The sequence below is a fragment of the Sceloporus occidentalis genome, unplaced genomic scaffold, assembly GCF_023333645.1.
Source record: "Sceloporus occidentalis isolate IW3139 unplaced genomic scaffold, rSceOcc1.0.p SCAF_143, whole genome shotgun sequence".
Classification (NCBI taxonomy): Eukaryota; Metazoa; Chordata; class Lepidosauria; order Squamata; family Phrynosomatidae; genus Sceloporus; species Sceloporus occidentalis.
The window spans coordinates 2,411,662-2,480,806 of record NW_028317123.1 but is presented as its reverse complement, the minus strand read 5'-3'; the positions used below and the strand labels follow the sequence as shown (position 1 = coordinate 2,480,806).

The 69,145-nt window shown below is 45.1% G+C and overlaps 7 protein-coding genes across 10 annotated transcripts; 3 read left to right on the top strand and 4 right to left on the bottom strand.

Annotated features, from left to right (window-relative positions):
* Positions 1-161: 161 nt before the first annotated feature.
* LOC149280984 (myosin light chain 4-like) lies at positions 162-6,458 on the bottom strand. Its single transcript, XM_089499874.1, has 7 exons — positions 6,345-6,458; positions 3,852-3,879; positions 2,641-2,790; positions 1,200-1,373; positions 922-999; positions 481-519; positions 162-242 (listed from the first exon to the last, which is right to left on the bottom strand). Exons 1-6 carry the CDS (start codon positions 6,456-6,458, stop codon positions 491-493), a joined length of 573 nt encoding a protein of 190 aa, XP_089356000.1. The 3' UTR covers positions 162-242; positions 481-490.
* Positions 6,459-12,396: 5,938 nt separating this feature from the next.
* Positions 12,397-18,599, top strand: LOC149280983 (parathyroid hormone/parathyroid hormone-related peptide receptor-like). Its single transcript, XM_089499933.1, has 14 exons — positions 12,397-12,417; positions 13,139-13,259; positions 13,482-13,592; positions 14,030-14,154; positions 14,357-14,451; positions 14,844-15,015; positions 15,346-15,499; positions 15,695-15,755; positions 16,534-16,600; positions 16,868-16,959; positions 17,333-17,474; positions 17,833-17,874; positions 18,208-18,439; positions 18,559-18,599. Exons 1-14 carry the CDS (start codon positions 12,397-12,399, stop codon positions 18,597-18,599), a joined length of 1,476 nt encoding a protein of 491 aa, XP_089356059.1.
* Positions 18,600-20,326: 1,727 nt separating this feature from the next.
* Positions 20,327-27,666, bottom strand: LOC149280982 (ATP-dependent RNA helicase DDX42-like). 3 transcript variants are annotated; one of them, XM_089499953.1, is made up of 18 exons: positions 27,449-27,666; positions 27,184-27,331; positions 26,522-26,583; positions 25,915-25,951; positions 24,969-25,121; positions 24,723-24,827; positions 24,462-24,581; positions 24,190-24,366; positions 23,770-23,898; positions 23,487-23,586; positions 23,139-23,186; positions 22,928-23,025; positions 22,445-22,721; positions 21,937-22,163; positions 21,436-21,546; positions 21,189-21,290; positions 20,503-21,067; positions 20,327-20,427 (listed from the first exon to the last, which is right to left on the bottom strand). In XM_089499953.1, exons 1-18 carry the CDS (start codon positions 27,664-27,666, stop codon positions 20,327-20,329), a joined length of 2,778 nt encoding a protein of 925 aa, XP_089356079.1. The 3 variants fall into 3 exon arrangements, with proteins under 3 accessions (XP_089356079.1, XP_089356080.1, XP_089356078.1); XM_089499954.1 differs by having other exon boundaries at positions 20,327-20,394; positions 20,515-21,067; XM_089499952.1 differs by having other exon boundaries at positions 20,327-21,067.
* Positions 27,667-31,214: 3,548 nt separating this feature from the next.
* Positions 31,215-35,709, bottom strand: LOC149280981 (PAT complex subunit CCDC47). Its single transcript, XM_089499878.1, has 12 exons — positions 35,431-35,709; positions 35,068-35,178; positions 34,575-34,749; positions 33,984-34,105; positions 33,353-33,418; positions 33,122-33,223; positions 32,667-32,777; positions 32,491-32,576; positions 32,010-32,068; positions 31,814-31,923; positions 31,446-31,613; positions 31,215-31,295 (listed from the first exon to the last, which is right to left on the bottom strand). The coding sequence occupies exons 1-12, from the start codon at positions 35,707-35,709 to the stop codon at positions 31,215-31,217; spliced, it is 1,470 nt and encodes a 489-aa protein (XP_089356004.1).
* A 1,504-nt stretch (positions 35,710-37,213) lies between these two features.
* Positions 37,214-43,025, top strand: LOC149280980 (STE20-related kinase adapter protein alpha-like). Of its 2 annotated transcripts, XM_089499875.1 has the most exons (12): positions 37,214-37,225; positions 37,471-37,528; positions 37,769-37,797; positions 40,138-40,243; positions 40,688-40,809; positions 41,058-41,166; positions 41,309-41,432; positions 41,741-41,912; positions 42,029-42,133; positions 42,220-42,452; positions 42,617-42,659; positions 42,870-43,025. In XM_089499875.1, the coding sequence occupies exons 1-12, from the start codon at positions 37,214-37,216 to the stop codon at positions 43,023-43,025; spliced, it is 1,269 nt and encodes a 422-aa protein (XP_089356001.1). The 2 variants fall into 2 exon arrangements, with proteins under 2 accessions (XP_089356001.1, XP_089356002.1); XM_089499876.1 differs by lacking the exons at positions 37,471-37,528; positions 37,769-37,797.
* Positions 43,026-44,266: 1,241 nt separating this feature from the next.
* Positions 44,267-47,991, bottom strand: LOC149280979 (E3 ubiquitin-protein ligase RNF113A-like). Its single transcript, XM_089499932.1, has 10 exons — positions 47,855-47,991; positions 47,458-47,530; positions 47,065-47,172; positions 46,750-46,857; positions 46,529-46,638; positions 46,270-46,376; positions 45,651-45,740; positions 45,072-45,165; positions 44,512-44,618; positions 44,267-44,337 (listed from the first exon to the last, which is right to left on the bottom strand). Exons 1-10 carry the CDS (start codon positions 47,989-47,991, stop codon positions 44,267-44,269), a joined length of 1,005 nt encoding a protein of 334 aa, XP_089356058.1.
* Positions 47,992-61,965: 13,974 nt separating this feature from the next.
* Positions 61,966-65,264, top strand: LOC149280978 (LIM domain-containing protein 2-like). Its single transcript, XM_089499872.1, has 4 exons — positions 61,966-62,007; positions 64,236-64,277; positions 64,502-64,641; positions 65,102-65,264. The coding sequence occupies exons 1-4, from the start codon at positions 61,966-61,968 to the stop codon at positions 65,262-65,264; spliced, it is 387 nt and encodes a 128-aa protein (XP_089355998.1).
* Positions 65,265-69,145: the final 3,881 nt, after the last annotated feature.

Sequence of the window (69,145 nt, the reverse complement as noted above, 5' to 3'; positions counted from 1 at the left end):
TATATAGTTTTATAATCAAGAAGGCAAAACATATTTTTATGTTTACATTTATTTGGTGAAAAAATCACCAGGGGGAAAAAAATCCCAAATAATTTACAATTGCACATTTCTTGAAAGAAAATCCCATTTCCAGGGATTCCAGATATTTGCTGGTGAGATGAGTTTAGATCACAGGCCAGAGGAGGATCGGACCGAGCGGTTCATTAAATGGGTCAGAAGAAGTACAATAAGTTTGGATAAACCTGTAATAAAAACACATTAGATTTAGAGCTGGCACTTTAGGAGATTATCCTGTCCCACTTTTGCCCCAAGCCTGCCTTCCATGGGTTGCAAACCATTTCATCTACCTAGAAACTAGTACCCATCCTGCGGAGTTACAGCACTTAGCACGTAGACCCCTTTAAAGTAATAGTCAATAATAGGAAAAATCTACCCAAGACGGATGTGACATCATGCGATTGGAAGCTGTAGGACACATACCGTGCCGGCTTCATCCAGACATGATGTGCTTGATGAATGCTGTGAAAATCAATGAATACAATCGTCAAAAAGAAAGGAATAAGATGGGGCATCAAGAACTTAGGTAGTGAGAGGGTTAAAGCTATTTTTATATTACATACAACGTTACTCAATACTACTGTATTTCTGCTGGAGTCAAAGAGCTTTGGCTGCAATGAGAGAAGCCATGGACTGGTGTTATGTACAAAGCTCTGAGACCCGCTTTACTGCGTATAATCTCTGGAGCAGTCTCTCACTACAGTGGAAGTTCTCGAAGTCATCCCATTCAGAGTTCCTCCTCCATGGTCCATGGAAGGTACATGAGGACATCTCTTCCATGAGGTCATAATAAGTCCACGGGTGGTGTTCCGTAAGCCTAGTCATATGTGTTGTTGGGTGAAAGAAAAGTCTCAAGTGAAGTACCTTCATAGTTGATGCACCCATTTGTGTCTTCTTGTCCTGCCAGCAGCTGCTCTACTTCGCTCTCCTGCAGTTTCTCACCTGTGTTAAAGGCAGACAAGTCAATGACAGCTCTTCCTTACAAACCCAACAATATATCTTTACAGCCATGTCTTTTACAGTAATGTTAAATTGTCTTCCCTAAAAATATATATACCCATTAAGAACCTCCAAGATTGTCCTTCACCATGTTGGGTGACCTATCCAATTGAGATAACCTTCACCTTCTATCTATTTCTTACCCAAAGTAGCAAGAACGTGACGCAATTCTGCTCCCATTACGGTTCCGTTGCTTTCCTTGTCAAAGACACGGAGACCCTCCACAAAATCCTCAAAAGAGCCCTGGTCCTTGTTCTTCGAAATGTGCTGGAGCATTGGAAGGAAGGTCTCGAAATCCACAAGTTTGGTGTTCAACTCTGCAGGGAGATAACCGTTTCAAGTTAGTAGATAAGAATGAGGTGTCTAGGGATTTAAGGAGCTTTAAGTGAAGAGTTGGTCAATATCCCCTTTTTGACAGCTGTAGCACCACTAAATATGTGTCCAGGTGTATAAATAAAATCAATCGATGTGGTTAGTGTGATTGCTTCTTTCTCCAAACACAACGCCAACATTTAACTTTAAATGGAACAGTGAAGTTCTAAATAACTTGGTAGGACTTCGTGTGATCTTTTCTTTTTAAGAGTAAGACCGCTGTGTGATATAATCGTCTCTGCAAATATTCTCTCCATCCTCGTCTAGTCTTCACGGCTAACAAAAAAAAAAAAATCCTTGCACAGTGTATGGCCTAGAGGAATATAAAGAACCAGGCAGCTGACATGCTTCGGCTATTAAGTCAGCCCAAGATATTCGTTCTTGGAGGTGGCCATCTGAGCCTTCCAAGCTACTGTGATTTTCTGTGCCCTGGTATAGATTCCACCCATGGATAACAACGCGCATACCAGGACTTAGTGAAATGTCAGCCCTTCCCCCTCTACACACGGGACAGTTTTGGGAATGTGATTTTCAACTCTGGCATCTCGGCTACCAATGGAAACTTGAAAGGTCTCACAATCAGACGTCGAAATTTTCTTATCCTCCTTTGAGGAATCAACCTGACCTTGAGGGACCTTGGAGGACGATGGGCATTTCTCTTTGAATATCTGCTCCCTCGAAATCAGTAGGGGCAGTAATATCCACACTCGTGTTCAGCTGGCTACGTTACCCCCCCCCTTCCCCAGTCTGCATGCTTATGGTTTAAAGGGGCTTAATCCCCCCCCCCAAAATAGAATGAGCTTGGTGCCAGGTGTAGAGGTTCAACTGATTCTACCAAATGGAAGGTATGCCACATCGGGCCAGAAATCCCTGGATACACAGATCATCTTCCTAAAGTAACAGCATTTATACAGTAGATTGTTCTTGCATTTAGCATCTACTGTCTTTCTGTAACATGCACAGAACTCTACATTTTGATTCATTCAAAATTAGTTATTATATATATTTACTTAGAATGCAAAACAAAATGCCAACCAAGCACTTGTTATTTCCGACCGGATTGACTATGTAACATATTTTTTTGTAGAACTTTCCCTGGTATGGAGATTCCATGAGGTGTACAAACAGAAAAAAATATATTAAATAAAGCAGGTTCTTATTAGTTATTTAGCACCAAATAATCTATTTCCTACATCCTCAGTCCTCTCTTACCTTCGGCTTTAGGTCTTCCCAAAACCTTCAAAACTTCTGCGTTGGTAGGGTTTTGTCCCAGAGCCCTCAGAACATCCCCAACTTGCCCGTATGTGATCTTCAGTTCTCCTCCGGGGGTACGGTCAAACAATTGAAAGGCTTCTTTGAATTCTAGGGACAAGAGAGGGACACCTTTAGCCTCTAATTATACCCCAAACTCTTATAGGGCAAGATAATGTAACTCTGTTATAGACGGAGGAACATTGATTTTAGATTTTAAGATATTAAAAAGAAATGTCCGTGTCCTTTTATCACGGGTTCCATGTATTTCTTTACTCATATGGGTATAAACAACCTGCGAAAGTGATATATTTTCCACCACCTCTGCATCACGCTCTCTGAAATTCTTACTGACAGGTGGGGGATATCGGCTGTCGCAGCAATAAGGCACTTTGGGTGTTGGGTTACCGTAATCTCCCTCAGAACTGTGCTATAATTATTTCTTTGTTCCACCCTCCATTCCAGAGAAACATTGTCTCCATTCCAGGTCCAGTCGTTAGCAGACAATCCCCCAGAGGATAGGAATGTTTAGAAGACCCGTTACGTTAAACTAACCTAGAAAGTTATCTGTAACAAAACCCATAGCTGTAGAAGGAGCAGAAACGAGAGTGCTCCAGGTCTATTTGTTCAAGATGACCTCATTACCTTGATGTTGGCACCATATGAGTAGAAGACGAAAGGGGATTCACTGCCCCCCCCACCTTGATCCAAATGTCTAATGTAGCAGGTTAAACTGGGACATAAGAACGGGCGATGACAAAAAAGGTGCAGTTAAGGACCTAGGGTCTCATTCGGATGGTCTACTTCTGTTTGACCCTCATCCTTAAGATCCACACTCTATAGAACTTTCACCTCTGGTTTCAAGGGATATACATTTTGCCCTAAGGAAGGTTTTGTATGTGTAAGGGGGTCTTCCATTTAGACCCCCTAAGCCTCTCATAGCACACATACACTCCAAGCCTGTCTTCTCTGGCCCTACCTTCTTACATGTTTCTTATTATAGAGTGCACCTTTTTTAGAACTACCTCCTTTAGATTGCAAGCCTTTAAGGTCAGTACCTCACCTTAGTTTGTATTATACAAACATATCTCCCAACATTTAATATATATAGATAAAATAGACTTAAGCAGTGAAAATCCATATGGGAAAAAAAAAAATCAGAAATAATTTACCTTCAATCTGGTCGGCGCTGAACTCAATCTGTAGAAAAAGCAAAAAAAGTGTTTTTGGTGTAGAATGGTACAAGGTTCCTCCATAAAGACAGACAAAAGGGCTGATAAGTACCGTCTCACCCATCCAATCTGCCTTTATTACTTTATGAACATTCTGAGCATTCATAAATACCTCCACTGGATGCATGTTCCAGTAACTAGTTCCCTTTCTGTACTTGTAACCTTGTCCCTTTGTCTTCTACCAATTCTAAATCCTACCGCCTTGTCCTACCATGATTATATTGATGTGTTCTCCACCCTATGTAGTCATAAATATGACTTTTCTAATATTAAACTTTGTAGGAACTTGGTAACATCTAAGTGGATTACCTCTGAAAGAATGCCCACTGTATTTTTCATGGATGGTCAGTAATCAGCTGTCCCCCTTTTGGTTGAACTAGAATGTCCACCTGGGTTCTACACAGTTTCCAATTTTTCATACTAGCTGAGTAATAACGCTTACACCAAAACACTATCCCAGCAAGAAGTGCTCTAGAAAAGCTTGGCTGTACATCGTGCTCTTCACGTGTCCTTGTCTTTTTGTTTCTCTGTAGACCACGATACCCTCGTTGACTTATTTGTATCACCCTTTTTTGATAATTAAGTAACAATTTGCAAAGTTCTGAAATGTGTCATCTGCTTCCTTGGTGAGAGGAACATTCTACATGGCTCATTGCAGAAGACAAGCATTCTCTTCCCTTTGGGTCTGGATGGAATTGTCCCGTTGGGATTATTACTCCAAGTTCCTTCACCATAATCACCAACAAACTCAATCTGATTACCCAATAACCCAAACCACTTTGCTCCATCTCATGTGTAGGCACGCGTGACCATGAATTGGGCAATTAGCTGAACCTGTTCTAATTTAGTGAGTGTCAATTGATGATGAGCTCCAACAGTTAGAGGAGTTATTTTAACCATAGACCCGATGATGTGTTATTCAGCTGCTAAACCTCGATTTAAACACATCGTAACTTGATGGAGATTAGAGAAAAATGTAAACGTCCCTTTAATTAGGACCATATGATAAACCTTTCCAAGTACGTTCAAGGTCAACACAGAGATCTTTTAGGAGGTACCTTCCAGAAAAGACGTGGGCATCACTTAAGATAGGAAGAAAGAAGCTTAAAGAAGTCTCTTTACTGTTAAATTGTGGAATTGGCGCCATCTGAGGTCCTTTTGGCCGATTCGATCAATAAATTCAAAAACCTATGGATGTTTTTCTAGAGATGAAATGCATGCAGGGTTATCACGAGTAAAAGGAGATAAGGTAACGCTGATCCAAGGAGAGTCCGACTGCCTTGGAGTCAAGGAGGGATTTTTGTTTCTTTCAGGATGATATTACTGTCTTGGTGGGGTTTTTCTACTTTTTCTGGATCAACTAATATGGGTTTGTGGAATGGTTGGACTTGGTGGACTTTATGTCTTTTCTCAACCTGATTAACTATTTAACTGTCACAGAGGGAGAACCAACACCAACTTTTACTGAGACTTAACTATCATTACATCAACAGCCAGAGAGTTTATGCTGTCAGCTCCGGACACAGAGACTGCCGCTAAAATATCAACTGCCAGACAGACAGGACCTTCGTAACATCAACTGCCCCAGAACCGGGACTCCTCTAACATCAACTGCCAAAGATACAGAGAGACTAGGTCCCAGAGACCCAGGTCTGCGGGATAAAAACCATCAGGAATGACTTAAGAGATCTTAATATGTCTGGATTGGGGGAGAGGAAAGAGACAGGAAGAGAGAGAGGAGATGGGATAGAATAAATACGTAGAAGGGGTTTAACAAAGTACTGGATTTTATTTCAAAGGAGGAGAAACGTTACAACAGGAGACCAGAATCTAACACTAGAGGGTCAGAAGATGGAATAGAAGGAAGATTTACTTTACTGAGAGGGTGGTAGATAAGTGGAACAGCCGCCAAGCAGAAGTGGTAGAGGGTAATACAGTGAGGGGATTTAAACATGCATGGGATAGGCATACGGCTCCTGAATCTAAGACGAGATCAACGACTGTCTAGAACTTCTGAAGAATCCAATAAAAAAGAGATTTAGTGGAAGTTTTAAAGAGAGGAAGCAGACTCGGGTTACGCGATGACTTCACAGACCAGCGGAACCGATGAGTTTATTATAAATCGAACAAAATAGAGAAGGGGCTGCAAGATTCCGTGTCGAGAGTAATTAAAAGGTTAATTGGTTCTCCATAAGCAGTACAGGAGTTAGTGGTAGAGAGGCTCTGCCTTTCATGATAGGCAATAAGGCTTTATTAGTTAGCCGCTAGTTTAAAGCGCGATTAGTAAAACTCTAGAGGACTGTGAATAGGAAACATATCATAAAAAGTAAAAGTATTTAAACTTTTAAGGTCAGTTAACTGTTGATGTATCAATCTGTTCTCAAATACTCCAAAACTTTTAACAGATAACCTTACTTTCTAGATGGTACTTACTGTGACACTTTTGGGGTCAAATGGAACTTCTTTGGGGGGCTCTGGCGCAGCAGGTGCAGGGGCGGCCGCAGGTTTGGGGGCCTCCTTCTTTGGCTCAGGTTTCTTGGGGGCCATGTTGTAAAGGAGGCTGAGATGCACGGACGGAAGACACAGGTGCGGACAGAGAAGGAATGACAAAGCCAGCGGGGTCTCCCAGCCTCTTCTTATATGCAGGGAGAGCAGTCTGTGCTTCTATATAAGGCAGGGCTCTCGGAGACGGATCGCTTGTCACTAAATCCATTGTTATCAAATCCTGGCCGTGGTACGGCCACATTAACTCCTTCACTGCCAGACGGTCCTCGAAACTGGGTTCCTAGAGCTAAGGATCTCATTATTGCATCAACTCATTCCACGTGTATAATATATGTGTGTGAATGATATGCATATATATATATATATATATATATATATATATATATAATACACACACATGTATACGCATATGTTCAAAAGTTTGGGGTCACTTAGAAATGTCCTTTTTTTTCAGAGAAAAGCAAATGTTATCCTTTAAAATATCCAGCGCAGACGGGGTTAATGTTGTAAATGACTATTGTAGCTGGAAATGGCTGATTTTTTTATGGAATCTCTTCATAGGCGTACAGAGGCCCATTATAACTCCCATCACTCCTGTGTTCCAATGGACCTTTATCACTCCCATCACTCCTGTGTTCCAATGGCCCTTTATCACTCCCATCACTCCTGTGTTCCAATGGCCCTTTATCACTCCCATCACTCCTGGGTCCCAATGGCCCTTTATCACTCCCATCACTCCTGGGTCCCAATGGCACGTTGTGTTCCTTTATCCAAGTTTAAAAGGATAATTGATGGTTAGAAAGCGTTTTGTAATTATGTTACCACCAGAAATGTCCTTGTTTTCCATGAAAACAGCTGAGTGACCCCAAACCTTTGAAAGGTAGTGTGTGTATATATATATATATTTCATACATGTGTATGTAATAAAAATGAAAATTGCATATCGCCGTATGTAATAATACCTTCTTTTTATTGGACGAACAGCTTTTGATTAGCTCAATATTATGACATTCTGCAATAATTATAACACACGGCAATTATTTTCTTTAGTTGAGACAAGATATATATAATATATATATGACATCGAGAAATAGCCGAACGAATACCCCCCTGTATCCCAGTGTGGCGGGCAGAGGAGGGGGCACAGCTGTCTAATGGTGGGGCGGCTTTGTAAAAATCCCAAGGTCGAATTTTCGGAACAGCTGCAGCCATCAGGATAGAGATATAAAAATAATAGCATTGCGGCATTACAGAAGCAGTTGTGAAGCCAGAGCCGATGTTGGCTGGGAAAAGTGTTCAGTCCGTGGGGGAGATCCCTTTTAGATTGTAAGCTCTAGTGAGCAAGACCCTTTGCTTAGTAAGGCTGCTTTACCTTGAGAATCTAGAAAGCAGGCTTTGTAAGAGTGGGAGAAGGAGAAGGGGGGGGGGGACTTCAGGATCAGATAATGCTGGCTCTGCCACAGGCTGCAACCAATCTCTGCTTTCATGGAGTTTTGTGAACATCTCACCAGCGACGATATGTGCCCCCCCAGATCTCTATGTACAGCTCAGAGTCACATAAACAGCAAAGTATCTCCGGACTAATGAGGAGATGTCCACAGATGTCAAACGACAAATGAAGAGAAAACCAGAGATGGTCTGCTGTGAGTAGGAGACCAACTCAATGTCATCCGACCCACCACCAAACTATTTGTCGGTTAGTCTGACCTCTGCTTGGGGGACATAACTTAGAAACCACCATCCACCCCCTCCATCCCGGCCACCCCCTTCACCTCCTTGCAGTTTCCTTCTTTAGTTCTCCACCCTCTCTGTTCCCTTTTTACCTCTCTGTCTTTCCTCGGAACATGATTTCCCTCCTGAACAGCAACCCGTTGTCTAAAGATGAAAACATTGTTGAGTTTATTCTCAAAAGCCGGAATTCCATCGACTCGAACCCTGGCTGTTAAAACGTCATCATGAAAGGGATGCGTATGATAGCTGAGTGGTCGCTTGAAGTTTTCTTGTTGCCCCTAAGAGATTGTGCAGGATCTCCTCTTATGCTTTTTCCCCATTTCATGCCATCCCTTCCCTGTCCTTTCCTGCCCCCGGTGGGCTGCTTCAAGCCAAAACACCCACCAAACAATTTATTTTATAAATTATCACCTATTATTGACACCTTTTCCATTAGGTTACATGTTATGGAAAAATGCCCCTTCCTCTTTCGCGCTGAGACCCTCGTTCAGGTTCTTCATCGGTTTGTCCGCTTGGTGGAAACCACTACCTGGTTACTCCAAGTTCTCTCAGTCAATATGAGACCCACCAGAAGATAGGCGAGACTCCATCATGTCTCTCCTCTGAGAATGACCAAGCTGGTTCCTTATCTAGTATGGAGATTCAATCTTAACAATTATCACACAGTCCAAGGCCTGGCTCTTCTATTGCTTTTATTCCTCCTCTGTGATACCCTCCTACCCAGAAAACATTCTAAGCTCCTGGAAAAGACAGGCACAGGGGAGAAAGGAGGGGCACAGGGGAGAGAAGAGGGGCCAGGGAGAAAAGAGAGGGGCCCAGGAGAGGAAACGGGGTGACAGGAGAGGAAAGAGAGAGAGAAATGAGAAGAAAGATGGGCACGGGAGAGGGATGAGAGGGACAGGGAGGAAAGAGGGGCACAGGAGAGGAAAAGAAAGGCACAGGTGAGGAAAGAGAGGCACAGGTGAGGAAAGAGAGGCACAGGGGAGGAAAGAGAGGCACAGGGGAGGAAAGAGAGGCACAGGGGTTTAGATCCCAAAAAAGGACTGTCAGGGACACTTAAAGCTCCCTGGGTGATAAGAGTTTGTATGTATTGTATAAGTTACAACAGAACAGCGTGTTCTCCAGAGGACATTCGCTTTGTACACAAGCCGACCCCAGTGGAATTCACGCCTCCGCCGCCAGGAGGATCCTATAGGTTGTCTTATGCCCCCCACCCTAACCGGCTACCTTCAACAAGCTGTCACGAGATTAGAAACCTTACCCAGGCCAGGGGAGGTGTGTAATGCCTCGCAGGTTTCGTATTCTTTATATTCTGACTTTTCAGATTGAATGAAGGGCATGAGATATAGAAAGCATGGCTGGGAGGTCTCAGCACTAACCACGTTATGACTCTGAGGTCTTCCGGGTCACAGAAATTCGGGAAGAAGCAAAGAATTCACGTTTTTTATTTAGTGTTTAGCCGGAGTATAGACTTCAATATCTCTCGGAGCTTCTCTGCTTTATTTTGTTGAAGGGGAATCGGCTGAATGTCTAAACTTAATAACCACAAACTAGACCTTCTGTGATTCGGCCCCAGCAGGAGAGAGACCCTCCAACATTTGTAATGTCCGACTCAGGACACCTGTGTTGGGGGCTGGGATGGGGCGTGGTTAGACCCAGAAAGAGGCTTGGTCAGGGGCTGGATCACCCACCCACCTTACCCGAAGAGCTGCCACTCAGTGCTTAGCTTGGCCACACGTGAGCTGCGATCGAGGTCTGTATGACAGCAGCAAATTTTACGGCTCTTTGAGATGGTTGGGGAGATCAGAAGATCCACGTTCCTTCTGCCCCCATAACCGGGACAGTTACCCAGAACAGTACCTGAAAATCGGGACAGTTAGGCAGGATGAAGTGCTTTTGATATCAACAGTTCCTTGTATGTTTGCACATGTCGGGGGCTCCACTCTGGCCCTCTTTTACAATTTCTCCTCCACTTAGCATAGGTGGGCTTTTATTTGGCACAGGTGCAAAAGGTAGACAGTCACTCAGGCTCACCCATGGAGATCCCAAAAACCTGTAGTGTTGTCTCGCAGGTATTTTAACCGACCACAGCCTTCCACGGCCATGACATCTTCCACTAAAGGTCCACGGGGCTGGGATTAGAGCTGTCATTAGCAAAGAGTTACAATAGAATTAAAGGCTCATGAGCTTTAACATAAGAATGGGCAGCCTGATCACGTGTCATTAACCGGCAGCTATTAATCCTCAATTAGCGTTAGGTAATTCCTGGCATAACTGAATACAGTTTTATCTGCCCGGGCTGGGGGCAAATAATTTCTCATTAATAAGCAGGTTAGAGTCCCTACACATAGGCCCATGTCTGCCTAATGAGGTTATATCTTTAGCGACACCTGCTGGACAAATTATGGTAAGACAAGCCATCATATCTTTAGCCTTTCATTATTCTGCATTATCATAGATATCTCCATCTATATTATTTACATTGATCTTACATTGACTGATCATGGTGTTTGGCGATAATGTAACACAATATTGAATCAGCTCAGCCATCTTCCTCAGCACAGACCCTTGTAATCCATGCTAATCGTAAAGCTACGTCTTCCTCGCACCGCCGGAGGTCTGGTGATGAACGCCCAATGCCCAGATCTTGCTGGCCCATTATGAGTGTCACTGCTGAGTGTATGATCGTGAGTACCAGTCATGTGCCTGGTGCAGTTCACTGACAAGCGATGGCATTGCCAGGTTCTGCTCCTCCTGAATCAAGTACAGTGAAGGATAAGTAAAAAGAGGAAAAAGGAAGCAAGGAAAGAAGGACAGAGAAGAAAACACCATGAAAGAGAGAAAAAAATAGAAGGAAAGAAAGAGACAAAGGAAAAAAATAAAGAGAAGATGACAAAAAAAGAAGGAAGGAGGGAAGGAAAAAATGAAGAAGGAAGGAAAAGAAGGGAGGACTGAAGTACAATGAGCTTGACATATAAAGTCTACTTGGTGGCTTCTATATTTTAGGCTTAATGTACGCGTTTAGGTAGGGGTTATTGCGTGAAACGCGTGGGAGCCGCTGTGTACGGGGTGCCTATTGGTACCTGGCAGTAAATCTTCCTCCCCTTGTTCAATTCCAACCATTTTATTAAATAGGCTTGTGTTTTACTGTTTTTTGGTTGCTTATGTTTACCACCTCTAGTGGGAGAATGCGCCATGCACCCACTTCTTTCAGTGCCTCTTACTCCCAGAGTCTTTTCGCTCCTTCCTCGGGGCATAACCTCTTGTTCTAACTTGGGTGTCATTGTACAAAAATGTGTCTCCTACCTTGCTGACAAACACCACTTGTTCTGGGTGAATGGAGGGAGGGTTCAGACAGGGAGGGTCCGGCTCACTTAGTCATGGTCCTCCGGGGACACATTAAGCCTGAGAATGCCTGGACGCTCACTGGTAGACAGGTTAACTTTGTGCGCCGCCGGAGCTTCTAATGGGGATGACCATGAAAGTCTGGGCTCTGGAGCTGTCCATCATTGTGTGGGCCATTACTCTAACCTCGTCTGGGTGGGCTATGGTGAGTACCATCTGTTTGTTGATCGTAAGAGGCTGCGTCCCAGGGTTAGTATAACTAGAAGACCACGACACAAGGGGTTCGAGTTTCTGTACAGGGGCTGGGGATGGCCAAAGAAGGTGAGGGTTATGTTAAGGATTGCAATATCCCAGGAGGATAAGATGTGGGCCAATGGCATGATTGTAAAGTTATTTGCAGGACTTTGGAGACTGGAGGGGTAGGAACAGAGGGGCAGTTCTTATGAGGAATCGGAGTAAAGTTGGGGTAGTGGTTGGGTAATATTTATACATGGATAGTTTCCCTTTATCTGAGTTTAAAATTGAAGCATCTTCCAGTATAGAGTTCTGTCCTCGTGTCCGCTTCTTCTTGCTGTCTCCTTAGCCCATGTCTGAGTCCTAAGTATCCCCAAAAGCTTGCACTTTAATAAATTGGATGTAGACCTTAAAAGTAATGCCACTCGGATCTTAAGCCCTATGCTTCCTGACCTTGATAGGTCTGGGTAATACCTGCCCTGTTGATAGAAAGGGTTAATTCTCTCGCACAAATACAGATGTGTTGCCCTTCACCCTTGTGTTTCTGCCCCAATGTCCTTTTTTTTCAGACCCGCTGTCTCCCTAGAGCTGTTTGCACGGTTTAACCCCTTTTCCGCTGGTAGGCTTGGAATGTTGTAACTTCTGTAGATTACTGATTCATTGTTCCGAGATGACCCCGGGCACGGAAGGGGTAACACAGACATGTTGGTGTGAAAAATGGCATCTACACGTTGGACGCAGACTGTCTGTCACAAGGAGACAATCTCAGTCCTGCCAAATGGGCAAATACCTAAGGAGTGAGAATTTTGGCTCGTTACTCACACATATACACAAGAGGTCATTGTCAAGTTGTTAAGCTTGTGAAGGAGTTAGAGCGTTGATTAGTATCTCCGATCCCGCAAAACCTTCTGAACAGAAGGTGCTAAATGTCTTTTCTCACTCAGCTCATGGTATTCCGTTACCTTGGAAAGTTGTATCAGGTTCTTCCTCTACAAAGAACTCCTCTGAGGTTAGGCGAATGTCAAATAAAACATATTATGTCGTTATTTATTGGATGCAAACCCCCAAAACTCTATTTTAAGTTGTCATTGTTGTGGTTTTGTCTGGATCGACATTACCTGTGTTAAATTCATGGTTTAATGAGTTCATCTCTAGCTGGTTTTTGGTACCCATCAGTAAAATTAAAACAGGTGGATTCTTCATTTTTACTGCTCTTACAGTACTTGATAATTAATCTGAAAAAAATAACAATGTAAATATTAATGATATTATGAACAAGACCCGGACAATAATGGACTGGACCAATTTTTCCTTAGGACTTAGAACAAGAAGACCTGACGATCACCCATTGAGAAAGTATTGCCATTTGGTTATGGATCTAACTTACTTAGCCCTTCGTTGGATTATCATAGGTGGACTCTGATGATGTCATCACCAAAGACGAACAGATATTTCTGCTGATCCAGGCAAAGCATCGATGCCAGAGAGAAATCAAGACACAAGCTGCTGTGGAGAAGTATGACACGATGAATGGTCAGTGAAAGAACATTTTAATGGGAGGGGGAAACACACTGGACTAATTTAAGGGTCATTTCTGGTGGTCCTAGGAGCGGGGACATCCATGGCTCTGATAACACTGAACACTTGCTTTTCATCAAAAAGGAGGGGTGGAAAAAGTTATTTTAACATAATTTTTCATTAACGTACCACTTCAAATATCTGTAGAAATTTTGTTTCCACCATGTTTCCTTACAGGGTTGGGATGTTCTCCGGAATGGGACGGTCTTACATGTTGGCCTCGTGGATCCCCCAACCAACTGGTCTCTGTCCCCTGCCCAAAACACATCTATGATTTCAACCACCAAGGTAACTCCCAACATAGTCATAAACTTACAAACCCTGGAAGGAAGACCAAGGGCCTGGTCACCAGCTGAGATGCTATGACTTGAAGAATATGGCCCACCAACAATAGCTATATTTTCTACGCAACTCAACACATGGCCTCATAGCTCTAACATAAGATGAAGCCAAGTCCTTGGTAAAGCATCTAAATCCAAACTGGATCTTTCCTATGGTAAATCCTAGAATGTCTTGAATGGGACTCACCAGATATTACCTACATATTAAACCACTCTTTGGTTGGATGCACAACCCTTACTATTGTATATAGAAAGTTCTTTCCATTGCTGGCCATATGGTTCATTAGACTCCATGATTCTAATCAAAATGGTTCAGTAGAAATCACCCTCATCACAAGCTTGTTTCACAAATTGCTGTATTCTACCCAAACTTCTCCATCTCAGGCTTTGCTCATCGGAGATGTGGAGCATCTGGTCTTTGGGTTCAAGTATCAGGAATTAATCGAACTTGGGCCAACTACAGCGAGTGTGTGATCTTCATCATTCCGGGAAAGCGGACTCAAGACAAGGTATCGCACAGATAAAACACTGCTACTTAGTTTCTTTTGGGGTTTTTTTCAGTATTTTGCAGCTTTACCCAAAAAGACCTTTTGTTGAGTGAAACTCTCGAAGTCTGGGACATCGTATCACGAGTCAGGGGAGGGTACATCAATGACCCCTATTTAGCTATTCTGAGTGGAAATTAACTAGAGCATATCCGTCTTCCAACAGAAAGTGTTCGATCGACTCCGTGTTATATACACGGTGGGATACTCAGCCTCTCTTGCGGCACTCCTGCTGGCGATCTACATTCTTTGCTACTTTAAGTAAGTCACTCACTCTTAAAAGAGAGAGATAGAAGAAAGAATCAACGTTTTCCATTTCTCTTTAAAAACCCTCTTTAGAACGCCGGTATTCGTAATGGACAGTGACAACTTCTCAGAAAGGAAATCGTTCTTGACCCTTCAGAATACGGGTTCCTTTCCCACAGACACTGTTTAAGAAGAAGAAGGAGTCTTTCCCCAAGTCTGTGTCCGAGAAGCTAAAACAAATGGAATCCCAATGAAGGAACCTCAGATTCCGAAGAAATCATTCTGACCTGTTTTGAGAAGGTGTCACTGTCCAAAAATAACATTGTGTTGGACAAAGGACTTCCAAGGACATCTTGTATTGAACTTTTTATTTTCTAGTTTCCTTTTCTTTTTCTCGTCCCCTGTAGACGCCTGCACTGCACCCGAAACTACATCCACATCCATCTATTCACTTCATTCGTATGCCGGGCGGGAAGCATCTTCCTAAAAGATGCAGTTTTGTATTCAGGGGACGATAAAGCTACATCCGGAGATGAGAATGGTGAATTCCAACTTTCAAAGGGGACAGACGTCCAATGGGTGAGTTCTTGACAGTAGACTCCGACCAAACTGCTGTTGGAGAAGATCAACGAGTGAATCTGATTACAGGACCATTAGCTGACCCTGAGCCAACTGGTTTAAATACAACTTTGCCTTAAAGTTTTTTCTTTGGTGGTAAATAAATGGAACAGCATCCCAGTAAAAGTGGTAGAGGGTAATACAGAATTTAAACATAGAATAGGCATATGGCTCCTGAATCTAAGACGAGACCAACGACTGATTAAGGTTTGAGTCTTTACAGTAAGACTAGATGGGTTGGATGGGTCTTTCTGACGCTTTTTGTATCTGTCTCTTGGCTCCTTCTTATAGTTTGGCTGCAAGCTGACGGTGACAATATTCCTCTACTTCTTGGCCACGAACCACTACTGGATACTGGTGGAAGGTCTCTATCTGCATAGCCTGATATTCATGGCCTTCTTGTCACATCGCAGCTACTTCTGGGCACTAACAATCATAGGATGGGGTAAGAAAAATAATAGTCTTTTTTGGAAAGGTGTCGATATTCAGCCAAACTGACTCGCTTGACCATAAAGTGGAGCTTCCGTCGACACATAGGACGAGACCCTGATAGATCCAAATATAGTGCAAACTGCACGGCGTTAAAACGTGTTTCAGAATCTTCACGAAGTAGTCAATGTTACAATGTTTCTTCCCGCAGGTCTTCCAGCCGTGTTTGTCTCAGTGTGGGCGAGTGTGCGGGTGTCTCTGGCCGATACGCAGTACGTACCGTACCCTCACACCCTTAGCCAGGGTCACTGGGTGAAAGCTGACTTCGTGGGGTCCACCGCGGTCTGACGAGGACCAATCCACTCGATACTAGCTCCAGAGAATTGCGCGGAGCACTTTTCCTTATTCGCTGGCATATCCGCTAGCTAGATTATTATAAACAGGCACGGTTTCCCAATTTTTAAATGTAAGAAAACGCTTAATTGCGTCTGGTTGATGACCTCTTTAGATATTATACAGATGTTGCAGTCAATCGATACGACCCAAAGAACAGATGCTTTATACAGATCCAGAGATTAGGTGCTTCTTTCATAGTCTGATAAATTTTCTTATTAACTGATCTTATTGCTGAACCTGAATTCAAAACAAGAGCCCCCGAGTCCCTCAATAAATCGCTCCTTGTTCCTTCTGCCGGTTTCTCAATCTGTTCATGAAGAGAACTCTCCATGGTTATCTTTTCCCTGATAAACAGGTTTTCAGAATCCAGACGATAAGGTTTGCTTGTTTGCAGTGACAGATTTTAAGACACTGAGGATGGTAGATAAATGGAACAGCCTCCAAGCAGAAGTGGTAGAGGGTAATACAGTGAGGGGATTAAACATGCATGGGATAGACATACGGCTCCTGAATCTAAGACGAGACCAACGACTGATTTACAGCAGGAAGAACAGGCAGACTAGACGGGGCCGAATGGTTTCTACACTGGCTGATGCAGCCCTGAAAGCCTTAATATACTTTCTGCCATCTTTTCTAACGCTTACTCCATTCCAGGTGTTGGGACGTCAGCGCCGGTCACATGAAGTGGATTTACCAGGCTCCTATCCTGGCTGCCACTCTGGTACGTGAGCAAGAAACATTTCCTCGTTTGGTTTATTGGTCCAACCTTTAATTTTTAGGATGACCATTTTTTTAATGTAGACTCAAGGAATTTATCAGCTTGCAGTTATTTTAAGAGTCCACAATCATCATGAAGTCGCTCAGACCTTCGTTGACATTTAAAACAAAAAAAAATCCACAGACTCAAAATCTCTCCCTGGGCAGGCAGGTTAACGGAATGTAAATAAAGCGAAGGATTTTCGTGACCCATAACATTGTTTTCCTTCAGGTGAATTTCTTCCTGTTTCTGAATATAGTCCGAGTTCTGGCCTCCAAACTCTGGACAAACACCGCAAAGCTGGACCCTCGGCAGCAATACAAGTGAGCAGCACCATAAAACATAAGTTTCTATCGCCGAATCATTGTATGTTTCATCGCTTTGGAGTTACATTACTGTTAGATAAGGGTTGGACAGTGTGAGGACCAAGCTAATTAATTATGGACCGGTTCAATGAGCTGAACTTTTGGAACCCTACCTATTTCAGCCAAATAAATGAAATACCCAACGTGTTCATTATTGGTCGCCAGGGTCCAACAAGGCAAGCCATTGATTAATGACCAAGCTTTATCTTTTATGATTGTGCTTTGTGGCTTCACATGTCTCTTGAAGCCCATTCTTGGTGGAAGCTCCTGATGCTCGCTCTTGTTCTCTTGTGTCTCTTTTCTTGATACGTTATTTTCTGTGTTGTTCCAGAAAGCTTCTGAAGTCCACCCTAGTTCTCGTTCCTCTGTTTGGGGTACATTACATCCTTTTCATGGCCCTTCCTTATACAGAGGTGACAGGATGGCTCTGGCAAATACAGATGCATTATGAGATGTTCTTCAACTCCTCTCAGGTACAAAACCAAACTTACGCTCAGCGCAGACATAACGTATGGCCGTACGATGGTGAACAACGGGGACACGGCTGACCTTTTGATTTTGCCAGTGGCTTATGTGGCGCTGCGTAAACTGGGCACCAAAATGTACAAGCTTGGAGTTTGGCCAACATCGCATATGTAGAATATACACAATGTTTATGGGTACCTTGTCTTTCCTAGCCTTTGTGGCCAAAAATGGTGAAAATTGTCTGTTTGTAGAATAGCGAGTGTTGTGCGCTGTACAAAGAATGCAAATTTGGGGAAGCTTTATAGATTTTACGAGTGTTACTTCCAATAGACCAAATCAGAACCTCTTTGATTTCCTTTTCTCCAGGGATTCTTTGTTGCGATCATCTACTGCTTCTGCAACGGTGAGGTGAGTTATACAACAGAGGTTTGCGTAGGGAGCAACAAGGTAGGGTTTGATATTCACCTTCTAACCACAAACACGTATCTTTATTGTACGTATATGTTTAGATCTTACTAATCTTCCAGCTCATTTTGCCCTAGCAAGCAACTGAGCAACAATGCGCTCACTAATGGACAATGTAGATGGTGACCAACCATGTAGATTCAACCCATGCCGCCCTTCGACCGAGTCCCGATTTACAAATCGCACTCGCAATGCTTAATAGAATCAAGCTGCGAAGGATCTGTGTATCAGCTTCTTAATTTTACGAGAACATCTGTCGTCCAATCTACCCCCCAGGTCCAGGCCGAGGTCCGCAAGTTCTGGTTCCGCCGGAACTTATCCGCAGACCTTAAACAGAAATCTCGTATGACCAGCACAGGTGGCAGCTGTCACTACGGCGGAGTCTTATCGCACACAACAAACAGCGTCTGCGTGAGCATGGCAGGTAGGGGAAGACGGCTGTCGCCACCTGCCCACTCCACATCTCACCTGCTGGGGTTCTTCATTGCCAACACCTCACCACTAGCGGGTAACACCAGAGAAGGCCATGAAACCCACACCGTAACTTAAAAGGGAAACAGACAAGAGCTGGATCGTACAATCTGACGCTATATGCAACGGCCTTGCGACATCTCCTTGTGACTTTAGAAACAACGGAGTCTGATCACCCCAAGCACTTACTGAAGTGAATGCGTAACATAGGATTATTTTTACGAGATGTTCATGATCATCGAACATAACCTGGTCTTCACAAGCTGTTTCTATACAGTGACTGGCTGCAGGCTATGATCCTCCGGGACTCTTATTGACTGCGGGTTATGTCCCAATGCCACTTTATTTATTGTCTCTTTTCTGTACTCTTGTTGGCTGTAGGACATCATTCCACCGAATGGCTCCATTAACTCTGCAAGCTTCCATTCTTTATATTCTAGTCGCGGTCTCCATATATGCTTTAAGAACAAATGTTAACCCCTTCACCAGGGCTGAGTCCAACATCTAGACGGCAGAACGTATTTTATAGAACACTTCCATACGGTAAACATCACATGGCGTCTATTCATATGGATGTATATCGCATAAGAAGTTACTTCAATGGGGTGTCTTTTTTTTTTTTTTTATTTAATCTGTCGCCTTTTACTGTCTTTTGTGACCTATAAGCCATACGGATGAATAAAACCACAAAGCGAAGATTTCGCGGTGGGTTTCCACTCTATCAAATGTCTGTTCATCAAAATCTAAATCGTCGGCTGGATGGCAGAGGCGGCTCAACCGTACTCGGCGCATTAAAGCCAAACGGCACACCGTCTACTGAGAGCTCTACGGGCCGCGTCAAGGATTTCGTCTAATCGAACCTTCTTTAAAAACGTTCTATGAACAGAGGAGTTAAAATAACAGTAATTGTACCCAATGTCAGCTTCCAATTACATTTTTACCACCACAGCAACAATGGCTTTAATCCGCACAGTGACAAGTCCACGTTATTGGTACTATAAACCAGTAAGGTACATTTTATCAGCTAAATATATTCTCTTTGCAAGAGCAGAACCTCTGACTCTGACAATCAATGGTTATGACTATATGCCCACCGTCCATGAAACTTAAAAGGTACAGAATAAAAATGACTTTTTATAAAAATTTTCTTCTTAAAGCTTGGTGTATTTTTCATAAACTGGCAGAAAATGGTCATATCTTTGCCATGAATTTATATTATGGTGGAGAGAGAGAGAAAAAAAAAATGACATGCCACCAATCTTATGGGTATAGCATCCAGAAAACACTGTAAGCCAAAAAAAAGACAAATTAGGATGACTGTTATATATATATTTTTTCACCCCAAGCCACTAAAGCCCCGATCTTGCACACTTGCAATCATCTTTTGAGCATGGGGTGGGTTTTGGCGTTTTCACGTGTACAGTAATGACGGTTTATTTTAAGACATGCCGAGTGGAACAATAGAAAGGGGGTACAAATCAGCGACAGCATCAAACAAAAAACAAAATCTTTCTTTAATGTATAGCCTGATCTGTGAAATGAGAACACGTTGTTATACGAAGGGAAAGGAAGGGATAAAACCTGAAATTTCGCTATGTACAGAAACACGTTTCCTAAACACTCACAGTTTGGAGAGATTCTACGAAACGGCAGTGACCGGAGGCGCCACCTGACAGATCTATAATTAATACAGAGATGAGGGAGCGGGAGCGAAGAGTTATGTAAAGCAAAGACGACGTAGCCAGACCCTCCAGAGTCTGAGAGGTGATAAGGAGAAGGTCACGATGCTGTATTTTCTTCCAGTAGATACACTCCTGCATTTATGACACCGGTGAACATCCCTCCGACGCCAGGTAAAACAAAATAGAAACAAAAAGCTTTAGCAACTCGTGGAAATCCCTCTCCGGGAGCTCCGTATTGGCCTCTAACTGTCCCAGCGGCTCTTTTTACGCTTGGGAGGGTCAGGTACCGCAAACGCTTCACTCTTTGCATCTCTTCGGGGCTCTCCATCATCACGTGAGCCCTCTCTGCGCCCATCTCCCGCGTCACGTGAGACATCTCTCCTTCCGTCCCCAGAGCTGTCTCTTCGTGCCTCTCCACTATCACGGGAACTGTCCCTCCTTCCGTTTCCTCCATCCCGGGAGCCGTCTCTCCGCCATTCTCCATCTCGAGAACTTTCTTTCCTACCGTCGCCATCTCTGGAGCTCTCGCTCCTCCCCTCTCTTCCATTACGACTCTCTCCGTGCCGTCCACTGCCGGAGTGCCGATGTCCTTCCCCGTGCCGATGCCCTTCCCGATCACCGTAACGATGGCCGTCCCCATGACGACTTCTGCCTTCACTAGACCTATCCCTGTCCCCGCTTCCTTCCCTGCTTCCGCTAGCCCCCTCGCGGGAAGCAAACTGACTTGCTGCCGGGTAGCTGGTGCTTCCGGCAGGAGGATAAGCAGTGGGGACACTGCAAAGTGTTCCGCTACTCGCAAACCCTGGCATGGATCTGGGAACCGGCGGTGGTAAAGCTGCAGCTGGGGATGCCAGAGGCTCTGGTTGAACATTGGGTATAGAGCTTAAACTGCCTGCGCTGGTCCATGCTCCAGAGTTAATGGTGGATGTTCCAGTTTTCTGGTTGCTCAGACTTGCAGCAACGAAATGATTCTTGTACTGAGACTGCCGGCACAAAAATAACATAGGTTGTTACTCTACTGAACTGGAATTGCGACACCTGACAGATGCCAGGTATGGTTTCCAAAGTAATAACGCCCCCCCCCCCAAGAAAACCATTACTAACATGAAATGCAGCCTTCATTGCGGACAGCCTGTCACCCATCGCTCCTCCACTAGGTTTGAAGGCCTCGTAGTTGCTTAGCACATTTCCACCCATGTTGCGCTCCTAAGAAAGAAGGTACATTAGGGGCCACAGTTTAAAGATATCACGACACTGTGCGTAGGGTTCAGGGATGAAAATCACAACCCAACAGCCACAGTCTTTTAAAATTGGTAATACACACAGTATGAGAATGTCCTACATTGCTCACCGAGCTCTCCGCTCCCAGCCCAGGTCTCTCGCGATATCCCAAGCCTCCTCCTCCGATATTTAGCTTCTTCCCCTTCCCGGCTTTGAAGCGAGATTTACGAAACCAAGAATTCTAGACCGAAAGAGTGATGCAGAAAATATAATTTACCACAGCCTATGCATATATTATAATTATATATATATATATATATATATATATATATATATATATATATATATATATATATATATATATATATATATATATATATACACACACACACACCAGAGTTCTAAAAGTATTGTTTTGGGGTTTCTTTTATCACCTTAAAAAGTCCTTAAAGACCAATTTGGGTCACAACTTTAGCAAAAAGCCGGTGACTTAAAAAAACAGGGGTAATCTTTCATAAAATGGGGAGCAAACGCGGCCCGTCATACTCCTAATTTTGTAGGAATCATAACGTCACACCGGAGCAGCGTTCAATTAGTGCACGATTCAGCTATGGAAATAATTCTCACATACCTGCATTGCCAGATCCAGCAGCTCCTTAGACACATACTGATTGGCGCCCTCGAGGTTTCTCACCAAGTCCCCAGCAAAATTGCTGTCCTTCGGGGTCAAAAGCGTGTAGGCCACCCCTTTCTCTCCCGCTCTTCCCGTGCGGCCGATACGATGAGTGTGCGTGTCGATGTCTCGCGCCACGTCGTAGTTCACCACCGTCTTGATAGATGGAATGTCCAGACCACGGGCTGTCGGAAAAGCAGAAAGGTTAAATGCGCTCAGTGTAAGCCACTACGGAAGTCTAAATATATAAACTCCAGTAACTGGAGTAAAAGGCACTGGAGTCGGAACAAAATGCATTAAAAAGTAAAAATATAATTCGGGGGACTAATTATACCTCGCTATTTTAATCATTACGCTGTATAAAGACTCATTGGATGGTTGGAGATAACATCTTTATTCTTTGCATGCATGATACGAGATGTTCTGCGTTTGTAGGCACAGACAATATTTAAAACGCGTCTCCTACCTGCCACATCAGTTGCCACCAGTATGGGGATGCTCTTCTTTTTAAAGTCAGAAATGACCTTGTTCCTTTCGCTCTGGTCCATATCTCCATGGAGGAGACCCAGCTGATGATCCTCCAAACGCAGGTTGGAGGCAAGCTCATCGGCATTGGCTTTTTTGGTGACAAACAGGAGGACGCTTCCCGCGGACGTGAACTCCACAAGCCTGCAGGTAAGCCAAGCCCATTTGTCCGGGCCAGACGGCAAGATTTCTACGACTTGAGTGATATCCTCGTTGGCCTTTGTTGGGGGAAAAAAAGTTACTGTGTTACCAATCAAAGCATAACACGAGAGAAAAGGCAGAAAAATACATAATTATTCATATATTATTTTTCCCACAACACTACTAGGATAGAACACTGATGGAAAAAAGTCTAGGAAGGAGAGCAGCTAAGAATACATATATTATAATGTAAAAATGAGGGGAAACAAGAAGAATGGCTTACCTCTCCAATATCTCCCTGAACCACACGGATCGGATCTATCAAAATATCTCTTGCGAGTCTCTCGATCTTTTTGCGAAAAGTGGCACTAAACAGGAGAGCTGCAGATGAGACAAGAGGGGTTAGGTCAGGCCTGGCATGGGCTAGGTGACTAGAGGTAAATAGAACATGCGCTATCGTATCCACCCGCTCCTAAATGCATGTTTGCACTTACTCTGTCTGTCTGGTCGCACGTGGCTAGCAACGGACCGAACCTGATACTCTGAAAAAAGAAAAACAGATCTTTACAGGGAAAAGTTGTAAATTGTTTCTCCCACTCTATTGTAACAGGACTATTCTGATTCAACCTGATAAAGCTTTTCCAAGGGCAGAAAATCATACAAACACATTTTGATGCATTCCAAAGGCGGACCACAGGCACTTTCAAAAGCAAAACCGTTTGTAAGTTCACCACCGTGCACGTAGTTAAGTTCCAGATCCCCAGGGGTTAAACTTTCTTATTGTGACCCCCCCAGTAAATGCAGTTCCTTAACCCCAACTCCTGTCCATTCTGATGACCCACCAAAGCCCATGTCAAACATGCGGTCTGCTTCGTCAAACACCAGGTAGGTGACACGCTGGAGGTTGGTGGCCTTTTTCTTTACGTGATCGATAAGACGACCCTACGGGAACAGAAAAGGATCAAAGGCACATTCTTAATATCTTACTAGGTCAACCATTAACGAGAGAGCTTTAAAAAAGGTTACGGTCAAACCTATCCTACAAAACGATGAGGGCACCTCACCTCTCATCCAAGTCTTGCAATATTCGCTTATGATAGACATGTGAGGGGTATTTAGACTCACCGGGGTACAAACCACAATCTCTGCTCCTTCCTGTAGTGCTTTTGCTTGCTCCCACATGCTTCCACCTCCATAGACGGCGACAGAGCGCAGATTGTACGCTTTTCCAAACCGCTTGCACTCGCTGTGGATCTGAGAGAAGCAGCACGGTTCAAAGAATCCGATGTACAGCACAGTGCACATTGGTGTAAAAGTACAGACAGTTATCAAGCTTTACATCCTATATTTGCCAACTATAGGCTATGAAGACATCACTAGGTGTTAGTAGCTCCTCTTTGGCCAGTAAAAACTATTAAAAAGTGAACACAATATCCCAAGCAAGGTTTATATTGAGCTGAAAACTGCGTTTACAAACGGTATTGGCGAGTCTAAAGTGGTAACGAAGACGAGATGCTGGCCAAAGGAAGAAGGACCATCCAGTACCTGCTGACACAGCTCACGTGTGGGACACACAATCACCGCAATAGGCCCATCGCCAGGCTGTAGCTCTTTTTGGTCCATGATATGCACCAGCATTGGCCAAATAAAGGCTGCCGTTTTACCGCTGCCGGTCTTCGCGATGCCGATCATGTCGCGTCCGCTCAGAGCCACGGGAACTCCCTTTAGAACGCGGAGATAGGAAAAGCTTAGTGCTGTGAAAACCAACGAGGACATCAAGTTCTTGCGAGTCACGATATGGAAAAGGCAGCGCTCACCTGGCATTGAATGGGGGTCGGTTGGGTGTATTCCGATTTCCGGATCTGATGCATGAGCTGCTCATCAAATCCAAAGTGAGCAAAGCTGCTGCAAGGCCGCGGGGGAGCCGCTCCCGATACCTGCGAGCAAAGAGGACACATCGTGTACGACAGTTTGGCGAAGCACCTCCTGGCCACGCTAAGCAACACTACTCCCCGCTTTCCGTCTGCATCAGAGAGATCGGCAAAAACTGTGACAATTCACTGGAAAATCTTACTTACGCGCATGTTGAGCTTGTGCCTCAGCTCCACGATTTGCTGTGGAGTCTGAGATGTGATTTCCTCGTGCTCCTCATAGAAATTCTTCTCAAAAGGTGGATACTCGATCTGTACAAGGAGCCAAGCATTCAGTGTGAATACGTTCACAAAGTTGAAGGAAAAGCCTTTTTCTGGCATTTCAGATCAGACTTCTCACATACAAAACGTTTTCAGGACAAACCAAACAAGAATAAAGGTCAGACGTCTTACCTCGCTGTGGTCAATGGGAGGCAGAGGGTCAATAATGCGCTTGGTCGTAGGTGCGATGGGGTTGCCATCACTGTCATATTCAAGATTGTCTTCTTCTTCTTCAGGAACCAGTCCAGCTGTGGGATTCTCGGCCATGTATCGGAAATACGCTTCCTGAATGGGGCAAGGGGAGAGAAAAGCAAGAGGGTGAAAAAAGATGCTGGTGTTTTCAACAGAACGCCCCGGCGCGTCCACATCAACCGAACACATTCTACTACTGAAAGCCAACAACCGCATTCAATACAGGACCGCCAGATCCTGACTGACCACCCCTGACTTAACCACAAACGGATCACAGACATTTTATTTATCTCACCTAGTATATGACCGCTAGGAGCGGGGCAGCTTTTAACTAATCTTGGTTTAAGCGCTATGACTTATTAGTGAAGGTTGGTACATGGGGGCCACCATACATTCACGGACATAAAACCCCAGGCCACACATCTGATTATTATAAGAGAACACGTCAGGCTCCGCTTATGGAAATTAACGCAGTAGAACAAAAATGTGAACCACCCTGTCCTGGAGGCAATAAATAACCACAAAAATGTAAACCCTAATATACTGAAAAGGGGAGAATCATTCTAAAAAAAAACAACAAATAGGTTTTAATGCCAAAGGACCCTGCACGCACTTTTCCATCATAAAAATATATATATTTGTTAAATATAATGGATGTGTCGGTGACACAGCTGACCAGCTGTTTGGGATAAACAAGAGAATCCAGAATTATGGGTTTCTGATAAAAAGAACACAAGAGCATTCCAAGGTCGTCACTTGCGGATCACACTCTGAAGATGAGACACGTTGAGAATAGCGTGTGTGTGTGTGTGTGTTAGAAGCACAGGCCCAGAATTAGGCTGTGGAATAAACACTGAGCTTTGGAAGTAGGGAAATCTAAACTTACCTGATCATCTTCTTCCTCAATGTCATCTCGTATACCCCTGCAAGAAATAAGAGGAGAAAAAAAACTTCCCTGCACGCAGTCCACAAATCCAGCTGTGTGTAACAAAAAAAAAGTAGCCTGTGTGCTAGAGCCTGCATGCTGTATGTTTATAGGCGAGGGGTCTGCTTGTGATGTGCGGTAGAGGCGACAAGAACACACGCGTGTCATGATGTTACCTATGAGTAAGGCAGTCTGACATCCATACACCACGAAGCATACTCTGTACGTGTGCCCACTTGCCTAGAACATCAGGGACAACATACAAACATCACACGCATGTAAGCGCGCTAATCACCCGCTTAAGCGTTTCACTGTTCTGGAACATGACGTGTGCTACCACCCGCCATACTGGATGTTCTGAACAATTCATGTGCAACGTGCGCAGATATGTGACACGAACCACGTTTTGCAAGAATGCAAGATCTGCATCGGCTAATGTTTTCTTTGAGGGTCTTCATACAGATGGACCCCTTAGGCAGAAAGCTTTCTGGTCTAAATGGCACAGCACTCGTAAGACTACCCTTTCCTCACACCTCGTACACAGTACATCTCTCACGCATATTCGTACCTGGCATTTTTCTTTTCCTTGTCTTTTTCCTCCAGTTTCCTCATGTCTCTGGCAGCCTGGTCCTGAGCAGAAAATAAACCTGGTTATCCACAATGTTTTTACAGGCAGTTGGCCCTTACAGACACTTCTCCCAAAACCCTGTTGTGTCAGAATTTCTGTGCTAGCCGGACAATCGGCAGCAGATGTTTCAGAAAACACAGATGTTTCCCCATTTGTTATGGACATATAATATCGCCTACATATTCCCAAGTGATCTAACTGAACACTGGAAAGGCAATAATGTCACATCATAATGATTCATAAAAAGTGGACAGATATTCCAGTATACCCTCATATTCAAAAGATTGGGGTCACTTCGAAATATCCTTGTTTTTGAAAGAAAAGCTAATTTTGTCCATTAGGACATAAAACAGATCAGAAATACAATGACTATTGTAGCTGGAAATGGCTGATTTTTAATGGAATATCTTCATAGGCGTACAGAGGCCCTTTATAACTCTCATCACTCCTGTGTTCCAATGGCCCTTTATCACTCCCATCACTCCTGTGTTCCAATTCGTTTTTACTGAATTTCAAATCAATATACGACGAAACGAACAGTTTCCCATAAACAGGAATTATTCAGTATTAAAGATATTATCTACGACAGGGAAATCTCTCACCTCCACTTTAGCCATGAAGGCCTCGAGTGGATCTTCCTCGCTGTCAGACTCATCCTTGGACCTCATCTGCTGCCTCGTAGGAGAATTCTCAGCTGGGATATACGGTAAGTCCATATTACTGGAGTCCTCCTCTTCATCATCAAAGTACCTAAAGGCAAAGTAAAAAAATACATTAAATAAAGGAAAACTACAGATGTTACACGAAATGTCTTTCCAATTTTTGAACACACTGACAGGCCGGTGTGATTTAACAAGGACCGCTTACGCATTTTCATCGTCGAAGTTTGCCCTCTTGGAGCCGATCTTGTAGAAGGAGGGCATCTGGTTGTTGCCACCTGCGCCATAGTCTGAGGACGCTGGCCTTACGAACACACTGTGGGAGGTCTGAGGCAACTTTGGCTCTTCTTTTTTACCGGTAGCAATAGCGAATCCCCCAAATCCGAAGCCGCGTTTCCCACTCGGACCACCTTTACTCCAGTTCATGGTGACACTAAAAGAAAGGAACAAGCGTATAAAAAATAATAATAATACAAAGCAAACTCGGCTGGGCACACATCTGGGTATAAAATAACATATGAAACATTAGCATCACAGCTAGAACGACACCCTCACCCAACACATTACTTAGATCTGCCGCAGAACTTGGGTATCAGTTTCACAGCAAGACATGGATTCAGTACTAAATTATCCCAAAGCGTCCCAAACACTTTTCTTTAATTGCTACATCCTAACCGCGCCGGCTATTGATGTCATATCCCTGCGTTCAGCACCGAAGCTGCACGCACTGCGATGGAACGCCGACACGGACATCTGTAGGAACAGACTTCACCCCCCCCCCATCACGGGAACTAAGAACGGTAACGGACGGGGAGTAAGGGAAGAGATAGTGGAGAGATTACAATATATATAAGGGTCCCATACTAGAGGAGCCCTCTGGTAACCCTAAATGAAGACCGACTTATTGATCTGCATTGCCCTTATTGATCGATCCAATCCAATCATGAATAAGGGATGGAAATTATTATTGAAAAGTAATTGAATCGCCATAGCAACAAAATGGCATAAGCCTGCTGGATGGACCATTCCATTGGTTGCTATGGTGATTACGCAGCCTATCTTTATAGATACCCCTTGCATAAACAAGGTGTGTATGGAAATTGGTTTTATGGATTTCACGTGAAGCAGGTTTTACTTGTAACAAAGGGTTAAATATTAACCTTAACGCAGTCAAAGTACGATATATATATATATATATATATATATATATATATATGTTTCCAGCTGACGCCATTCCTCACACAGGACCAAGTTCTTATAACCCCCAGTGCCCCTCCTCCGAATATACCCCGCAGCCCAGATCAATTGCCCCGTGGCAGTCTCCCTTCCCCCCAACACTCACCACGCGTCACACCCGCTGCCCTTCCTCCAGACCCCGCTGCAACCGCTGCCCCTCAATGCGTAGGGAGTTATTATTATTACGTGAATTACTATATTCCGCTCCGTACCTTCTCCCCGGACACCCCTTCGTTTGTTTTTGCTCTGCCCCGTCGTGTTCCGTCAAGCGATCCCGAGCGCAGCGCCGCGAATATACGTCATCACGCAGCGCGAGTCGCGTTAATACGTCACCGAGAGGCGGCAGCGTTCAAGTGACGTGAGGAGTTCTACATTACTGTCATAACATTAGTGTGCCCGGCGGTGTGAACGAGAGGAACGCTATATGAGCGAAAGAGACGTGCCGTGCCCGGTGATATGAGTGGGAATGATGCACCATGCCTGACGATATGAGCGAGAGAGACGCGCCGTGCCCGGCGATATGAGCGAGAGAGACGCGCCGTGCCCGGCGATATGAGCGAGAGAGACGCGCCGTGTCCGGCGATATGAGCGAGACAGACGCGCCGTGCCCGGCGATATGAGTGGGAATGATGCACCATGCCCAGCGATATGAGCGAGAGAGACCCGATATGAGCGAGACAGACGCGCCGTGCCCGGCGATATGAGCGAGACAGGCGCGCCGTGCCCGGCGATATGAGCGAGACAGGCGCGCCGTGCCCGGCGATATGAGCGAGACAGGCGCGCCGTGCCCGGCGATATGAGCGAGACAGGCGCGCCGTGCCCGGCGATATGAGCGAGACAGGCGCGCCGTGCCCGGCGATATGAGCGAGACAGGCGCGCCGTGCCCGGCGATATGAGCGAGACAGGCGCGCCAGGTCCGGCGATATGAGCGAGACAGGCGCGCCAGGTCCGGCGATATGAGCGAGACAGGCGCGCCAGGTCCGGCGATATGAGCGAGACAGGCGCGCCAGGTCCGGCGATATGAGCGAGACAGGCGCGCCAGGTCCGGCGATATGAGCGAGACAGGCGCGCCGGTGTTACGCGCTCCGCTGGTAGTTTCCGATGGGGATTTCCACTTAGCGACTTCTCATTGTACTAATCGAGCTGTCGGTGAATAAACCTCTAGTAATAAGTTACCGGAGCCGGATTTACTTTGAGACACTTTATTTCAGAATCCCAAATGTCATTTAGAACATAAACCCGTCCCCTCTACTCGCTCTCCAGTGGGTACCGTGATGGGCAGGAGGACCCTCGGAACGCAGACACACACATTCATTTGACTCATCTCCTTTATTTCAATGTTTTCTCGCCAGGTAAAAATCATAAAGAGGGTAAAACGCTAGCTGCCGAACACCCGAGGAGACGACCCCCCCAGCAAAACATCCAGGAGGGAAGGAAGTCAACGGCGCAGACATCTCACTCATTGAGTCCACTCAAAATCTACAAACATCACTCCGAAAGCAGCAATTGGGTTCCTGAGTATCTCACCTATCTTTCCTTTATTGCTAAGCGTCTGGTTCTAGATCACGTTCCGCTTAGGAACTCAATCAAGATGCATTAACCAAAAACAACACTTATCGGTTGCAATCTTTAGAATCAAACATACTTCCTAAAATTCTAACGAGGAAAAAATGATTCACAGAAGTCGTGAGAAGATGAACGGCCCGCGTTGACAATACTGAGATAATAGCGGCCGTCGCGGTGGGAGTATAAACCCCCACATGCTGAAGATCGGGGAACCCTTATGCCATTTCTGCGACCCGATTGGCTTCAAGAAGCTAGAATAATATGTAACAAACGATGCCTTATGAGTTACGGCAGATTCCCTGATCTTAACAGCTGACAGGCTGCGAGCTTCGGCCAAAAAAAAAAAAGGGGGGGATTTCTGGTCATTTGATCCATAAAAATCTGAAATATTTAAATAACTTAAATAGTTTCTTTTATATTTCTATCTATAGCCGTATATATAATCCCAAACGGACGTGGCTTTTAGCGGTCGGAGAAAACAGAGAATGATTCTGGATCCTGGAAACGTCTTAAAGTAAATAGTGAAGCGGCTGTGTGAGGATGGCGCGTCGCGAAGGAGATGCTCCTTCCTCAAACACGGACCCGAGACGTGTCCAGAATAGGAGTTCTGAAAAGCGGCGGGAAAATACTCCACGCCACGGGTGTCCAACCTGCAGCACTACATTTCCCATAAAGGCAGCTTAGGGGCTGGCTGAGGAGTATGGGAGATGCAGTCCTGCAGCAGCTGGAGGGCTGCAAGTTGGACACCCCTACACTATGCAACCAGTTAAAAGGAGGAAGACATTGTTGAAGGGTTAACTTAATATGTTTTTATATATATGTAAAAAAAAAAAACTGTAAATGTCTGAGTAATCCGCTTCCTGAACAACACTGTGGAATATATTCCTTGTATCTCATCCACGGTGCCGGGCAATAGCCCTGGAATCAGGGTCACGGGACAAACCGGAACACGCATGACCTTAACCCTTTTGCAGCCATAGAAGGATGGGGGGGGGGGGTGTTTGGGAAATAAGGCAACAAAGGGGTTAAGAAAAGCGGGTAACCATATGGAAGGGGGAGTATAGCTTTAATTTAGTAATGCGTGCCTTCTGCTCCTACATCATTCATGACTTCTCCTCCCCCAGCCACGCTTATCACACAGTCTGCGGGAAGGTGTATGCGGGGGGGCCGCATTACATGGCCTTCACTTTGATTTGCTTCATCTTCATCTGCTTCTTCTCGAGCTTCTTCTGTTCGCGGCGCTGCGCGGCTTCCTAGAGAGGCAGAGAGAGAACCGCGTCAAGACAGGCTGTCATGTGATACGCGGTCACTCGTTGGGACAGACCTTATTACATCCCGTGATGTTATAATCTTCTACCAGTTATTAGGAGATCCCCCTCGCTCCATTATCGGCCCCAACTAACCTCCAGCCTGCGCTGCTTCTCCGGATCCTCCTCATTCATGATGCGCTCCTTTTCCGCTCGCTTCTTCTCCTCGCGGCGGCTTTGAGCGGCCTCCTGGCGCTGGACGTGAGTGAGCTTCAGGAAGTTCTCCTCTACTCGTGCGCGGTTCTTATCGGCCTTCTGTTTCCCCTGCGTGAGAAAAAATGTTAAGAATGAAGTCAAGAAATGGTTCTTTCTACAAATAGATTCAACCTGAATTTATCATAAAGCCCCACTACTATCATGAATTTATCATAAATAGACAGCAAATAGCCCCACCATCGTCCGCTGTCGCTTTCTGGGTCCGTTCCTTACTCCGGCCGTGTAATAGTTTGAGAATTATCGCTCACCTCTCGGTTTAGCCGGAATTTCTTCACCTTGTCGATGGTATAAATAATCATGTTCATCAGGGGCAGGAGAGACTCCATGTCTTTCACGGTCGCATTTCCGTTGCCAGGCACTAAACCAAGAGACAGCAGGGACACTCATCAGCCTGAAAACAAGACCTCCGTGCCGCGTAACGGACCCCGCATCCGACCAGCTTACCGTTAAATGTAAACAAAAGGGTTTTCTTGGTCTCCGGCAGCTTCAGCGGCTGTCCCTCCCTGTAACACAGAAAGATCGTTACGACGTCGGAAGCCACCATCACCGATCCACGGATGCATACTACTGCTGATCTCAAGTGTTTTTCCACAAAATTGACCTAACATTTAGGGCTACGGGGGTAAGAGCATTGGTAAGCCCCCAGGCGGCCTGAGTATTGGTCTAGATATTTGGGACCTTGGTTTTGCTCCCCTCCTTGGCTTCAAGCCAGCAAACTAATGTCCCTTATTTTTATTATTCATAAATACTTCAATTTGTGGAGCAGCCATCCCATGGAGCTCCAAGCCTACAGGAAAACCAGCTCTTGGGGTCCGCATACAGTCCCCAAGGCTTCACAGATCAATAAATCCAGCCCTCTGTGTTTGTCGGGGAATTACCCGATCCCCCAGATCCGCTTGGATAAGAAATCTCTTCTGCTACTCACTCTTGCATAATCTTTGGACCAGAGAATTGGTCCGAAATATGAATCGATTCAATCTTATCAGCGTAGTGCGTTAGGAAGTGAATCATCTGCAACGGGCAACGAAATAAAGAAATTAAGTCAGATGAGGAACGGAAATATCACAAGGGAGGAAGAAATGCCAGGTTTCCTGATCTCACCTTAGTGTCAAGGATGCCGTCCGTCACTTCCCCCATCTCAGACAGGATAGCGAGTGAGTCCGGGAGACCCAGCTTGGCTGCAGACTTCGGCTTATCACTGCAGAACTCGCCCTACCACGGGGGACAATCAACACACTCAGTCCGGTTACACGGTACACCACGGGGGACAATCAACACACTCAGTCCGGTTACACGGTACACCACGGGGGACAATCAACACACTCAGTCCGGTTACACGGTACACCACGGGGGACAATCAACACACTCAGTCCGGTTACACGGTACACCACGGGGGACAATCAACACACTCAGTCCGGTTACACGGTACACCACGGGGGACAATCAACACACACAGTCCGGTTAGACGGTACACCACGGGGGACAATCAACACACACAGTCCGGTTAGACGGTACACCACGGGGGACAATCAACACACAGACAGCAGCCAACGTACCAGGTCCTGCATCTCCTTCTGCAGCCTGGTCAGGGTTTTCCGAGTTCCAACAGAAAAAACATACGTGTCCATATCCTCGTCATTCATTGTTACTTTTACTGTCTAAAAGCAGGAGGGGAAAAAAAAAAAAAAGGATGCACGTTACGAACTTCCCATCACCAGATAACGTACACAAAGGGAAGCCGGGATGGGGTATAACAGGGCAGGTGTAGGACAAAGATACTTGCGTACCACTTGATCGCATGCCGGACGCATCATACGAGCCAACACATTGAGCAGATCCTGGCGTTTCAAAAACTAGAGAAAAAGGATGGGAAAAATATGCGTTACGAGGATTGACGTCAGACCCGGTGTGCAGCATCGCCCCGTAGCCCCCACATTGGATCATGCCTCCCAATGACTCCCTTCATTAGGTAGAAACAGAAACGATTAGCCTCCACAACACCAACGCCAGTTCCAGTTCAATGAACGGTGAAGAAGCTACCGGGTTCTCCAGATAAGCTCGGTGTCAGCGGTCACATAAACTCTACCTGCAAACTAAACCGAGCCGGGAAGGTACCAGCCCCTCCACAGCGTCTGATTATAACTCCACGTAATGCTGACTCCTATTGGATGAAACTTTCTGATAACTACTGTAGCGATTCTGTATTTTAAAGGAACAAGGACATGGCAAGAATGACGTAGGCTTCATACTCCTTGTACACCAAAAAAAAGCTCCACCACCTCAAGCTCTTAAAGTCTTCTCCACGTTACAGACCACCCTCCAAGCACACGTTTGGCATCCAATCGACGTGTCTAGCGATACCCATCCCACCCCACGAGACCCGTCGGGTCAGTAAAGTTAGGAGTCCCACTTGCGTACCTTAAGCTGAATCAGCATGCCTTCGCAGCACACCCGCCCCGAGCACCACAGGTTGTAAATGTGCTCGTTCTCCTGGTTCAGCTTCCCCGTGCTAACCGCGTCCTTACTTGTCCCGTCATCTCCTGCACAGAGAATTTAGGTAATAAAATTTTACACACAAACAACCTTGTTTACTTTGTACGTTACATCTGAAAAGCCTCACCACCTAATGGCGACTGCAGCAACACTTTGCTAACCGAAACATCAATATACATGAGCATCAATGCGTCTCTCCTTTCATGTATCGCGTGTTACCTTGCTGGTGTTTTCATGATTGAAGTTCACAAGTAGAAATACAGCTGCTGTATCACCACTGGCAACCCTCAAGTGTGTGTGAATGTGTGTGTGAATGTGTGTGTTAAATATATATATATTCTACACATTACCCAGCACTAACTAAAATATCTGTTGGGGGCAATGAGTTAGCTTGTTCGATATTCATTCATATAAATTCTAAAAACAGAGAAGCCTTGTTGTAAATTTGATATAAAAAATATCACAATATATCAGGTGACACTAATAAACATTTCTAGAGCCGTGGCAGACGCTCACCCACAAGGGAGAAGTTACTCTCCAGCAACTCGCGGTGAGAGTTGAACCAGGCCTGGGCCAGACGGCTGTTCTTGTTCTTGCCGATGATATAGTTCATGATGTACGCCAGCAGCCCGGTCACCATCAGGATCTCCATGTAATAACTTTCCCAGCTGTTCTGGAGGTGAGCAGGCACCTGCCAAAAGGCACAAAGAAAATAGACAAAACGTGCATGGGTGCCAGAAAGGAGGTTTGTAACAATGTGGCCAGAGCCAATTAACCCTCCGTACATCAAGGTCCGGTCTAGCTTTTATTTACTTATTAACGTGAGGAGCCACACAACATTAAGACGACGTCCAAGGATCGAGTATTGTCAGTGTACCCTTGCATGGTGGCGACTACAATGTAACCTTCTATATATTTGTATACAGATGCCGGGACGTGTCTCAGTGTTTCCTATTCTGTTGTGATACAGATGACGCGTCGGTGTATAAATAACTTGCATGAAACTTACGTCAACAATAGTGATGGGATCCTTCATCTTGTTGGAACCTCCCGTTTCCATTTTGTCGTCATAGCCTTCAAACTCTTCATCGTCGTACGGCTCGTTGTCTGCGTCGCCCTCCTGTGAAAACAGGGATGTCATCAGAAAGCAATAACTCCCAGAATCCCATGCAGTGTGTCACTCAAAAGGCAAGAGGAGGACCCTGTACAGGCCACCGATGACTGCAAGGTCTCCCATATCAATGGACAATAGCCACTTTTTTCCGACATCCTTAAAAGGGTTAAAGTTTGGAGGAAGAGGATCTTTATTGCTCCCACAGCCATCTGGTAGTTGGATTACATTCCTGGGATTAACGACACACGACTCCCTCACCTGTCCTTCTGTGTCTTCTTCAAATTCCTCTTGTCCTTCTAGCTCTACAGTGGCCTCTTCATCATCGTCTTCCTCCTCCTCCTCCTGCTGCTCGGGAGTTGGCTGGTGGGATGGACGAGCGGTGGCGGTCTCGTCGGTGACATCCTCGAACTCCGCGAAGTCGTTGTCATCGTATTCGGCCGCGTCGTCGTCGCCGTCATCAAATTCCTGGAACTTTGCCCCGGACCCGGTGACCAACAGCAGGAGAACGGCGATGAGGAGGCGGGGCGATGACATCATCTTTCAGGGACGGCACTGCAGGGTGACAAAAAAAATATATATATCATTAGAACCGCAACAGACAAAATGGTATTAATATCTGTGAAAATATTAATAATAATAATGACCGCGAGTGGCAGAACTTGATAAGTGGAGATTTAAAAGATAATTCTTTAAATTATAATCTTTTTACGTGAAAATCTGCACTATTTTGGGCTCTTTTCTCCCACCCAAGGGCAAACTTATTTCCATGGGAACGGGGTATAAAAGTAAAGGCTGTACCGTAAATTGGGGACTCTGCGCACGGGATTGCATGTCAGGCCTGTAGTCACCATAAACATAACTCATCGGTTAAGGCACTCTGGGGTCTATTCACTAAAGAGAGAGAGTTGTGTCTCAGCCCCTTGAGTTCACTATACATTATGAAGGGGCAACCCCAGTGAGGTGCTGGCCGTGTACCATGTATAGTTAAATCACGGTGGCTTCTCTCAAGCCTCCCCCACTGAATTACACATCATGCAGGGCCGACTCAGCCTCTTGCTTGAGAAAGCGGTCAGCGCTGGCCCTTCATAATGGAGGAGTTGAGATTACACATCTCCTGCCAACTCGCTCTTTAGTGGATAGGCCGCACAGCTTCAGGGATCAGCAGCAGAGATTAACCCAGAGCCGAACATGAAAGCAGGCTGTGCTGTCCCTTTAAATACCCCGCTATCACACACAAGGCCATTGGGAACGGGCTGCAGTGCTGTTATTAGATAGACACAGAAAGAGCTCTCTATACCCCTCCCCAGTATCCCCCAGTATCCCCCAGTATCCCCCAGTATCCCCCAGTATCCCCCAACTCACCCGAGCTGGACTGCAATCCTCGGTTCCAGGCCTCACCGGAAATGTCGTGTCCTGACCCCTGTTCCCACACTGCGTTTGCCTGCACGTCCCACCCACTGCAGGGGTCACTTCCGGGAGACGCCGGAAACAGCGGCATAGACCTAATATACACACTCAGAGGGGTGTGTGTTGTGGTTTTGGTAAATACAGGCATGCCGGACTGTGTGTGTTCCGAACAGTGTCTGTGTGATATCCGTATATATGTGTACAGACATGGTGTATGTTTGTATGTATGTATGTATGTATGTATGTATGTATGTATATATGTATATCACGTATGTCAGTCAGTCACATGTATCTGTCTGTGGTTGGTGCTGTGTGTGAACTTATTTAGTAGCAAGTACATTGTTGGTAAACTATGAAATTGTGTGTGAAAATATTGTGTAATAAGTTGCTATGACAACCTCTATACTTTCGGTATATCCATGTGGCAGTTTACCCAGTTTTGTCAGCTATACAAATCTTTAATTTGTGATGACGACGACGCTCCGCAGCCGGCTTCCCATCATCCTTAGACAGCCAGGTGGATTGGAGCGATCTGTGAACTCCAGCCGACGCACACGTGTAACCTGTTTCTTTTTTCATTTAGAATTTAACAGTTTATGGCCTCTGAGCCGGCATTTAACGTAAAGAGGACTCCATGTCGTTTCTTGTAAGTAAGCTCTCGGGGCCGGTGATGAGTTCCATATAAGAACGGGGGTGGGTGGGGGGGGGTGTTGTAAACGTGACTGCGATCCGGAGGAAGGAGAGATCAGTGGCCCTCGAGCGGCTCCAGTTTGCGCAGCCATCTACAAATAATTACAATTACCGCATTTTGATTGCTTGTCTTCCCCTGCTGGGAGAATTCTTCTCTGTGTGTAATAGTTTGATTGACACCATCATATTCTTCCTCTGCAGCGTTGGGTGTCAGACAGGATCCTGGTTGATGGATTGAGAGAGTTGGAGTTCTTCGGAGGTATGAAATCCCGATGTTGATGCTTTTAATGTATCTGTTTTAGGGGTTGTTTTAGGTTCTGATCTGTTTCCTATATATTTGCTAAATCTTTGACTCACAAGATCCCTCCATCCTGCAGCTTTTGGAACAATGTGGTTAAGCCCCTTTATGGATCACATATGGTGGGCAGCGTAATAGTACCTGTGTCATGTTTAATATTCTTGCCTCAAGCTGAGCCAATCCTCCTTTCCCTTCCTCCAGACTCGCCTTTAGGGGACCCCCGAAGGAAAGTAAGTGGGCTCCCCCATTTCTGCACCTTCCATGTGTATGCATTGCATGGAGGTCTCATTGCGACAGGAGGCTTTTTGGTGTGGGCCAGCCAAGAGACAGATGGCTTACAATAAGAACCAGGATAAGGCTAGCCAAGGGCGTGCAGCGTGTTAACCCTTTTACCTCTGCTCTTTCCATTACGCTAAAACTCCCTTGATGCTCAACAAGACGTGACGGCAAAGGAGATGCAGGGGCTAAGCCCAGCGGTTGGTTTGGCTGCATGTTGCCCATCCCAAGGCTAACCAGCAATATGTTTTTCAAGCAAGAACTAGTTGATGAGTATCTAATAGCACTTCAAATGTCCAGTAAGGACTACTGACAGCCTGCAATGAAAAAGTGACCTGATATCAAGCATCCCGTGTAAAATGTTATCTTTTCTACATTCATTTCTTGTGAGTGAGCTACGAATTACCATCCAGCGCATGGAAGGTATAGCTTTTGTCTGGTTATTACCGAGCTTCGTTCTCCCCAAGGTCAGGAATATATTATCCTGTACCAGTTCGTACTTTCAGTAATTAACATCAGAATCCGACTCAGATGCTGTAGCAGCCATCAGCGAGGGTCTCCTGATACGGCCCACACAAGAACGCTTCCTGTCCTGTCATGTGTCAACTTTGGGGAAATGTCTACCTCTAGTTGTTGCTGTACTACTACTCCAGTCAATCTCAGCCGTCCTCTAGGAGACGTAATGCAGCGACAGCTGGAGCGTTGCATACTACATACTACTCTGCATTATGTAATTTGAGCCATCTCATTCCCATAAAGCCATTCAGTATCTAAGAGCCTGCAAGGGGAATGCCTCCTGATATTGGGGTCACTTGTTCCATAAAGAAGGTGATCCTCTGCAGGGCGAGTTACTGCATTGAACATTCTTATGTGTTATGTGGTTCGCGAATGGATCTGCGTGTAACTAATACCTGATGGTGAAGCATATAGACCATGAAAGTTGCGCAGCTCCGGAAATGCAAATCGAAAGAAGCCTCTGGCTGGCGAAGGATCGTGGCTGTGTGGCAGCAGCTCTCTAGCTAAACTGTTGGCTACCCCTGGCATAGTCTCTGATGCCATTTTACCTCTCTCTCTCTCTCTCTCTCATCTCACATTCATTCCCTGCTAGTGATGGCAGTTCATTGGTTATTTATCATTAGCATCCAAATGCTTGGGATAACCTTCTTATAATGTTAGTATTAAAAAAAAAAAAAAATGATGTACTCCTACCATCTACTATTAGACTCCTTCATAACACCTTCATGAGCAGAACAGCGTTCTTACTTTGCATGCTTTTGGGGTCTGGCTCTGTCAGTGTGTGTGTGTGTGTGTATATATGTGTGTAATATATATATACAGGGCCGGCCCAAGGCAAAATGCCGCCCGGGGCGAATTTTAAAATGCTGCCCCCCCTTATCTACCCTTCCTCTCCCTCCGTCCTTGCCGCCCCCCCCCCCTTATCTACCCTTCCTCTCCCTCCGTCCCTGACGCCCCCCCCCCCCCTTCTTGTACTTACCTTTCAGCAGTCCTGCGGCGAGTCTCCCTGTTCGGTCTCGGTGCCGGCTTGTACCGGTATCTCACCGATACCGAACAGGGAGACTCGCCGCAGAGGAGAGAGCGAGGGGCGCCGAGCGGTACTGACAGCGGCGCCCCTTTCTCTCTCTTTCGCTTTTAAAAAAAAAAAAAAAGGGCTTGGGGCGGCGAAGTGCTTGGAGCGGTTGCCCCACTCGGCTCCATTGTCGGGCCGGCCCTGTGTATATATATATATATATATATATATATATATATATATATATATAATGTTAGTCCCCTGTACACATTACCGGCACTGGCCATGTTAACGTGCAATTCATTTTCATCATCTAGAAATAGTTTGCAATGCAATCCTGTCTGATGTCTCTGTGAAGAATTATTCATAGCAATACATGGCCATATGTGTAGATCCGCGAATGAATACGTGCGTATAAATAACACATTTCCTTACCCATCCCTGACGGGGGAAATGACGCTCCAAACACCAGTAATGCTATTTCCGTAATAATGTATTTCTTCTTGCCTGGTCTCTGTACTAATTAAAACACTAAATCCTTTTTTATCTTCGCAGTAATGGCCTCATGCTTCAGAACTATACGGCTTATTACAAGATGAAATCTTATACATAACACATTTTCATATATAATCGTTCTAAAATAAATGCTAGAACATAAAATGCAGCTATCCCCAAATACTGTGATTTTCTTAATTCCTTTTCACGCTTTAAAGCAGCTTACCTTTCTTTTTTTCCGCCCCGATCTCTCTTCCCGCTCGACCCTCAGACTGATGAAGCTGCCAGCTCAGAATCGGTAGTGTCTTTCCGCGGTCCGGACGCCATGGGGGTATACACGCCGGACAGCAGCTGCTACGAACTGCTTACTCTGATAGGTGAGCCGCTCTGTTTCCCCAAAGAGTGATGCCTTCTTCTACATGGGAGGTTGAGACTGAAACACCTGGTGGGTGAGTCCCGGCCGTGGTAGGCGCCGGCCCGTTTACGGTTTATATTACCATATGGGTCGCCGGCAGGACTAAAGATCTTTGTGACTCATTTTAGTAGACAAGCATCATCTAACATGATATGGCATCTCATAAGCCATCAGAAGTGAGGTCTTGGAAGCTTATTACGTATTACTCTGTGAATGTTGGTCCATTAAAAGGTACCGCAGTGTTCTTTGGGCCTGGAAAGGTTCTGGAAGAGAAAATGACTTCCATACAAATTAACAATTTAAAAAAAAAAAAGATTAAATAGTGTGTAACTTTGTCGGGATATGTGTAGTTCTAGAGAATAATTCAGTTTTGGGGGGTGCGCTGATGGCAGTTGTTTGCCCCCAGGAAAAGGTTTCGAGGATCTGATGATCGTGAATCTGGCTCGTTACAAGCCGTCCGGAGAATATGTTTGCATCCGAAGGGTGAATTTGGAATCCTGCACCAATGATATGGTAGCGTTCTTGCAGGTAAAGCAATCCGCTGTTTGTCAATGAGGAGCATTCCCGCCGTTGTGCAAACTAAACGTATGGCGCTAAGAATCGAATGTAAAAAATACTGAGTAAGAGAAAAGCTTCTCGTCGAGCGGCTACAGACTTCTAGCATGACAAGGTCTGCATGATCTGTTTTCCATTCTTTAATGTTGATTATTATCCCATGCACATGTTAGCTCGGGTGGATCTCCAAACTTGCTGGTGACTCTGTCTTTCGTCCTCAGACTGAACTCCATGTGTCCAAGTTGTTCAACCACCCCAATATCCTCCCTTATAGGGCTACCTTCATAGCAGACAACGAGCTCTGGGTCGTGACCCCTTTTATGGCCTATGGTAAGTCGTATCAGGGTCTTGTAGTGGGTGGAAACATCATCGCCACCTTGTTTTGGAGGTTTATTTTTGCTAAGTGGTCCAAGAAGGGTGAAGGGCATGCCGTGATTATTACTAAAAGCAATATTTTTGTGTTCTTCTGCAGGTTCTGCTAAAGATTTAATCTGTACGCACTTCACTGACGGCATGAGCGAGCTGGCCATAGCGTACATCCTGCTGGGGCTCTTGAAGGCTCTCGATTACATTCATCATATGGGATACGTGCATAGGTAACAGACGCAAGTCACGTGTTGTGTTCCATTCTCTGTCACTCTGTGAAAGAGGGACAGCTTTGATGTCCCAGAGGTACCAAAGATTCACATCTTTTGGTTATGTTGTACCCAGTTCCAGGGATGTATAAAGTTCATGTAATTAAATAATTCCAGTCCGTGCCTGGTCATTGCTTATCCCCAGCACACACGCTTACAATCCCGGTACAAATACAGTGTAGGAATTAAAACATGCATGGAACATGGAGACTAGCTGGGAAGAATGTTTTGTGTCTGTGTTAATTTTCTAGTCCATTCTCTCTCTCCAGGAGCGTGAAGGCGAGCCACGTCCTGATATCGGTAGATGGGAAAGTTTACCTCTCTGGCCTGAGAAGTATCCTCAGTATGATAAATCACGGGCAGCGTCTTAAGGTGGTTCATGATTTTCCCAAGCACAGTGCGAGGGTTCTTCCCTGGCTGAGCCCGGAGCTCCTGCAGCAGGTGAGGAGTTAGTTGCTCATGCTTGTTCCACCCCAGCTTTAGTCAAATAAACCCCTTCAGGGTACTAACAGCTCTTGTCAAAATCATAAATATACCTGCCTGGTTTTGTATTGTAGAACCTACATGGATACGATGCCAAGTCTGACATCTACAGTGTGGGGATCACTGCCTGCGAACTTGCCAATGGCCACGTGCCATTTAAAGACATGCCAGCCACGCAGGTGAGAAAGCAGAACAAGAAACGTGATGCCCATAACAAGGTCCCTGCGCAGACTACTCCATCTTTTATTCTTTCTGGCCCCTGCAGATGCTTCTGGAGAAGCTGAATGGCACAGTCCCTTGTCTGCTAGACACAGCCACGATCCCGGCTTCCGAACTCACCATGAAAACCTCCCGCTCTGGAGCAGACTCTGGCATTGGAGAGGGGACCTCCAACCGGCCTTCCAACGGAGAGCCTTCATCGCACCCTTACAACCGCACCTTCTCCCACCACTTCCACAACTTGGTAGAACAATGTCTGCAGAGGAACCCAGATCTCAGGTGGGAGAGCTTTGTATATCTCGGGTTCTAATCCTAAAAATCTTAAAAAAGAAATAAATGGCAGCGCCTCCTAGTTGCATCTACTGTTTTTTGGTACATTTGATGTCTGAGAAGACATATTGGTGGAATTGATCTCATATTCTGATACCGCTTTTTTCTTACAGGCCAAATGCAGGCGCCCTCCTAAATCATTCCTTCTTTAAACAGGTAAGACTACGAGACTGGCTGTCCTATAACAAAACTTAATTGTCAGTTTGTGCTTTTCCAACCGAGTGTAATTGTCTAGGAGATGAACGGTGGCCACTCTGGCACAAGTGTGTACGAGCTTTTAACTACTTGCTCTACTGGCGATCAATGACTGATTACTCTTGAATGTATTTACTGCTTGATGCTTGAACATGCGCCTCTTCCCTGCAGATAAAGCGCAGAGCGTGTGACGCCCTGCCGGAGCTCCTCCGTCCCGTATCGCCAATCACCAACTTCGAAGGAGCGACGTGCTCAGACCCCGAGGGCGTCATGGGACTGGCGTCTGACCTGCAGCAGCTCCATATGGAAGAAGACTGGGACTTTTAAGGGGGTTGAGGAGTTCAGAAACCCATTCATGTTTACACCGCACGTACCCCAAGGGTCTTTGCGCATGACTTACGACATCACATAATGTAGGAATTTCTGCAGCGCACCCGGATGTGAAGTTAACCCTTGAAGCGGCAGCACTAGAACGTACTGTTCCCCTCCACAAACCCCGTGTGTTCACTTGCCTCTTCTGTACATTTGATCTCAAAAGATGTTTAAGGAACCTGATCACAGAAAAAATTGCTGTCCATCACCAAAAATCACTTTATTCACCTTAGAAGAGAGCCTGATCCCGCAGCCAGCAAACTTTCACAGGAATACAGGTATACAAAAAAACCAAACCCCAGTATGATGAACTCGCTGTTTTTGTGACTGTGCTCGAGTAAATATTTTTGGTGCTAGTCCGTCACCACATTCACAACTTGTTTTTTCTCCCCCTGTATTTTTTCCAAGCAGTGCCGGTGCGTTCAAAATATTTTAACGGATATGATTTTATTAAACCGTATGCCGTCCCGCTCTACCAGGTCTGAATGCTGAGGTTTGGTGCAGGCTGTGGGGGCTTTCTGTTCTAAGCACCCCCCCCCTGCCGATTAATATAAAGATTTGAAAGATTCATAACATTACACTGGTTTCACGTTTTGTAGGATCCCTTAACCCTTTAAGCAGCAGCGATCTGTGTATCAAAGCTTGTCTCTGCTCGGCTTAAGGGGCCAGCCTGCACAGGTAGCCCGGCCGTCCATCTTTTATTGCCTGTTGTAAAGCAGGGATGCCGACAAGATCTCTTTAGCAAAAAGGTTTCACGATATTGTAGTCACCGGGGTTAATTGCATCCATGTTTTTGGAAAAATATGCCTTTTATAACAGGAGGGCCGATGGTGTCCGTCTGTTTGGCTGTGACACAGGGAGGGGGGCGTTTTCCCTGCCAGAGTAAATATATTTGCAAAGGTTTCACTGTATAAAAAAAAAAAAGCAAAAAAAAACCCATTCACAATGCAGATTTATTCCACTTCGCCTCAATTTTTAATTCTGCTGAAATGATAAAATGAACGGAGCGTATTGTGCAACGGAGGTGTAGATTCCTTTAACCAGCAAGGTATACAAAAAAACGCAAAGGGGAGATTTGGTCCGGTTATCATATTGGAGACCGCTTCCCGTATTTATCAGAGAGAAATAAGAGATACGTATTTTATATAAGTGTTTAATTCAGTAGAAAAAAATTTATACAGAAGTTTCTGGCCGGATTATTCTCCCTCTTCTGATGATTCGGCGTCTTCATCGGCCTTTTTGAGCTTTTCCATTTTTGTAAGCAGATCTGAAACAGGAAGAGGTTACAGATGTCAAAAACCCTGAGGGCGCGATAAAGAAATATCTCGACTTGAGTTTGTAACCGATCTAAAGTCCTTTGAACTCCCTGCCTTATATAAGTACAACCCAAGGGGGGAATCTATTTCCCAGAGCTGCACAGCAGCCCTCTCCCCAAACTCACCTTTAGCAGGGTTAAAGACGCCGTTCGTCTGCGTGTTACATACGTAGCAGCGCTGGGATTTGCGGTAATGCTGCAGCGCACAGCCCTCACAAAAGTAATGTTTGCACCTGAAAAAGAACAACATATGGTAAAGGTCTGGCAGGATCGCTGGAGAAAAGAATGGAGCTGGCGGTATGTATACCAACAACAGCTCTGTACAGCAGAATCGCCTGCTTAGGGCAGGGTCTGTTTGAAAAAGTCATTAAAAAAAAAAGGGATATATATATATATATATATGAGAGAGAGAGATATGTATGAGCATATATTGTAATTATTGCTTGTTAGTAATTCCAACTAACAAGCAAAGACTCCACATAACTACAAGATAAAAGATGGAGAAGGAATGAAAATGAAAAGGGCTTGCTATTTTTTTCTCTACAAGTACAGTTTCCACGATATATTGTGTAGTTGTTTTGGAGTTTCCTTACCCCCAGCGCTCACAGACCTGCCCTGGGCGCTTACACTTAGGGCATTTAACAAGGAGCTGAGATTAGATAGTAACCCTCCTATAACCGACTCACTTGGTCACGATGGGGTTCTTGAAGGAATCCCTACAGATGAAACATTTAAAAGGCAGATCTTCCTCGTCGCTGCTCACCTCGTAATTTTCCTCATCTGGAAAGGAAGAGCTGGTAAAGATGACCACATCAAGGAAACAGACAATACAACTACATCAAAACTGGCAGGGCCAACCACGACCGGACCCCTGTACAGGTCCAACATACCCCTGATTAGGATAAAAGGCGCCATTACCCTTATTTAGCTCAATTTGGAAATTTTATGACTAAATTAGGCTTTAAATACCAAAAATGCTTTCTATATTTTTTTAATCAAATTTTGCCTTATTGATATCTTTTAGGGAATGCTTGTCATGTGACTTAAAAGCAGGCACTGATAGGCTGTTGCCATAGATAATGAAAAATTCTTAAAAGCGTCTCTGACAAAAAGCTCAATTAATGTTCTGGGATAGCAACATAAAAAAGTAAATGATGTCACAGTTATAAAAGATCTTGCAGAGATTATTATTGCCTGAAGGTCCTGAAGCCAGTTAGGAAGTCAGCGTCGCAAGCGTTTACATCGGCGCTCTATAAGTAACGTACCATTCGCTCCGTAACGGCCCTCTTCAAGTTCCCGTTCCAACTGCCAGCCGTGTTTGTAGTCTGAGCGGTCATGGAGAAACTTGCAGCTGTCTGACAACAAGAAACACAAAGGAATGAGATGTGTAGAAAGAAGGAAACGAGAGTCCATAAATGAAGAGAGAGTGAGTGTGAGTGTGAGCAAGTGTGAAAAGCGCAAGCAGCCAGAGAGACGACCAATGGACAATTAATACGTGTGAAGAATGCGCACGCAGAAGGGGCACACAAGGTGAACTGACGAACCGAGGAAGAACATTTAATGATCAGGTGAAGAAATAAAGCTATGATGGGAACAGGTTGAGTTAGAGGTGTAGAAGAGGACGGATGATGTTGACTCTTAACAGAGACTCTAGATTGTAAGCTCCTATGAGCCGGGCCCTCCTCACCTGCTGTCTCTGTAATTCAAATCGTTATGTTATACACTACTTGTTACGTCCTGTCTACCCGATGTGCAGCGATATGGAATATGATGGCGCTATATAAAATAATAATAATGTACTGGAGACAGATGAGGTAGGGACACGAGGCCGAGGAGCCGTGACAGCAGCTCCGTAACGAGAGGATGAAACGGTGGTTCACTAACCTCCAAACCCACAAAATCCAGTCTCTTTATAATCCTTGCAGATGTCCGGCTGGTAATCCCACCGCACTGTGGCTCTCAGATGGTCAGGAGCACGGATTGGCCCCTTCCTATATCACAGAGATGTTCATCAATAACAATAAAGGGACCACCTAAAATGCATTCATTTGAGACCCTACTGAATACCCCTGCGGACAATAAGGTGTCAAAATTCCTCCCCAAATCAAGAGAAACGTCAATCAAAAGGCAACGGCGCACGTACCTCACCATGCCAGAAGATGCGTTTCCTAGAGACGTATCTTTTGGTTTCACAAACTTTTTGTAGTTGTGCATTCCCCGATATATCTTATCATCTTCCTTTCCTTTCAGCTCCTGCAGAAGAGCGAGAAGAAAAAGATTAAGGTGTAAATAAGTCTAAAAACTCAAGAGATCCACCCCAATAAACACGCCAACGCTGTGACCGCAGAGGATTTCAACTCTCACCTCCTGGACTTTTTGGCTTCTCTCAAATATGGCCTGAGCGTCCTTGTCTTTTTCCGTGTCCAGCTCATACGTGGCCGTGGCTCCCATGTCGTCCGGACCCACCGGTTTCTGCCGCACGCAAACGGTTAAGTTAGTTTAAGAAGTGACCCCCCCCCAAAGAAACATCATGTTTACAAAGTCACTGCACATCTTTTAACTCCACAGTTAACCCCCTCCCAAAAAAGTGGGTACATTATTGGATGAAAGTAGCCGGTATAGCTAGATAACGTGGGGTAAGTTTAAGGTTGAGGTGTGATGAGAGGTAACCCAACTCACTGCTGATCGGCTGGATTTGTAGGACACGGTGATGGCTTTTGACGATTCAAGCTCTTCCTCGCTACTGCTTTCTTTGTAATCCGCTTCTTCCTTTGTACCGGATTTACTCTGGAACAGAAATACAGAACGATCGTTTACAACGTTAATGAAGGAATAAAAGAAAAAAGAGACAACGGAAAATGCATTTAGACCTAACAGCAGGCAAGCAGCAATCACTGAGACATCACCCAACGGAGAATCGGACAAAACGAAACCACGTGGAACGTTCCCTGGTCATCACAGAGTCATTCTGGTGAACTTTGAACCTATACTCTATTAATTGAAAGGAGGAGTCATGGGAGTTGTAATCCGTACATGCCGTTGCAGAGAGGCCATACTGATCCTGTGACCAACCTTCTGGATCATCGGGTTTGCAATCTGCCTCTTCTTCCTCCTGATCACAGCTCCACCGCCATCTTCATCACTGCTTCCTGCAAACAAAGAGAGACGAGATAATGCAGGAACCGGGGAAAAAAAGGGATGAAGAGGACAGAAACAGCTCTTCCAATCATTTACCAAAACTTCTATTCTCTACGATTGGGAAAGTGGCGGGTCTGATGATCACAACAGCAAGGGTTAAATAAAACAATAAACAAACTGACCTGCAGGCGCAGAAACATGAATTATATATATCTATCCATCTATATAAATATATATTAATCTCCCATTTCTTGCTTGTCCCCCTTGGGGTAGATTTCTCACCCAGACCCCCTCCCCCCATATTATAGGCCCCTGCTTTGTTGTTTATTACCCCAGTGTCTCACCCCTTTCTTCCTCTCTCCTTTTTCGCCCCGCAAACTTCCTTGTGCTTTTCTTAAACAGAAAGCTGCAGACCGGGGGCTTTGAATCTCCATCCTTCTCGGTGGTTGTAGTTCCCCGTTCTGCCATCTTTGCTCCGATCTAGGATACTTGGTCGGCCATCAACGTCGTGACGTCATCTTCGCGCGACCATGAACAGGTCTCTGGCCCAGTTATCATATGGAACAGCGACACCTACAGGACAGAGCGATGTGTGCAGGACATAGAGATATAGCCAGCCGGTTATTCCAACGCACTGCGACACCTACAGGACAGAGCGATGTGTGCAGGACATAGAGACATAGCCAGCCGGTTATTCCAACGCACAGCGACACCTACAGGACAGAGCGATGTGTGCAGGACAGAGAGGCCTCTGAGTCCCTTTAAGTAGCTTTAACCCCTACCTTACATCACCTAGCCTTATACTCATTCCTGGGTTTGCCTTGGAGTCTCAGGGTTTTTGCCTTAGAGTCTCAGGGTTTTTGCCCCGGAGTCTCAGAGTTTTTTCCCCCGGAGTCTCAGGGTTTTTACCCCCATTCTCAGGGTGAAGGGGCAGATTCTCAGTGTCACACAGCCTTACTCCTTCCTACCCCCCCCCCTCTGGGATCATATATAAGACTCCCAGTTGGTGTTCCCCCCCCCCAGTATGTTATGGTTGATATCCCTGCTTGAATGCAGGTGACTAAATGAAGCGTATCTTTCAATAATGACAAGTCAAGATGACCGGTCACCACATAGAATCTTCACGATGGGCTATTAAAGGGTTAATATCTCAAGAGTCTCCGGGGCAGCTCATAGAGAAAGTTCCTCGGTATGGATATTCTGCCCCTGTGAGGGGCAATACACAGCCAAACAGATTTCAGTTTAACTGCCCCTTGTTGGTTACACTGTGTTCTTGTCCTCTCGCCTTAAATTATTATATTTTATTGATATAGCGCCAACAATTCCTGCACCGCTTCCTACAGTCCCTACATACAGATGGTCTGACAAAACTAGAACAGGCTAGGACGGCACTTACTGAAGTGTACAGGAGCAAGAATTACTATAAAATAAATATATGAACCCTTACTGAAAGGGTTCATTTTGCGCAAGCTCACCACGAGGCCAAATTTCACAAACACGTTGAAAAGCAGAAGTGGGAATCCAAAGCGGTACAGCGAGCGTCTGGGCAAAGGACACAAAAATATTAAAAGTCTCAAAAAAAAGGCAGTGATGCGTCCGTCGGCGATGTTCAACAGAGCAAAACTTTATTGCAAAAACAGATTTATGAACAATTCTTAAAGCTAAATCTGTGGATCTCCCAGGCGGTCTCCTAAAAACCCAATGCCTATTGGCGTACTTTGTAAGTAGATTAATAGTCATTATTCAAACCTGAAAAAAAAAAATTACCTGAGGGGGAAGCTGGAGCTCCAGGGTTGCAGCTCTGGCCTCCTGAGTGGTCTGACAATTCGTGCCATTGATTGCTTGGAGCAGATAATCAGTGATGGGAACGCGCTAACATCACTCCTACATCATACACTTACACAGATATACACACAATCTCACTCCTGCCCCTCGCACAACTAACCCTAACCTCACCCCGACACGTTAGCACCATACACTAACACACACGCTAACACTTACTCGCTCTAACACTGTACACTAACACACAAACACCATCTCCTTCCTCTCTCTCACACCACTAACCATAGGATCATTCCTGACACTATACACTGACACATACCCACACCATACAGTAACATACATACTTTAATACCATATGCTGACACACACACTCATGCTAACACCATACAGTAACATTCATTCTCTAATACCATATGCTGACGCACACACACTCATGCTAACACCATACAATAACATACATACACACATACAATACAGGAAATTACATCAGAAATAAACATGTTTGGCCTGAGAAGCTGCCCCTTCACCCTAAGATCCCGTGACTGGGGCAAAAACCCTGAGACTCCGGGACAAACCCTGAGAGTTCACGGGAATGATGATGAATGTCGATCCAGTTCAGACAGCCTCACATCGTTCTCATTTGAATATATTCCGGGAACAAGTTGTGAATTAATGACAATGCGAAGGAATGAACATTCTTGCAAAATGGTGCTCAGACCCATCATTAGCTCCGTGTATTATTTATATCTCTCCGGTGACCTCACCCCAGAATATTCTCCTCGCTAAGTATTTACCCAATCTTCATGTCCTACTTTAAAAAGAAAAGTGAAAGCTGGAGCGTTTAGATTTAGAGAGACGTCGGCACAGCCTCCATAGCGTGGGGTCGGGGCCACACACTCAGCATGACCCTGCAGCGTTGAGCTCTAGGCTACCCACTGCAGATACTGAGTACTTTGGAGCCCATTAACAAGTGTTTAGGCCGCGTGTGTCTTAGACAGGACCCCAAAACAAGAACAATATGGGAGTGTCCCAGTAAATTGTGGACTGTTGGCAGGTATGCCTGATACATCGCTGCCCAGAAAGCATTTAATGCATATGATGTCTTTAAATTTCAGGTGGTCCCCATTGCAAATGCACGGGGGCGACTCTGCAGAGTAAAATAAATACAGGTAAGAGAACAGTGAAAGGCATCAGAGTGCACACGGCGGCTGGAGTGTCCCTTAAAGCCTGCGCAGCAGGCAGTGAGAGTGTGTTAGAGTGAGTGTATGTACGTTAGAGTGAGTGTATGTGAGAGTGTGTTAGTGTGAGTGTATGTACGTTAGAGTGAGTGTATGTGAGAGTGTGTTAGTGTGAGTGTATGTATGTTAGAGTGAGCGTATGTGAGTGTGTGTGTGTTAGTGTGGTTTGAGTATATGTATCTGTTAGTTAGTGTGTATGTTAGTATGTTAGTTAGGGGTCAGGATGAGGGGCCACTTGGCTGAACTTGGCCCCCGGGCCAGAAGTTGCGGGCCCTCCCCTAGTTGCTCCCATGATGCTGTGATAGTCGTGCCGTGAGCCTCCGCGTGCCGAAGCATTATAATCCTCGGCACATGAGGCTCTTTCTAATTCCCACCAAGTAGACGTCAAAAATAAGACAAAAAAGCCCAACGTTTATTCTTCTAAAATCCTGTTTATTCGCATAACTTTATGCTGAGATAATCTATCTGCACATTGGTGATTCAGCCTGACCTGGACAGCGGCCGCACGGGGAACCAAAGGGTTAACAAGTTCCCGCCAAGAGTCATAGCGGAACATATCTCACCGCTAAGCAGGGAAAACATAGACGGGGAGGAGTGCAGAATAGTGCAGAGGAGTGCAGAGGGGTGCGGAATAGTGCAGAGGAGTGCAAAATAGTGCAGTGGACTGCAGAGGACTGTAGTGGAGTGCAGAGAGGTGCAGAGGAGTGCAGGGAGGTGCAGAGGAGTGGAGAGAGGTGCAGAGGAGTGCAGGGAGGTGCAGAGGAGTGGAGAGAGGTGCAGAGGAGTGCAGGGAGGTGCAGAGGAGTACAGAGAGGTGCAGAGGAGTGCAGAGAGGTGCAGAGGAGTGCACGGTGTCCCCTGTCCCTCTGCTCTTTCATATCATGCAATATTCTCTATTTACAAAACCCCTACTCCCCCCCCCCCAAATTTCCATTAACCCCTTGAGTATGCCTACAGGAATCGAGGTGGGACCGGCCCGGTTGTCCGTGGCATTGTGTTATTTCGTGTTATGACGGGGCAAGTTTTCCTCCCCTTTTATCCAAATCCTCATTTTGACCCCTCTTTCCCTTCTGTTTACCTTCCTCTCCCCTACACCTGGGTTTATAGGACTTCCTTTCCGTCTCCATGGTAACTGAGTCCCTGTGACTGGAGCATCCTCCTCATCGCCATGACAACCAAGGCTTTTTTTTTTCTGTGTGTGGTCCTTCTGTGCAGACACCTGCCAGACATCGTGGATGTAAATGAAAGCGTCTATAAGGGCAGAATTCCTATAATGGAAGCGTAGGCGCCGAGGGGGGGGGCAATTAAAGTGATAGTCACATTTTAACCCTTAAATAATCTTAGACCGGCCGTTCTTTGAAACGTAACTATTTAATGCCTTGAGAAGCTATTTGTACAAAAGCAACCCAAACATATTGGGGGGTATTTCCCTTGACCCAGCGTGGCTCTAAATTTATGCGTCCTGTACCTTTAAGGAGCTAGTTACGTCTATTCCATGCATCCACTACTCTTTAAGTAAAACCTTGCTTTTTCATTATGTTGCCCCTGATCGTCAGCTTTGTAGAGAGAAGATATGTCTGGATGTGGCTGATATGAGAAGCTTGTATGGGGGGGGGCGAGACACGGAGGTTATGGTGGCTGAGGAAGGAAAGATGAAGAAGGGAGAGTTTGATAGAGGAGGGCACGGAGCTTGGGAGGGGAGGAGGGGAAGATATAATGATGTGAAGAAAATGTGAAGCAAGAGAGGATGGAGTAAAAAACCAAACAAACAAACAGAAGCAGCGGGGGGGGGGGGGCAAAAAACCCAGACGGGCGGGGAGAGGGGGGTATAAGGGTCTGGAGGGGGGGTAAGGGCAGCATCAAGAGGAGGAGGAGGAGAAAAGATGCAATGGGAGGAGAAGGATGTACTGAGAAAAAAAGGCAATGGGGGAGGGAGGTGGATGGAGGGAGAGAGAGAACAAGGGAGGAGAGGAAGAGGGGGAGGGGAGGGCTTTTGCATGAAACAGTCAACCACACAAAGGACCTGGAGGGGAGAGACACAGAGAAGGCAGCGGAGGAAGAGAAAGGGTGGCCAGGAATGAGGTGAGTGGAGGGGACCCCCAAATTACAGCACGGCACCCCCAAACCGCCAGCGCTGCAGAGGATCCCGCAGAGCCATACGAGAGCAGAGAAGTGCTGCGTCCTATAGAATAAATGCCATATCATGCAGAGCCATATGATAACAGAGACATCTCTCGTACCCCGCAGAGCTATGTGATAACACGCAGGGTATCCCCGCGCCTCGCAGAGCCATATGATAACAGAGACATATCTTATACCCCACAGAGCTGTGTGATAACACGCAGGGTATCCCCGTGCCTCGCAGAGCCATATGATAACAGAGACATATCTTATACCCCACAGAGCTGTGTGATAACACGCAGGGTATCCCCGTGCCTCGCAGAACAGTAATAACCCCGCACGGGCATAAATCTATTAATCCCCGCAGCTCGGGGTAATGTGCGGAGCGGCGTGCTATTATACAGAGCAATGCGCTGCAGCAGAGATCACTGACAGCCCCAGCAACATGCGCAGTGCTGTACCCAGACATACATCATATAGCTATATATATAGCTATTTACGTCAGAGCCAGAATGGGAATAAAGCTCGCCCCAGCCTTCAGGTCGTACTAAAATAGTCATAGATTTACTTTACTGAGAGGGTGGTAGATAAGTGGAACAGCCTCCCAGTAAAAGTAGTAGAGGGTAATACAGTGAGGGAATTTAAACATGCATGGGGTAGACATACGGCTCCTGAATGTAGTCTTTGGTATGTATTTTACAAACTGTAACAAGGGAGACTTTTGTGCTTTTTTAAGACAGACAGGTACGAGACCCATTGACAGGGTCAGGGCGGGTGAATAATAATTGTTGATGTGCTTGTATGGAGCTGGAGGGACTTTTCTCTATTTCCGGGGATGTGTGGTGTTGTTTTGCAGAAGTTGTTCTGGGGGTATTAGGGGACGCTGCGCATGTTTGGAGGGGCGTTCTGAGTCTTAGATTTATTTTCTGTATTTGGTTCGTATTTTGCCGGTCCAGGGACTCGAGGCCCGGTTTGGGCGAAGATGCCGATGGGGAACAGTGGCTTCTAGAAGCCTTTTCGTGGGCCGTTAGTCCCCAGCCTTTATCCCAGATCACTGTGTGCCATAATCTAAAACTAGAGGGTCAGAGGCTTCGATGGAATGGAAGGAAGTTTTACTTTACTGAGAGGGTGGTAGATAACTGGAACAGCCTCCCAGCAGAAGTGGTAGAGGGTAATACAGGGAGGGTATTAAACATGCATGGGATAGACATACGGCTCCTGAATCTAAGACAAGACCAACGACTGATTAAGGTTTGAGTCTTTACAGCAGGAGAAACGGGCGACTAGACAGGGGCTGAATGGGGCCGATCTGCTGGCAGATTCTATGTTTCAGGGGTCAGGTCTGTTCATAGGCTCGGGGGGGGGGGGGGCGTCCAGAACTAAAATATTGCAACAAACAATGTGTTTTTGTTGTATTTTGAATGTTTACAGATTGGATGAATTTGTAAATAATGATTGGAGACAAACAGTAAATTAGATACATAACGGCGCACAGATACAAACACAATGACCCAGACGCAGCTCAACACGGGACCCCTGCAAGAATCACACACGGGGCCCATAGGCAAAGATACAGGAACACAGAACATGCTGGCTAGTTTAAGTGTGTTAGTGTCAGTGTTAGTTTGTGTGTTAGTGTAAGTGTGTTAGTGTCAGTGTGTGTGTTAGTGTTTTAGTGTAAGTGTGTTAGTGTGTGTGTTAGTGTCAGTGTTAGTTTTAGTGTAAGTGTGTTAGTGTAAGTGTGTTAGTGTCAGCGTGTGTGTTAGTGTAAGTGTGTTAGTATGAGTGTGTTAGTGTAAGTGTGTTAGTGTGTGTTAGTGTAAGTGTGTTAATGTTAGTGTGTGTTAGTGTAAGTGTGTTACTGTTAGTGTGTAAGTCTGTTAGTGTAAGTGTGTTAGTGTTTTAGTGTGTGTTAATGTTAGTGCGTTAGTGTCAGTGTGTGTGTTAGTGTTTTAGTGTCAGTGTGTTTGTGTGTGTTAGTGTTTTAGTGTGTGTTAGTGTCAGTGTGTGTGTTAGTGTCAGTGTGTTAGTGTCATTGTGTGTTAGTGTTTTAATGTAAGGGTGTAAGTGTGTTAGTGTGAATTAGTGTAAGTGTGTTAAAGTTAGTGTGTTAGTGTAAGTGTGTAGATCTGTATGTACGGCCAGGGTGGAATATTAACCGCTAGACCCAGGAGGCCAGTAACTGGAAACTCTATCTTGGTGTCCAGGTGCTCTTCTGTATGTTAAGGGCCGCTTGGGGCCAATAAAAAGTAACCCATTGAGTGCCAGAAACCCAAGTAACAGATTCCGAATGGATGACTCATTTCTGGAGCAGGGAATTCGGAGAAAAGCTCCGTTTTGGAGGCCGATCTGTTAGTGAGGGGCTCGGAGCGCTCACTCTGACGCCGACCGAGGACGTGGATGAGCCGGCGTGATACACGGACCGGCCGATTCCACACATTCCTGCCAGAATACTCATTTCTAGAAACAGATGTGCAGATCCACGGACACGCATCCCGTCACGGAAACACATGTGGGGTAAATCCACCGGATCTGCCCTGTAAGGGGGCAGTAATAAGAAACATAGATTTAAATGCAGCCCCGTAGTATATGCTCTTAAAGGGACAGTACACTGTAAATAATCCGCGCAGGTAAAGACTCAAACGGGCAAATGCATACAGAATCCCCTCCCCCCAAGCTAAAAGAAGACCGTGTAAATATAAAGGGACCTTTCAGGGATCATATATCCCTGAAAGGTCCCTCCATAGACTTTCATTAGTCAGAGTGTCCACCTGGGGATTAAGACCGAGCCATTCTATTGTTTCCCACAGGCAGTATGATAAGGAGTCGGGGTGTTTGTCTAGTAGATTGGGCTCAGAGCGAGCACTGAACATATTACTTTATATCGGGGGGGCAAAAACTGCCACAATATTTTGAACGTGATTGGAGGAATGGGGGCGCTGGCTGCGAGATCCCCCTTAAAGTTTGCTTTATTTCTGTGTAGCGTTTATTGCAGAGGAAATGCAGGTAAAGACTTGCAGGGGAACGGAGCACTTTTTGGTGGGTATTTAGTGGATTTTTTCCGCCCCTTGCTTGCGTGAACACGATTCGCCTGCAGGGTCTCTTATCTTCTGTCCATCGACACCAGCAAAAAAACACACATTTTTTCCTTGCCTTTTTCTTAAACTTTGAGAATGTTTTTGGAACCGGAACAATATAAAACAATATATAACTATACAACTATATAGAAAACTATACAACAATCTACAACAATTATACAACAATATACAACTATACAAAAATATACAACTATACAACAATATACAACAATTATACAACAATATATAACCATACAACTATATAAAAAATATACAACAATCTACAACAATTATATAACAATATACAACTATATACAACAATATATAACTATACAACTATATAGAAAACTATACAACAATTATATAACAATATACAACTATATACAACAATATATAACTATACAAAAATATACAACTATACAACAATTATACAACAAATATATATAACTATACAACTATATAGAATCTATATAACAATTATATAACAATATACAACTATATACAACAATATACAACTATACAAAAATATACAACTATACAACAATATACAACAATTATACAACAATATATAACCATACAATTATATAAAAAATATACAACAATCTACAACAATTATATAACAATATACAACTATATACAACAATATATAACTATACAACTATATAGAAAACTATACAACAATTATATAACAATATACAACTATATACAACAATATATAACTATACAAAAATATACAACTATACAACAATTATACAACAAATATATATAACTATACAACTATATAGAATCTATATAACAATTATATAACAATATACAACTATATACAACAATATATAACTATACAACTATATAGAAAACTATACAACAATTATATAACAATATACAACTATATACAACAATATATAACTATACAAAAATATACAACTATACAACAATATACAATTATACAATATATAACTATACAACTATATACAAAATATACAACAATCATATAACAATATACAACTATATACAACAATTATACAACAATATATAACTACACAACTATATAAAAAACTATACAACAATATATAACTATACAACTATATAAAAAACTATACAACAATATACAAGTATATAACAATATACAACTATATACAACAATATACAACTATATAAAACAATATACAAGAATCTACAAAAACTATAAAACAATATACAACAATCTACAACAACTATATAACAATATACAACTATACATATACAAGTATATCCAACTATAAAACAATATACAACTATATACAATATACAACTATACAAAAATCTACAACAATATACACTATATACAATTATACAATATATAACTATACAACTATACAACAATCTACAACAACTATATAACAATATACAACTATACATATACAAGTATATACAACTATAAAACAATATACAACTATATACAACAATATATAACTTTACAACTACCGGTATATACAACTATACAACAATATACAATTATACAACAATATACAACTATACAACAATATACAGCAACTATACAACTATATACAACAACTATACAACAATATATAGCAACTATACAACAATATACAACTATTTACAACTATACAACAATATACAACAACTATACAACAATACAAACTGAAAGGGAGCATGAGAAAATATATGATGGATGTCGAGAAGGTAGAGCAACCCAGACGGACATCACACAATATCGACAACTTAGAGGGATGATCGGAATCCCTGAGAACTTTATTAATGAGTGGCCCCTGAGAATCTGGAAATATTAACCCTTTAATAGCCCATCGTAAAGATTCTATGCAGCGACTCACCGCATGTGTTACCCAAATGACTCTAATACCGGCCCTTATTAAAACATTGACTTTGTTTTAAAATAAGTCTTATTTATGGTCACAGCCGGGGAGAATAGGAAGGAGTCAGGCTGTGTGACCCTGAGAATCTGCCCCTTCACCCTGAGATTGGGGCAAAAACCCTGAGGGTTCCCAGATACAGTGAGAAGGATAATGCAGACAGACCACAAAGATAGTAAAGGAGGACTGAAAAAAACGAACGCAGCGCAGGACAATACAAACAAGAAGGGGGTATAGCGGATACGGCATGAGAAAAGCAAGGGCACCAAAATAACACAGACAAGAGACAGAGCGAAGCAAGAATAACACCGGCGAGATATGACAGAACGAGAACAAGTGATGGAGGAAACGTACGGCACAGACAGACAGAGACAGTACGAAGCAAGAATAACAGCGGCGAGAGAGGACAGAACGAGAACAAGTGATGGAGGAAACATACGGCACAGACAGACAGAGCGAAGCAAGAATAACACCGGCGAGAGAGGACAGAACGAGAACAAGTGATGGAGGAAACATACGGCACAGACAGACAGAGACAGAACGAAGCAAGAATAACAGCGGCGAGAGAGGACAGAACGAGAACAAGTGACGGAGGGAACATACGGCACAGACAGAGACAGAGCGAAGCAAGAATAACACCGGTGACAGAAGACAGAACCAGAAAATACAGACAAGAAGCAGAAGGGGGATCCACAACCCAGACCGGCATGGAAGAGTATGGACGATACACTGCGGAGGCGAAGCACAGACAAGAACAATAGAAAGAGGACAGAAAAGAGGAAAAGGAGAAAGTATGGCGGGTGAACTGGAGAGACGGACAGAAACAGCGTGAGACAGACGCAAGACGAGCCAGGAGGACAAACAGGATCAGAGACAAAGAAAAGACGAGGGGCAGATGGAGGAGGATCAAGCAGGATAATCCTGTTAACAGAAGAGATCTGCACAAGGAAACACAGACACTGGCTGAGGATGTTGAGAGTTGTAGGCCACATGAGTAGGATAACCCTGTTAAGAGAAAAGAAATACAGTAAAAACACCCATGGCTGAGAATGTTGAGAGTTGTAGGCTACATGTGCGTGTTTAAGCATGCAAATTCTAACCCGCGTATCATTTTCCAGGAAGGGCTTTTATGTCTGATTCTTCTGCATCCTTTCTGCCCCCCTGGGAGCTGCGATGCAAACTAAGTGTCTCTTAGAGGCAGGGAGTCGGAGAAATTACATATTTACAAAGTACATCCTGTAACCGTAACGGTGCCGGCTGGGAGCTATAGGAGTAACATGCCAATGCAGATCTGCCATACTGAATACATTAATAAACCAAAAAACTATTATTTTCAGATGAAAATCCAGTAAGTATCTGTGCTAGAATCAAGCCTTAAGTGCATCTCATGGAAGCAGTCATCTTATGTCCTGTTCTTGGGCTCTGCATGGTTATTCCTCCCCATAAACTTATATCTTCCTAATAGTTGCTGCTGATTGGCTCAGGAAGTCTTTGGAACAGTGAGAGAGAAAAGACAGGGAAGAGAGCTTCTGGGCAGAGAATGGATTAGATAATACTGGCTCTGCCACCTTTTGCCACATATGTCCCGGTGCTAGCATAATCCTATACTTTTAAAGCAAATGTCACCAAAATGATTACCATGATTGACAAACAAAAAAGCGCAAGCGATGGGGAGCCTTAATAAATGAAGTTAATGGTGCTGATCACTATGATGTTGATCGCTGTCACACTGATGTCTGTGACACTAATAACTGTCACACTGATCGCTATGATGCTGATCTCTGTCACTCTGATCACTGTGATGCTGATCGCTTTCACACTGATCGCTATGATGCTGATTGCTGTGATGCTGATCACTGATCAATGTGATGCTGATCGCTGTGATGCTGATCGCTGTCTCACTGACCTCTGTGACGCTGATCGCTATGATGCTGATCGCTGTCACGCTGATCACTGTCACGCTGATCGCTGTGATGATGATTGCTGTCACACTGAACGCTGTGATGCTGATCGCTATGATGCTGATTGCTGTCACGCTGATCGCTGTGATGCTGATCACTGTCACACTGATCACTGTGATGCTGATCGCTGTCTCACTGATCGCTGTGATGCTGATCGCTGTCACGCTGATCACTGTCACACTGATCGCTGTGATGCTGATCGCTGTGATGCTGATCACTGTCACACTGATCGCTGTGATGCTGATCGCTGTGATGCTGATCACTGTCACACTGATCACTGTCTCACTGATCGCTGTGATGCTGATCGCTGTCACGCTGATCACTGTCACGCTGATCGCTGTGATGCTGATCGCTGTGATGCTGATCACTGTCACACTGATCAATGTGATGCTGATCGCTGTGATGCTGATTGCTGTGACTCTGGTAGGTCCCCTTTATGTCCTACATACCATAACCTTCATCTTTACACCATTATCTGCTCTCGTCTCCTGCTCTTGCTTTTTATCTTGCATTTCTCAGCGATCTCTCTTCTTGCCGCCGCGGTCCGTGTTACCGTGAGATGCCGGGTCCATATCAAACCCCCTTATCTGTTCTATTAATATCGTGGACAGAGAGGGGGAGGCTGCGTGAGTCCCGCCTGCGCCTCGCTGCTCCGTCATTTGGGGTTATTTTAATCTGATTATCAGCAAGAACAAGACAAACGATCTGTAAACCGATGCAAAAATAGCCAAGCGCTGACAAGATGCTGTAGTAATTTGCAGATGTAGATAACTACCAAGAGTCCCTCTTTAGAAGGGGCCAGTCCCTATATGGGCCGCAAACCCCTGATGCCCCTCTTGGCATGAGGGTTTCACATGGTTCTACGGCCCTAAAAGCCCTAAAAATGTGTATAGACTATTCTTGCTGATCTGAGGACTTCCGTGTCCTCCAGGGCGCTGGCTGTAAGCGTGTAGATGGAGGCAGTGTCAGGGGAGCGCACGCAGTTAATTAGTTTGACGAACCCTTTAATTAACGTGTTGGTTCTAATTGGCGCTGTGCGATGTTGCATCATCACGCGTAGTCTTGAAAACAGCGGAGGTTGTGTAAAGGGAGCAGATCAGATGCAAAGTGATAGAAGAATACCTCCCAAAAGTCTTGTTTCTCACAAGACACTCCTATTTTTTTTTTGTGATGGGGTTCAGGGGTTGTGCAGATCCTCTGATCTCCCCCGCTGCTCTGAGGAGCCTCTATGTGGGGGGGATACTCATTGCTGGGGTAGGTGCAGTGCTGGGGTAGGTTCGGTGCTGGGGTAGGTGCAGTGCTCAGTGCTGGGGTAGATGTGGTGCTCGGTGCTGGGGTAGGTTGGGTGCTGGGGTAGGTGCAGTGCTTGGTGCTGGGGTAGATGTGGTGCTCGGTGCTGGGGTAGATGTGGTGCTCGGTGCTGGGGTAGGTTGGGTGCTGGGGTGGGTGCAGTGCTTGGTGCTAGGGTAGATGCGGTGCTCGGTGCTGGGGTAGGTTCGGTGCTTGTAGCTGGGGTAGGTACGGTGCTGGGGTAGATGCGGTGCTTGGTACTTAGACACGTCACGTTAACCCCTCTGTGCCCTAAAGCTGCAGGCACCTCCCAGCTTTTAAGGCTTCCAGATTTTCTTCCAATAAGAATCAGTCGCTCCGTCCCAAACACTGAAGATATCTGCGGGGGAAACTCTCCAAGGTCAGGTTGCGGAGACAGAATGTGAAGCAACGGCTCCGGCTTCCAGCAGTAGTTAGAATCCAAATCCCAACATGCCTGGGCACCCACTTAACCACAGACAGAGATTCTCTGCGGGTTTTGTGCCCCGCAGGGTACATATGAGAGGGCCTGGGGGGGACTTAAATACCCATAATTTCTTAGATAGACTGTATTTGGTAGGAAGCAGACTATATGACATGTACTCCGGGGTACTTGGAAGGATCCCCTGCTGGCTAAAAGACTGAGAATTCCAGAAAAGAGGAGTTGGTGGATAGATATCTGCTTATCTAGAGAGGAGTTGGAGATAGATGGCGGTTTATCTAGAGAGGAGTTGGGGGGGGGGTAGATAGTCGTGTCTCTAGAGACGAGTTGAGAGATAGAGAGCCGCGTATCGAGAGAGGAGTTGGAGATAGATGGCGGTGTATCTAGAGCGGAGTCGGGGGGGTAGAGAGCCGCGTATCGAGAGAGGAATTTGGGGGATAGAGAGCCGCGTATGTAGAGAGGAGTCAGACGAGAAATATCATGTCTAGTGAGAGGAGCTGGACCACCGATTGAATTTACACTGATTATAATATTCTTTTATTGGTACGTTTTCCCGGCGCTCTGTGACCGCTCCGCTCTCTCTGTGTCTTTAGATGAGAAGTTGCTCATCCTGATCAGTCCCGGGTACAGAAACGGCGCAACATGTTCCAGGCCAAAATCCCCAGCCCAGCCGCCACGGGCCACGTGAGTACCATTTTATCTCTTCCCGACCAAACCAGTGGCTCACCGCCTCTCGTGTTGGTTTTTCCACCAAGGGAAGGACTTTTAATCAGAGCTTTCCCCCGATAACGTTATCACCAACCATTATTTAACTTTATAAACTGGGAACCCGGATAAAACGTAGAAGACGTAGAAAGCTCAGGACGGGACTTTCCATGCAGCAGACGTGCGTTGGCAACAATTAATCGTTTCCAACCTATTCTGCTTTCCGTTGCTCCTTTTAGAATGAGTCGTAGAGGACTGAAAGAGTTAACGAAAAACCAGAAGGGGCAAATACTTTGGGATATTTGGGCAGGCACAGAGAAGGGGAAGTTTGCGGGTAGATCGACGCGGGCGAAGGTTACGCAAGTCTCACCGGCGGATATCTGCCATCTTACATCAGAAGGAACGCTGTTACCAATAATTGTTATTCTTATTTAGAATGTGAAGGACGCGCGAGCGTAAAACGCCATTCCGGAAACTTCTTAAAGAGATCCGAGGATCTGAGATCAGAATTGGAATGGAAATATATATCCGTAATAAAGAAAGCAGAAATCATATTTTTTTGTAATATTAAAACGATAAAAACACCCTTTTTTACAGTTTTTTTATGAGGAGCAAAAACAATCTACAGAAAGGGGAGCAGACAATCTAAAAAGGTATAGATATTCAGATTCCTGGGTGGCTGCTGGGATAATAATGATGAATAACTACACAAAACAGAGCCAAAATTCAGCAGATACCCACCAAAGACTCCCGAGCTTCGGGTACTTTGACCCACGCAGGCGACTCAATTAAGCGTATCCATGACGACCGCTATTAGAGCCATTTGGGTAACACATTTGTCGAGCCCCCATATAGAATCTTCACGGTGGGCCGCTAAAGGGTTAATATTCCAGCTCATTTAGAAAGTTTCCGGGTATGCCCCCCCCCGACACATAAAGGGTTAAAAGGGAACTGGTCGCTAAAGTACGCCGTGTTTTATCCGTTCTGAAAAAAAAAAACAAAAAAAACAAAGGACTTTTACATTTATACAAATTTTTAGATGTTTATGGAAATTACATTTTATGTTCAGAAGCTGTGGGGGGTGGGGAGGGGGCAACTTCCTGTAACATAAGATGAAGGGTTCTTTAAGACAGGAAGTTGACCCCCCCCCCCCGGATTGAAGATAAGCAGTTTAGAGTACATTCAGTTATGTCCCTTCTGAAGTGAGAAGTTCACCTCAGTTAAAGGAAGGCACGTTATGAAAACCACATCCTGTACCTTCTTTACACACAAACCGTAGGCCGTTGTAAAAACATGTATGTGAAAACATTTCCACATATATATAAATGCTCCAAAACAGCTTCGTTTAGGGAGGCTGATGAATCCAAATGCCTCCAAAGCTCTGAATACACCCTACTCTCCCGAGATTCTAATCAGATGCCCGCTTTTTAACCGCTTCTTAATATCTAATGATTTATCCAAGGAGCTTTGAGGCCCACTGGGAAAAAAAGCTATTGTTTTCTTGATAACCGTACCGAGAAGCAGTAATTATTATGATAAGAGGGGTCTTGATATATGACGGCTTCCAGACCTGATCTCAGACCCTAGGGTACCTATCTATAGGTCTATTCACTAAGGGCAGAGATAGCCGGAGATGAGCCGCTAAGTGGTGGTAATTCTTATACATTCCGTACATTACAATGAATCTGGGTTCCTCCGGTCCAGAATCACGTGGTTGGGTTTGTAGGCATCTTGGTTCCACCAGTACTTTGGAGGATTGACTAAGGGTACAACCATAGAGGTGGACTATTAGCCAACCGCTGAACTTATGAACTGAGGACAACTGATCAGTTTTATGGGGGGGGGGTCTGAAAATTCCCCCCTAGAAGAAAATTCATTCCAACGATATCTCTGGTTCTCAGTTTTTTGCCCAGATTGTCCCCATTCCAATTGAAAATAAAGCTATTATTGAGCAGCATATCCAGAAACCAGGTCTTTCTAGAAAAGCGTCATTGCGTGCGGCCGCACCTTGTAGAAGTTATTTGAAAACTACCAAATGTTTACAACGGATCTGAGATTTTACAGTAAAAAAAACCCCTAAAACGCTAGATTTGCATCCTTTGTCGAGATTCTCAGCAGTGTTTTATCTGCGGGGGACAGGATGGCCGGACGAGAGCATTGTGTGTCCTATCTAACCACGCTTCCTCTCTTACTTGTTTGTGATTTAGGATTCGGGATGCAGTCCGTCGGGAAACGTCCAAAGGTCAAAGGTATGATAATAAACTCTGTGTTCCAGAATTCTGTCCCCCCCCCCCCACCCCAGTCGATTAGATAGCAATGCTGGAAACCATCACGTGCTAGACGTGCGCCATGTTTTATGGCTCAATTTTGCATTTTTTCTTCTGCGGATCATCAATCCCCTTTGTTTTCCCCATTTTTTTCCTCCAGCAACACCTTTCTACATGACCCCCTTATGTCTCTTTGTGCCCAACAGTCTTTCAGTGTCAAGCCCCCCGTGAGAGAGCTCTGTTCCAACTGTCAGAAGACCGTTTACCCCATGGAGAGGCTGGTGGCCGATAAGCACATCTTCCACAGTAGCTGCTTCTGCTGTAAGCACTGCAGCACCAAACTAAAGTGAGTACCAACCATGGGCCCACGGGCACTGGCGTTCAACCTAATGCCACCCCTCTCGGGTCCAAACCTTAAGGTCCAGTCTGAGTGACAACCGTAGGTTGTGTGGTAGGAGGGTATTGATGGGTTCATTACTCAGGCGGGGTCTATATATCGGTTATTATGTTTTTTTGTGGATTCTTGAGATTTTGTTTTAATGTTTAAAGAGAAAAAAACAAAGAATGATGCTTTAACTGCTGCTTTGCTTCAAGAAAGCAGTGATTTGTTATACAGATTGACCTGGAGCTCACCATTGTTGATGATCACATGATATTTAGGATCCACCCACTGCTCCTAAGCCTCACCGTGAAGTTTTCTTTATGGCAGGTGTTATTTTTTTTGCGCTAAATAAAAATAAGATTGTCTGACCTTCCTTTTGACCGGATTCCTACCATTCTGACCGCTTTCTCAATGTTTCTTACAGCCTGGGTACGTACGCCGCCCTCCACGGGGAGTTTTACTGCAAACCTCATTTCCAACAACTCTTCAAGAGCAAAGGGAATTACGACGAAGGTTTTGGCCGGCGACCTCACAAAGATCTGTGGACCCATAAAGAGCAATCTGCCTCTGGGGACAATGCCCCCTGAGAGGCCGCTCAACACACATACACCAGGGGTTTTGCCCCCCCTACCCTTATTGCACCAAGGGTAGGGAGGGTTTGCTTTATGTGCCTCAGCTGAGTGCATATTTTGGTGCACGTGAAGGCACTTTCTATAGGATCTAGCTGGTGCAGTTAAACCCTTCCCTGGCTGGAGGGGGCATCTTTCAACTCATTTCAATGAATCAGATGCCACTTATTCCTCGACAGGACATATAGATCGCGTGACCATCAGGGCCGCAGCCAATCCCAGTTCAGGGCAAAATGCGTTTCCTTGAATTATGGTTATAATTGGTATCTTGTTTGGGATGGTTGAAGTTGGGGGAGCGGTGGGGGGGGCAATCTGGATGATTTTGGATGGCATTTGGCACAAATATCAGGGCTGGATGATCACACAGGGATGTTTGAGGGGAACAGTGATCACAAAATTCTTTGTTGTTGCACACGGGATGGGCTGGCGAGATATTGGAAGATGTCTACGGAATGCACAATATTTACAGTCAGGGAATATATGGCAGATAGAACCTTTACACGATGAACTTACCTTTAATCATATCGGGACCTTGGTAACCTTCTAGAAGACAAATAAGTCATGTTCTGGAGGTTATAGAGGAAAAAGTTCCAATTATCATAAATTGGGTGACCACCAAGTTCAGGTAAGCCTCAAAAGACCTTGTGGTTCTTCTAGACATGTGGGTCAAAGTTATTGAAATTGCTAAAAACACCCAGGGCTGCCATAGGACCTTCACACATCATCACCAGATTCTTTTTTTTTTACTTTTTTGCAATTATCTCACAACAGTCGCTGCCGACTTTTAAAGTTCAGGATCTCCAGAGGGATATCTTCCACCTCTCTCCAGCCAGTTCCCCCACTAAATAACCTTACTTTTCCCTCTCGTCTTGCGCGAGAGGGAAGCCGAGACATTCCTTCCTCCTGCTGTCCGTCGGGACTCGTAAGCCCCGACGGCGGTAGGAGAATTTCTTCTACGCTGTGCACTGGGGACGGGGGTTTGTTTACAGACTGTTCTTACCATACTAATACACTCCATGTGCTCTGATTGTAAAATTAAATGAAAAAAAAGAAACATTCTAGGACCCATTGTTCTGTTTTGTGCCTTTTTGCTGATACAGTGAAGTCTGGTTTTAGTCTTCTTTTTAGAAAACAAGGTTGGATACCAGTAGGATTAAGAAACCACAAAAGGATCTAATGTCCAGAAAAAAAGGGTGTCCGTCACACCAGTGATTGTGAAGGTAGGGAATCAAATTCTCAAAATGTTCATAGCAATCCCTGTAAGAGGTCAGCTGGACTGGAGATCAGACTCACAGGCCCCGCATCACGAGCAGCGTTCCTCAACAAGAGGACCTCTTTATCTCTTTAGCAGGAGGGTTGTGGTTCTATTCACTATGCATTATAAAGGGCTACCGCTGGCTGGTTTCTCTGCCAGGAGGATTGAGCTGGCCCTGCAGAATGTATAGTTCAATCAAAAAGGAGACAATTGAAGAACTTACGCTGATATAAATCAGTGCCATCCAAAATATTCTTGGAGTAGAAACCCTTCATTATGGAACAATAAGAAACTGCAACTCTTCTGTGAACCCCCTTTACAGTGTATGAACCCCATTATGTAGTCACGCACTTCCGCTCTGTATAAGTGCCTATTTTCAGTTCTTTGTTTTCCTCTGCCCCCCCCCAGAAGACCTCTCTCTAGTAGTGCCCACTCCAAATTAAAGGCAGTAGTTCTGCTATATAGAAGACTACTGGCCATCTACTGAACCCATAGGGAATTATTTATCAGGAGTCATTCTGATGCACTGCTTCAAACAGTTGGTTTGATGATACGACCATTTTTGATCATATCCACCAGAATTGTTCTATATGAATAACAACCATAGAGAGATCTCTGCATACAGCACCAAGGTCTGGGGAACGGGGGGTTTTTGAGACAACACAGTAACAATTTAATAAAAAAAAATGGCACTTATACCGGTCGAGACTACAAGACACTACTATGCTCTATAAAAGGTACATGGCTCGAAATCAAACAACCAATGAGTAGTGCTGGCAGGGCTAGGAGTAGTATGAGTAACAATAAGTAAACACCGCCCTCTAGTGTTCGGTTAAAGCACACTCTCCATTCACTGATCCCATCTTTGCTGTTTGATGAACCTCAGGGTCCGGTATATATAACGTGCATCCTGGTTTTGCTTTTCTCTGCCTTATCCAGATCTTTGCGCCTCCGTGGCCGCACGCCTTGGGCTGTATGTTATCAGGGCTCTCCCCGAACACGTGTAATCTCTGCAAGGATAATTGTAGTGTGTGGCTGTTCAGTGATACAGGGTAAATTACATTAAAGGTTTTGCTGTTTTGTTTTATGTCCACGTAATCTGCCATATTATTTATTGGAATGTTCTGAAATACGTGTCCCGATGTCTGTGTATTAGGAGGGGTGAGAGGCGCGTGTCCCGGTGTCTGTGTATTAGGAGGGGTGAGAGGTGCGTGTCCCGATGTCTGTGTATTAGGAGGGATGAGAGGCGCGTGTCCCAATGTCTGTGTATTAGGAGGGGTGAGAGGTCCATGTCCTGGTGTCTGTGTATTAGGAGGGATGAGAGGCGCGTGTCCCAATGTCTGTGTATTAGGAGGGGTGAGAGGTCCATGTTCCGGTGTCTGTGTATTAGGAGGGGTGAGGGGCGCGTGTCCCCGTGTCTGTGTATTAGGAGGGGTGAGAGGCGCGTGTCCCGGTGTCTGTGTATTAGGAGGGATGAGAGGCGCGTGTCCCGGTGTCTGTGTATTAGGAGGGATGAGAGGCGCGTGTCCCGGTGTCTGTGTATTAGGAGGGATGAGAGGCGCGTGTCCCGGTGTCTGTGTATTAGGAGGGATGAGAGGCGCGTGTCCCGGTGTCTGTATTAGGAGGGATGAGAGGTGCGTGTCCTGGTGTCTGTGTATTAGGAGGGGTGAGGGTCGCGTGTCCCGGTGTCTGTATATTAGGAGGGGTGAGAGGCGCGTGTCCCGGTGTCTGTGTATTAGGAGGGATGAGAGGCGCGTGTCCTGGTGTCTGTGTATTAGGAGGGGTGAGAGGCGCGTGTCCTGGTGTCTGTGTATTAGGAGGGGTGAGAGGCGCGTGTGCCGGTGTCTGTGTATTAGGAGGGGTGAGAGGCGCGTGTCCCGGTGTCTGTATATTAGGAGGGGTGAGAGGCGCGTGTCCCGGTGTCTGTGTATTAGGAGGGATGAGAGGTGCGTGTCCTGGTGTCTGTGTATTAGGAGGGGTGAGGGGTGCGTGTCCCGGTGTCTGTGTATTAGGACTGGTGGAGTCCGAGCCCGGACGGGTCAGAAAGGGGTCCGACACAATATTAATCTGATTGATATAAAGGAACACGAGGTAACATTAACCCGCGATAAATGATACCCAGCGCGGGATCCCGTTATGGTTCTATCAGAAACGAGAATTTCTCCCACAAATCAGACGGACTCGGAGGGATTAATATAAATGACCATTTATTGTAAATAAAAACAAAATAAAAACAGAATACAATGCAAGGGCTCTGCACTGCAAGCCCTAAGTCAGTATATATATATTTCTATATATTTATAGAGCTTTATACAGTAAATTGGATATTTTATTTGGCACGAGTTACTCTCAAACGAAGGAACGGAAAAATGCGTATCCTTTTAACCGGTGCAATACCATCTAATTCCTCCCCAGCCATAAAGCAATGTGCTGGCAGTGCTATGTTCCCTCAAAGCTTCGATATGCCGTACTGTATAACAATACAGGGTCTCTACATTCCCCGGTGGGCCGCGCAGGTATACAATGGGTCAGGTCATCGCTCCTACAGTATGAAGGAATACTCCGCGTCGGAGTACAAAACACA

Bases quoted from the DNA above. Each gene is read 5' to 3' on its own strand.
- LOC149280980 (XM_089499875.1), top strand. The intron at 37,798-40,137 runs GTAAGTGGGCTC...CTCGACCCTCAG, and splicing joins TAGGGGACCCCCGAAGGAAA to ACTGATGAAGCTGCCAGCTC. The intron at 42,660-42,869 runs GTAAGACTACGA...TCTTCCCTGCAG, and splicing joins ATCATTCCTTCTTTAAACAG to ATAAAGCGCAGAGCGTGTGA.
- LOC149280981 (XM_089499878.1), bottom strand. From the start codon at position 35,709: ATGATGTCATCGCCCCGCCTCCTCATCGCCGTTCTCCTGCTGTTGGTC. The intron at 32,069-32,490 runs GTGAGTAGCAGA...TCTGTGTTACAG, and splicing joins GGTCCAAAGATTATGCAAGA to GGAGGGACAGCCGCTGAAGC. The intron at 31,296-31,445 runs GTTAGTTGGGGC...CTGCCTCTCTAG, and splicing joins AGAAGCAGCGCAGGCTGGAG to GAAGCCGCGCAGCGCCGCGA.
- LOC149280984 (XM_089499874.1), bottom strand. From the start codon at position 6,458: ATGGCCCCCAAGAAACCTGAGCCAAAGAAGGAGGCCCCCAAACCTGCG. The intron at 1,374-2,640 runs GTAAGAGAGGAC...ATCTCCCTGCAG, and splicing joins GGGAAGACCTAAAGCCGAAG to AGTTGAACACCAAACTTGTG. The intron at 520-921 runs GTACTTCACTTG...TGATTTTCACAG, and splicing joins TGGGTGCATCAACTATGAAG to CATTCATCAAGCACATCATG.
- LOC149280982 (XM_089499952.1), bottom strand. From the start codon at position 27,666: ATGAACTGGAGTAAAGGTGGTCCGAGTGGGAAACGCGGCTTCGGATTT. The intron at 23,587-23,769 runs GTGAGTCTAAAT...CTGTTCCCGTAG, and splicing joins AGATTGTGGTTTGTACCCCG to GGTCGTCTTATCGATCACGT. The intron at 21,068-21,188 runs GTTAGTAATGGT...TTGTGCCGGCAG, and splicing joins CAATGAAGGCTGCATTTCAT to TCTCAGTACAAGAATCATTT.
- LOC149280979 (XM_089499932.1), bottom strand. From the start codon at position 47,991: ATGGCAGAACGGGGAACTACAACCACCGAGAAGGATGGAGATTCAAAG. The intron at 46,639-46,749 runs GTGAGAGTTGAA...GCTCTTCTGCAG, and splicing joins GAAGCCAAAAAGTCCAGGAG to GAGCTGAAAGGAAAGGAAGA. The intron at 44,619-45,071 runs GTGAGTCGGTTA...GTTCTTTTTCAG, and splicing joins AAGAACCCCATCGTGACCAA to GTGCAAACATTACTTTTGTG.
- LOC149280983 (XM_089499933.1), top strand. From the start codon at position 12,397: ATGACCCCGGGCACGGAAGGG. The intron at 13,593-14,029 runs GTAACTCCCAAC...TCTCCATCTCAG, and splicing joins CTATGATTTCAACCACCAAG to GCTTTGCTCATCGGAGATGT. The intron at 17,475-17,832 runs GTACAAAACCAA...CCTTTTCTCCAG, and splicing joins TGTTCTTCAACTCCTCTCAG to GGATTCTTTGTTGCGATCAT.
- LOC149280978 (XM_089499872.1), top strand. From the start codon at position 61,966: ATGTTCCAGGCCAAAATCCCCAGCCCAGCCGCCACGGGCCAC. The intron at 64,278-64,501 runs GTATGATAATAA...TGTGCCCAACAG, and splicing joins GAAACGTCCAAAGGTCAAAG to TCTTTCAGTGTCAAGCCCCC. The intron at 64,642-65,101 runs GTGAGTACCAAC...TGTTTCTTACAG, and splicing joins CACTGCAGCACCAAACTAAA to CCTGGGTACGTACGCCGCCC.